The sequence below is a fragment of the Brachyistius frenatus genome, unplaced genomic scaffold, assembly GCF_029030835.1.
Source record: "Brachyistius frenatus isolate BFR_SWC_R1_liver_20210118 unplaced genomic scaffold, ASM2903083v1 Contig_2, whole genome shotgun sequence".
Taxonomy (NCBI): domain Eukaryota; kingdom Metazoa; phylum Chordata; class Actinopteri; family Embiotocidae; genus Brachyistius; species Brachyistius frenatus.
Genome location: NW_027210601.1, coordinates 9915397 through 9987317, shown reverse-complemented (window position 1 = coordinate 9987317; position 71921 = coordinate 9915397). Strand labels below are relative to the sequence as shown.

General features: G+C 41.7%; 3 protein-coding genes across 4 annotated transcripts; 1 reads left to right on the top strand and 2 right to left on the bottom strand.

Moving 5' to 3' along the window:
- Positions 1–1525: 1525 nt before the first annotated feature.
- On the bottom strand, positions 1526–7314 carry trappc3 (trafficking protein particle complex subunit 3). Its single transcript, XM_069698994.1, has 5 exons — positions 7143–7314; positions 6150–6247; positions 4409–4508; positions 2711–2893; positions 1526–2483 (listed from the first exon to the last, which is right to left on the bottom strand). The coding sequence occupies exons 1-5, from the start codon at positions 7182–7184 to the stop codon at positions 2364–2366; spliced, it is 543 nt and encodes a 180-aa protein (XP_069555095.1). The 5' UTR covers positions 7185–7314; the 3' UTR covers positions 1526–2363.
- An 804-nt stretch (positions 7315–8118) lies between these two features.
- smap2 (small ArfGAP2) lies at positions 8119–21802 on the top strand. Its single transcript, XM_069699348.1, has 9 exons — positions 8119–8495; positions 16804–16937; positions 17776–17940; positions 18117–18176; positions 19632–19689; positions 20050–20207; positions 20484–20664; positions 20781–21229; positions 21307–21802. The coding sequence occupies exons 1-9, from the start codon at positions 8390–8392 to the stop codon at positions 21418–21420; spliced, it is 1425 nt and encodes a 474-aa protein (XP_069555449.1). The 5' UTR covers positions 8119–8389; the 3' UTR covers positions 21421–21802.
- Positions 21803–26535: 4733 nt separating this feature from the next.
- rims3 (regulating synaptic membrane exocytosis 3) lies at positions 26536–69274 on the bottom strand. 2 transcript variants are annotated; one of them, XM_069698981.1, is made up of 7 exons: positions 69085–69274; positions 55231–55541; positions 34494–34635; positions 34263–34375; positions 33570–33671; positions 33310–33449; positions 26536–32370 (listed from the first exon to the last, which is right to left on the bottom strand). In XM_069698981.1, the coding sequence occupies exons 2-7, from the start codon at positions 55493–55495 to the stop codon at positions 32158–32160; spliced, it is 975 nt and encodes a 324-aa protein (XP_069555082.1). In that variant the 5' UTR covers positions 55496–55541; positions 69085–69274; the 3' UTR covers positions 26536–32157. The 2 variants fall into 2 exon arrangements, with proteins under 2 accessions (XP_069555082.1, XP_069555074.1); XM_069698973.1 differs by having other exon boundaries at positions 69078–69273.
- Positions 69275–71921: the final 2647 nt, after the last annotated feature.

Genomic DNA, 71921 nt, shown 5'->3' with positions numbered 1-71921 from the left:
TCACTTTGGCTTCCATGTGCAGCACGTGTGAATATGCGTCTGTGCATTTGTCGAGCTAAATTCCTGCGAGCATATGGCAGAGGGATACAGGTTCTCACAAGTACACAAACCCAGCTGTCCGTCCATCCCCCAGGTACACGGCTCCAATCCTGCCAAGTCATTTACATTGAGCTTCTGCACACAAAAAAAATGTCCTGCCCAGCTTTCCATCCAACATCCACATCACAGGCCTACGGGGTGCATAGATATGTGCACGTAATGTGTTGAGAACTTGCCTAATGTCCCGCCGACTTTATTGCACAGCGTCGGCCCTCGCGGTGCTTCCACTTTCCACTCTTAATCCTTTCAAATGAGCGCTATCCCAGACAGGAGTGGGCAGAGGCTTAAGACAGCAAATAATAATAAGAAATCTCACCCTAATACATTTTATAAAGTACAAAGACGGGATGTTGTCATCATTTCTCTAATCTTAAGCCAAATCAGAGCTAGGGTCCACATATTGGCATCAGCCACTGTGCTCGACTATGGTGGATTGTCTTTCCATATTCATAATCTGAAAAAGACCCTTTATTTATGTTTGCTGGCAGTTCCAGCCGAAACTCCCACAAATAAGGGAATGTTTTTCTCCCACAGTGTCCATTTTTGGCCAAAAATGCTAAATGTACCTAACTTAAGCCATAAATTGGGGAGCAATGCTGCTTACAGCTGAGCAACGTAATGTATACAGCAACCTCTGGTGGCTGTTTGGAGAATTTTATCTCAAGCCTACTGAAACTGTAAAACCAGACATGGGCTCATGTAATAGCAGCTATAAAATAGGATGTGTAGAGCCTCAGGGTTTCCAGCGGCTAATAGCTGACAGATTTCTCCAAAAGGAAATCCCTATCTGACAATCTCATCCTCTAAGTGCTTTCAGCAGACTCGTGAGTTTGGTACTGATGTTATTGCTCTGTTACACAATAAAACAGAAAAGACAAAGAATAAGAAAAACATGGCTAATGTTGTCGTGATATCCAGACCAGATTTTTCTCTTCCAGGAATGATTTGTGTGTGTGTTTGTATGTGTGTGTGTGAATGGCTGCCTGTGTTTTCAGTTATTGACGAGGTGTGCAGTGGGCCTAACTGAGCAGTTCTGTTCATTACTTCTCGGTGACATAAAGCCATTCACAGGTGTGACAATCACAAGCAAGCATATACACACACACACAAACACACACACACACACACACACACAAACATACACAGATTACTTCCATGTACCATGAACAAACATAAGAGAGGCATTAGGTCTGTTATTGTTTGCCTGTGTACAACAGCTGCAAAGAAATAACACTGCCACAGGACACTGAGGCAGAAATGACAAGGTGGTATAGAGGACACAGTGTGTGTGTGTGTGTGTGTGTGTGTGTGTGTGTGTGTGTGTGTGTGTGTGTGTGTGTGTGTGTGTGTGTGTGTGTGGTTGAAAGTGTTTCACATACCCTAGCAGGCATGTTATAAAATATAAAGTCTCACAAACACACAAGGAAAGCTTTACATCAAATATTTAATGTTTACGTGACATAGACATTTACATAAATTAACATGCCAGACAATGGGCAGCAATACAGAAAGTGATTTCATTTTTAAAAAAAAAAAAAAAAAGAAAGAAATAAACGACAAATAGTTCAGCGTCAGAATTTTCTGCTTTGTGCCAAAAGAAAAAAGAAGACAGACTATACATGGGGAAATGAAAACTCATCCGTCTGACGACATACAGGACATAAACATGAGCTGAAGAAAAAGTTGTTTTTTTAAACGTGCATTAGTGACAGATAAATGGTCAGAGGAATTATCTTCTTAACCGTGAAAAGTGTCATTTAGGCACACGACCCCCCAAAATTCTTTCCCTTAAACTGGACCACAGATCAGTGCCGAGGAAACCGATAATCTGTTTATATATTCAAGGCAGCAGGGCCATGTTATGATCTTGCATTGTTTTTTTAAAAAGAAAAATGTTACTTTTCTCTCAAATCTGAATATTTTTTTTTATCTTCAAATTTATGTCTACCACTCACCCCAGCAAAGATATAGAAGGTAACAGGAGCTGAAAATGCCCTGAATTATTTTTAAACTGCAGCCGTGATTAATGTCAGACCTTTTTGTTTAAAGAATCATCAGGCTTCTGGTGTTTTATCAACTCACAGACATGTTAAGTTGTAAGGAAACTACACATCCCTTAGGCTGATAAGATCAGTTCGATGGTGGGCATTATGTTTTCATCCTTTCAGTTTGTTAAAGTGTGAGAGTGTTCCTTGTATAAATGAGTCCTCCCTCCACTGGACTAAAGAGACTCTGAGGGAAGCCATCTATTTTTTGTGTTTCCATCACTCGTCTCCTGCTGGAAGGTTTTCTTCGATCCTCTTGATGAACTTCATGCGGATTTCTGTCACATTGTCCCCTCTCAGAGTGTCCTGGATAAATTTCACGTCCACCGCCATCTGGACCTGAATCACATTCAGGATCATTTATATTTCAGTGGACAAAACACGTGGTAGAATTCATCTTTATCTGGTTGTTGCACTTGTGTACAATTCTACTGCAACTCCTGATGTATCTAGATGGTTTGTTAGTATCTCTAACAGTAGTTATTGCAGTGTTTTATTACACAGTTACAAACACAGAATCCTAAGTCTTCCCTTACAACACAGCCATGTAAAAATGTTGAATGTACCATCTCCAGAGCTCCTCTGAGGACCCCACACAGCAGGTTGGAGTAGATGAGCGTGCTGTGGTTGTCTGGCAGCTCCACAAAGTCTACCAGTGGGTTATTCTCCAGCATGAGGGAGAACTCGTCTCCTGCTGGGCTCCAGTTGGTCACACTGGGGGTGATTCCCAGGTACATTTTAAATGCAACCTAACAGCAACCACAATGTGATGAAGGGGCAGAGAGAAAAGAAAAGAGAGCAGAGGTTACTCAAGAGAGAAGACTGATGGTTCATCGTGTATTGAATCAGCTGAAGTGCCCCAACTTTTGAAGACACCAGAATAATGATTTTTCAGCTGTTCAGTTAATCTGTTACTAGTTACACAAAATGAAAGCATTGTTGTACAAACAGGAGTTAAACTCTGTCACTGCATTAACTATTTAATTTGGGCTCATGCAAAAAAACTAAATGATCATCTCTCTCTTTAAGTACACTTTTATCTTGGGCACAAGACCAGCAGGTGGAACCATTTTTTTAATAAAGAACACTGATTTCTAAAACTGAGCCTACCATCACTGTCCAACCCAGTGACTAACTGATGCACCAACAAAATCCAGTAACTATCAGTACTTCCTTTAGTTTCTTCTCAGTTAAAATCTGTACTCTTTGCTGATAGCCTTCACTTGTGAAGCACCAGCAATGCTAACAGTATTTTCTGTACACACCTGCTTTCTGATAAATGCCATCTGTTGCTCCTGTTCTTCTGCAGCTCTTTGTCACAGGAGGGACGGCAGGCTCGCTCAATCGCTGACAAATTTCACTCGCACCAGTCCAACCAATTACAACATTAAGTTGCAATGGGCAGACTTTCACTCGGATGTAAAATGGTTGTGCTCAGTCGTCCAGACTTACATTTGCATAAACGTCTATTAACGGCTCTCAACACAGAATAATAATGAAAATATTGAAGATCCGCAGCTGTAGAAAGTCTGGTTTTGGCCAGATTACAGACTTCGTCCGCATATATCTAACTAAAGAATGGCTGAGGGGATTTTAGAGGTTAGCTCGAGGTCACGCGATATCCTGAGGCAAAGCAATCATTCATTGCACCTTCCAAACCGCTGTCCCATTGTGGTCCTCCATTTACAGACTTGACCCCTCTCTTCATGACCATGAGCCAGTTCCCTGCACTAGTGTGGAGTTACATCTGTGGAACGACTCCCTTAGAAAGAAGCAGTAACACCTTGAAAGCAGCTGGAGTGCTGAATACAGTCTGAGAGCCGCCTCTCTGGTCTGCCTGCATCTTTTTGTCTGCTGTTTAAAAGCTTTAAAAAAAAAAAAAAAAATTTAAAGGAGGACACAGACAGTAAACCAGAGACCTGGTACGACTGAATTTTCATCACCTTCTTGAGAGATGAGACTACGTTTCGTTCCCCAAAAGGTAATTACAACACCAAGCAAAGAGGAATGTGATCTTGGGCTAAAGTTTAGAAAAATGCAGAGTCCTTCAGTCTGTAACTTTAAGCTTTTCTGATCTACTCAGTCACAGTCACCCGTTTTCCACACCCCTCCATACATCCACCTCTCCTTTCCCCCCATCGTTTGTTCAGATGTTTCAACAAGAACGCTCGCTCTAATCTGTTTTTTCTGTCCTCCCTCTTCCTCCCACCATCTTGGGAGAAGTCCACCGTCACGCTCTGATTGGCCTGGAACCTTCCGGTTACCTTAGCGATGACATCGGCTGTTTCTCGGAAATCCTGACACCTGCCGATGCTGGAGCGTGCCAGGAAGTCCTCAATCAGACGCACTCCGATGTTATAACCCCTATGAAAGACAGAAATTACCGACAGGGATTAAGTCATTCTTCCTCTTAAAAGTAGAGAAAAAGCACAAAGAAGTAAAAAGATGCAGAGCACCGTAAAGAGATGAAGGACAGTTCCAAATCCTCCAAGACATTTTTGGGTTCATACACTTGGCAAATAATGATAATTCTGATTAGAGTGTCAACACACACTTTTCTAACTGCACAGTCTGAAGCCAACTGATGCGTCCCAATCCTAACATGGTCTGTCTCTGACCAGTTGGATGGCAGCTGAGTGAGTGGGCAGTGCAGACTCACTGCCTTCTAAGGCCAGGTAAGACGAGCCTCATCCTGACTTAACTTGGAGAGGAGCTTTGGGTTGCTGCACAACCGGAGGAGCAAAGTACATCCAGTCCAAAGTTCTGTCAGCATGACAGGATGTTTTGAATTTTTTTAAGTTATAAATGTTATAATCGTTTTGTCTTCGCCTTATTTTGCCATGACAGAGTTGTATCTAGTTTGGTCTTCCAGAGACTTTTTTCCCCTGTCTTAAAAAAATATATCAGTTTGCTGCCTGAAAAGACCCCATAAATTAGAAATGGGAGAAATAAAATCTTATGGAGATCACATTTCTGCTCCAGTTTGTGTCAGGATATATTAGGAACTGAAAATATAATAATTTCTCAGAGTAATGCGAGTTCAAGGGAGACATCCAAGAAGATAGAAAAAAAAAATCCATTCACTGCCTTGGTTCAACAAGCAAAAGATCAATTTTAACATGTTGGAGAGCAGCAACTTGGTTCATGCACTCATTATCACAGGCAGTCTTGCATGTTTTTACAGATAAACATTGATGTATTGTACGTTCAGTCATGTATCAAGAGTGACTGTCATATTTTATTGAATAAATGAATGTATGATGTTTAGTATGTAATGTAAATGGCTGGATGTTTGTTACATTGTGGCTGTGTGATGATGATGTGCTTTTACAGTCAATACGGAAACAAGTTTCACCAGCTTTGTTGTGTGGTTGTTCAAGTGAATTAATACCTGATTTCAGAGAGGCCTCTCAGAAGATCCAAGTTCACGTGCTTTTGACTAACTTAAGATGTATCCAATTAAACCGGTTGAATGATACCATTTGTTTTATGCGTGTAAGAAAATACCAATACACTTGAGTATTGTGTTGTTATGTTTTGTAATATCGCTGCGATTCTTAAAATCACTGTATCAAGAGTCAACTCAGTTTATATTCAAAAATTGTGGCAGTGTTTCATCTTGTGTTGCGTTTCAAACTCCTGACTGCTTGATGGCAGAGTTGTAAACTATCTTCAGCCATCTGACTCTTCCACTCCAACGTAACAAGGTAAACTGAGACAGCGTGTTTTATGACAGCAGATACCGTATAGCATGGCAGTCTTCCTGATTCTTGGCAGTACACAGTTCTAATTAATTAGCAGCAACTTACGCAATTCATAAAAATGAAGGGCAAATCTGTACAAGCAATGATGGGTGAGTGTTTACTTCTGGATGTATTTCCAGCGTACTCATGTTCTAAACTATGAATTTGTTCCGCATTGTAAAGTGCATCTAAAGGAATTAACATTATTTGCAAACTCCAGCTGGGTGTGAATGTGGTTAATGAAAGCAGATGGAGCACTTACATCTTGTCCAACTGTTTGTTGACCTCTTCATCGTTCTCATAGTCTTTACAGAGCTGGTTGACTAAAGCCCCGTAAGTCAACGTGAACAGCTCAGAGTTCTACAAAAAACAACAACAACAAAAAAAAACGACAGAAATATCAATTACATGATTGACAACATCTGAAGCAGTCAGTGTAGTAATAAACACTAACGGCCAAAAGCAGGTTGAAAACACCCACGTAGATTATTTTTGTCATTTATTTTAAAATGTCAAAAATAATAACAATCAAATCCGTCAGTGTGGAAGAGGCTCGCAAACAGATGCAGGGAGCTACTTCCAGGGAATTTAACGTGTCGTGCTCCGGACAGCTCCTGGTCCTAAAATGAAGTACAACTGCATCATTATACGAGCGGTTTGCAGCAATATTTTGGGTCTCCGCTGCAGCAGTAATGCTGTAATGTTATTTCAGCAGCGCTAATAAAGCAATAGCGGAAACTTAAGTCCAGGACTGACGCCACAGGTGCACCAATGATCTCCACGCAGCATCACGTCTCTGAAAACTGCGCCTCACGATGCAGTCGGCCAATAAGTTCAATTACGTCTTTCTATTTGCCAAAAAAAAAAAAAAAAAATGAACCCATCTTCGCGATAAGTGTTATAACAGCACGCTGTTTGCTGCATTAAGTACCTTAAAAACGACGGAAGGAGAAAACGTGCGCGACTCCCGAGCGGCGCTAACTATTTAGCTCGTCAGCTACAACAACAACAACAAAACAAAACAAAAAATCCACTTCCTGTCGAAAGCGAGAGTTACTCAACAATGAATGAAATACATAATTGAACCGGTCCGAGCGCCTTTCAGAAATCTGGCCACGCGTGTCAAGAGACACGTGACTTGACACGCGTCTTACTTCACAGAAATATAGTCTAATATGTTAAGTTAGCTGTTTGGCCGCGGTTAGCATTTAGCTCGCCGGGTGAGGCTGATGTTAATGCCGCGGGTGTCGCCTACCATCTTCTTGCTGTCTGTCGTCCGGTTGGATTGCCTGGACATTGTGGACAGTGTTACAGGCTTACACAGGTGGCGACTCGATATTAATCCTTTATTTATTTGTTTCTGGCCGAGCAGTTGTTTTCCCGTGATCGTCAACGCAGAGTCGCACACGTCCGTCGACGTCAAAACAAGCGAGGCTCAAACGTGGACTTCCGGTCGCTCTTCACACTAAAATTAATTTTGATGACAATTATTTTTGTGAGTAATGCAGAGCTTAAAGGACAAGCCGTTTTTAAAAAAATAAATTGGAAATATATGTAATTTACTGTTTGTATTACAGCTTTGCACAAACAGCTTTTACGGGAGAAAAACACGTTTCGCATTTTATTTTGAATGCAAGAGCCTCGTGTTTCCTAAGTTGTTTGGGAAATGAACGACGCAGCTCTTCAGTCAGCTGTCTCGCTTTCATCGGCTCCATAAAATGTAGTCGTAACGCCCTCCTGCGTCCCGGAGGGGAACAGAGAACCAGGTACTCAAATGTCGTCTTATAATTGCCCACAGGATGGCAGCATAGGTAATGTGTTTACAGGAAAAGAAGCCGAACTAACTTACATTTCTTTATAATAAAGATGGAAATGTGGATTTAACAAAAAAACAACAACAACAACAACAACAAAAATGCTCTTAACTGTAGCGACCACATACACACAGACAGCTCTATTTTAATAACAACTAGTTACATCGTACGGTGTGTAGTCTGTGTGTGTGTGTGTGTGTGTGTGTGTGTGTGTGTGTGTGTGTGTGTGTGTGTGTGTGTGTGTGTGTGTGTGTGTGTGTGTGTGTGTGTGTGTGTGTGTGTGTGTGTGTGTGTGTGAAAGCGAGTGAGTGACTAACAGAGAGAGAGCGATAGAGAGAGGAGCGGGAGGACTGTACCAGTCAGTGATAGGTTACAGATGTGCTCCAAAGTCGACATCACATTTTGAATCCTAGAAGAAATCACATGGTGTTTTCCTCCGCCTTGCGTCCTGATTGGGGTATTTGCACCTCCAACAACCCGCATGCTGGTTGGCCGACAGGCAATCATCCCATCGTGGTGACACCAACTCGCCGTGCTCCACATCGAGGAGGAGGAGGAGGAGGAGGAGGAAGAGGAACGGAGCGCGTCGCCTCTGCTCGCACTGCTTTCATTTTGTGAAGTTAAAGGGGGACTGTTTGACAATAGCCGGCACGCGCTGTAGGGGCCGTGGAGGAGGTGGACCAGCGCAATGATGTCGGGCAAATCTGTGAAAGACGTTGACAGATACCAGGCTGTCCTCAACTCTTTACTGGCGCTGGAAGAGAACAAATTCTGCGCTGACTGCGAATCGAAAGGTAGGTAGACTGTCAGAGTCATGTTTCCCCCCCCCCCAGTCTCACCCTGGTCACGCCGGCGGGTTTCCAGCGCATGGATCGACCCTCTTGATCCTTTACTACGCTGGAAAATGCGGCATTGCATTCATCACCCCTCGACCAATTGCGTTGTACTATGGTGCAAGACACGGGGCCACATTCTCACAATGCTGGAGCTTGACATGGAGTTACATCATGCCAAGCCACCTCAAGTAATAACATATTCATAATGGTAGCCACTGGATAAAGATTTAATGAGGGGATCTAACAAGGGTTTCGTGAGAACTACATCACGGGATGAAAGTGAGAAAATGTGATCATCAGTAAAAAAAAAAAAAAAAAAATTACTCTAACTATTAGGGCCCCTGCAAGATCTTTTAGTTTCGCAGATGCCTATAATGAAGCCTGGAGGAGTAAGCAGACAGAGAGATGGACAGGGAGACACCTGTGCTGACTTTGAGTCGCCCTGGACAGATTGTTCCTGCTGACTGAGTGCAGACAGGGAGACCTAAAAGGCACGACAGTGATCTTGAATTAAAAGACACATTGTAAGGTTGTTATTCTCAGTGATTACTTGTACAGTTATTTGGTGAGCTGGTTGAAGCTTTTGGTATGTTTTTTTTTTTTCATTGTTTTTGGTATAGTATCCTGTATTTATTGTCTTAAAAGGGTTTATTTTATGTACAATGGACAATAATCACTGGGTGTATGTGTTTTTGTGTGTCTCGTGACCCTCCAGCCAGTTTGTGTGGAGCCTCAAAGAGGCCTTAAACTGTGTCATCAGCTATTTGCTGAAACCGTTTTGCCACACTGGTGGGTAAACATTGCTCTTTTGGTCCCAAATACACTGAGTTGGAGAACAAATCAATAAGCAGAGTCTCCAAAAATGTATCTTCATTTTGTTTTTGGTTGAACTGTCATTAAGTTGATAAAGCTGTCCCATCCTGTGTTTATTAGAGAGGTGTTACATCTCCTTTATGCTTTTTTTTTTATTTTATTTTATTTTTTTTATGAAAGCTGTTTGGGTTTTGGTAGGAAATTTGAAATACTTTTTGGTGCTATGAGACCTATAGATTTATGATACCACTGTGAGTAGTGGTCCAGCTTGTAAACATACACACTGATGTACCTTAGTGTTGAGATTGATGAGATTGGCTTTATGACATCATACCTTATCGGAGAAATGCGGTGCAGCTGCATGCTAGTCACCGTAAATTCTCAAGTGAACGCCCCGCATACGCATAAATCACTGCACTCTGTCAAACGTGGAGGACAATTCTCAATAAACGTCATGAATGATATGAATGAGCACTTTTCATACCTAACAGGAAGCAAGATGCAATAGGTGGTAGACACTGTATAAAGGTGGCAAGTAAACAGCAGCAGTGAAATACTGAGTCTACTACGCCTCAAAATCCTCTTTTAGTCTGTATTTCTTTGCTGGCAAGTAAACCCCAGCTTCATGACAGAAGGAGGAAATCAATAAACTATGTTAGCTGTTGTCTGGATTAATGTTCAAGGCTGTGTCATGACAGGAGGAAACACATGTAATGTTTTATACAAACATGTAGAGCGGTGCTGCAGACAGACAGTGTTTTGACCTCTGTGAGCAAACAGTCTCAGGGCTCCCACTCAGTTTGTGCTTGTTCATTTGAATGAAGGCCGTCGCTCTCCTCGTGTTGTCTCATTTAACATCCTCACTCTCTGTCTGCCTCTAGCCCCTCTGTTCATTTACAACACAGCGTCTACACGTCTACATCACATTCAACTGTCAAATGCAGGTAAAAATATTCTGGGGTGCTGAGTCATCACAAATATTTCATAAGAATTACTAAGTGGCTCAGGTGGCTGCTGAAAAAGACAACAACTGTCAAAGTGGATATGTACAACAGAGAGAATTGTTTTTTCTTTGGACACGCAACGATATAAAATAATAAGTGTTATGTAAATTCACCACACATTTGCTCAGTACACATTTTTATATTTTCTTGCTTCATTTTCCTGTTGAAACACACCAAAAAACAACTTCTCCATTTGAAAAAAAGTTCAACATTAAATCTGGTTTTACACAAACACAGTTCATGCACAGTGACAAAGTTAGTACTTTACTTTGATAAGGATGATGTGTGACTTTAATGTGTTGGTTGGATTAAAACATCACCAGGACACAGCGAATGCTTGGTTTCACAATACAAGTTTTGTTTCTGTTTTTAATAAGATATAAATAGAACTGATGCAGATGTTAGACTTCAGGCAAATACACCTTTGACTGTAGAGAAGTCCTTTAAAAAAAAAAAAAAAAAAGGCTCTAAAGACATCACTCTTCTTAGAATTGTCTGCAGTCCTCAAAAGCACAAAGAGGATAAATAAGAAGACATTGTTTTTGTGTTCGTGACAGAGTTGATCTTTCAGAGACATATATAGAGAGAAAAGGCATTTAAATCAGTTACATAAGTTTGATTGCTGCTCCGCTCAACCCTCTTCAATTTGATACTTGTCCCATCTGACACACTCAAACTAGTGGTCATCAAGCATGTCTGCATGTTGTTGTTTTTTTATTAGCGTGACTGGTTTGGATGGGCAGCAGACTGGTCTAATTAGACTACAGATGAGATTAGAGGTTGAGGGAGAAAATAGCGCGCAAGCACACACATAAAAGGAGGATTCTCCAGCTTTAAGTTGAACTTCATAAAAATGACATTTTCCCTGCCTCATTTATTAGTTTGTTACTACAATCCAAAACATGTCTTTTCTACGTTTATTATTTAACCATGTTTAATGGATCAATGCCGATTCAGAGGGCACATGTCGCTCTCAGTTCCCCCCCCCCCGAATCTTTGCTAATGAATAAACTGACTACAATCTAGGTGGATTCTTGAAGAGAGGTATTTTACCTTTTTGCTGTGTAGCATATTTTCACACACTCCCAACCACAAACACACACACACACACACACACACACACACACACACACACACACACATACACGTGCACATCTCAAGCAAATGTTTCGCCCTCCCCTTCCCGCTGTCAAGTCAGGTTTTCGGCCATATGGCTTGTGAGAAGGTTTGGCCTGATCTTGTTTGCGTTGACATAGATTGCTGCGTGTTTATCACCTTCCTCCCTCGGGGTGATCGAAGTGGAAGTGTTGTGCAGCATGGAGCCAAGAACATGTTTGCACCAGCACGTGAAAACACTAAAACACTGCTATCAGACCATCTCTATCTGGTCTTACTGCGTAGATACTGCAGAAATGAAACTGTATCTCTGTTTGTTTGGTTTTTTTACTGCAGTTTACTTCCTGTGCTTCCCAACTTTCCTGTCGTTTCCTGTGTTTTGTATGTTTGTTTTATCACTTCCTCACAAAGTGACGCATCTACTGTAAATCCTCTATACTGCTGGGAAATAATGAAGAGATGGGGGAGAGAGAGGGTGAGGCAGGTGCATAATATAGTCATCCCTTCCACCTCTGGCTTCAGTCTCAAGGGGCTTTGTGTCTAAGAGAGAGAGAGAGAGAGAGAGAGAGAGAGAGTGTGTGTGTGTGTGTGTGTGTGTGTGTGTGTGTGTGTGTGTGTGTGTGTGTGTGTGTGTGTGTGTGTGTGTGTGTGTGTGTGTGTGTGTGTGTGCATAAAACCACACCTTTATTGTCTCCATTGTACTTGTGTTTATACACACACTGGACCCCAGTTGCCGTGGAGATATCACCTGGTGATGTCATGCCTTCCCTCTCCACCACCATCACCATGAGCTCTGTTACCAAGCTGGCAGGGATTTCCATTGAAACAAGAAGGTGATTGGGTGTAAGTGCTTTAAGCGTGTCAAAAGGGAGCAGTGGGGCCTAGCTGCTGGGAGCCCCAGAGTTGCCTGGCCGGCCTAGTTTGTAATCTAGCCTTGTATAATAGAAAAACACACAAAAAGTGTGATAAGGTCAAACATCGGTCTGCTGTGCCTTTTAACTGGAAATTGCCAGCACAGGAAACAAACAAAGTACCAGGAACAGCCTAAAGACAGCAAGTACTTCCATCTGAAAATGACCACAGAGTTTAAACTACTCGTATTCAGAAAGGTAACCGTTATTTCAGGGTATAGTGTATTGTCACTATTATGTTGTCAATCTTTTTGTTTCAATAGCAGTCGCTCTCAAGTAAAACATAGGGTCTTAGGATGAGTTCATATACGGTACTGTAGAAAATGTTTAATTTATTGTTTTATGTAGGGATGGCTCCATGCAATATAGCAAATGCTCATTACAAGGATGCACTCGAACATTGCAGAGACAATATTTTTCCTAGAGTATTAATAATTACAAAGAACAATAAGATCAAATGAAATATAAAGCAGGACTAAAAATCAGTTTTGAGGAGATTCTAAATTTAAAGTGACGAAGTGTCTTGCTCATCTTTGGATATCATCCTCTTCAACCTCAGTGACTCACCTGCAGCATCACCAGTCGTGACACTTGCATGGTCACACAGATGGTGGGCGAGTATTAGTAAATTATCGATAGGGGTCCATCTGCTTCACTCTGACTGGGACTAGATCACTGAGTGGCTCGAGGGTTGCTGGATTGGTTTAGGTGCTAGGGGGCTAGAGGACGGGACAAGTGTGTGTGTGTGTGTGTGTGTGTGTGTGTGTGTGTGTGTGTGTGTGTGTGTGTGTGTGTGTGTGTGTGTGTGTGTGTGTGTGTGTGTGTGTGTGTGTGTGTGTGTGTGCGGTGGCGGAGGAGGGCGGAGGATCCACTGATGACTGAGGCTCTGTGGGATTAACTGGGTGCACGCAGAGAGCGCTATTTATCCTTGTGGGATATAGGCTAATGAGCCATATGTACCTGCTCATGCAGTGTGTGTGTGTGTGTGTGTTTGTGTGAGAGAGTCAGTGGGCGTAGAGGATGAGGGGGTAAAGAATATAAGTAGCCGGTAACTGTGCTCATCAGTGTTTAAATAATAATAAAAGTGTGTGTTTAAATTGCACAGAAGTTGATCGTAGATCTCCGTTTGTCCTCGCTGATCGTCACACCCCCACCCCGTACATCTCAGCAGGTCATCAAACAGCTAAAGTCAATTTGTAGACTATAAAAAAACAAACCTACTGCTCGTGTTTTTGACTTCCATCCGGCCTCCGTCACCCTTAATGAGCTTCAGCCTGCATGTTTGACAACCAGTTTTTTTTTTTTTAAGCCAGAGTGATTCATCAACTGTTTACGCAAACCCTCTGCTTTAAGGTACTTCGCCCTATAAAAACTAGAACAAGACAGATTTATTATTCAGACTTGGAGAATTTAATTATACCTCAAACTGGTGCTGGCATTTGTTCTTTAATCCAAAAAGTTTATTTTGCCACTCTCACTTAACAGTGAAGAAATGTACACTGCAGTGCCAACCCTGACAGAAACAGATATATAGAGAGTGTTTGTTCAATTTTTTCTTCCTTTTTTTTTTTTTTAGATGTGTCTTCCTCCTACTCTCTTCCTACTATATCTGTCCAAAGTACCTGGAGGTGTGCACTGTTGCTGAACAGACATGCTGTACCGCATGTGTTCTTACTGCGTTGATTGGAACCAAAGAGGCTGCTGCGATGCAGTGTGCATGCGTGATTGTCTGTAAAATCTCCCAACCTTCATCTCTGTCCTCTTTCTACTTCCGTGGTTCACACACACACACACACACACACACACACACACACACACACACACACACACACACACACACACACACACACACACACACACACACACACACACACACACACCGGAGCTCCAGGTCTCCGCACGTTCATAATGCCCTGCCTCAAGCAGAATAGGCCGACACGGGGAACACACACACACACGGTTCAGAGAGACGAATATACACAGCGGTGTATGGAAATAAGACTCTATAGCCATGCCATCAGCTCAGTGAAGCTCCATGGCAGTGATGTGGCGTAAAATGCGAACATTCTCACCGCTACAACGTCATACTGCTGATTTTTAGTCATGTTTACCAGTTTAGCGTGTTAGCGTGCACAAACATTTACTCATTAACACTAAGCTCAAAGTGCAAAGCAGGTTGTTTTGTCATACGTTCTGAATGTTTTAAACAAAAATATTGGAAAAACGGACATTTGACCTGGTGATTAAAGTTAAACAGTCAAAGTTATTACGGTTAATCCTGAGGAGGAATTTTGTGTACAAATTTCTTGGCAATTCATCCAATTGTTGTAGAGACTTTTCAGCTGGTAAGAGTATATTTATCAACCTCATAGTTGCGACAAAGGAAAAAGTCAGGAGTTCAACAAAAAACAAAACAAACAAAAAAGGCTTTATCCTCTGGGCACCATGATCACCTGTTTTTTTTTTGTTTTTTACCCAGGCTTTAGATGCATCAGTCAAAACAGAAGCCCAATAGATAAACATTGCAATGCCTTCAGCCATGTTCCTCGCATGGCTAAAAAAAAAAAAAAAAAAAAAAAGAGGTATAGGCGCAGAAAGAGAGAAAAAAAAAAAAAAAGGCATTAGCAGGCGCAAGTGGGCGAAACGGAGCTGCGTGAGAGAGATATGGACCGACAAGGGAGAAGAGGAGGGAGTCAGCGGTGGTGAATTAGAAAGATAAGAAATGGCGAACAGATCATAGGGGGGAGCTTTCAAATAAGGACGATGGGGGACAAACTAATTCAGGTGTTCAGGGAGTTCCACACAATTGACAGTCCCCCCCCCCCCCCCTCTCTCTCTGTGTGTCAGTGCCAGTGTTTACAGCAGTTAAGCAGGCTTTGCAGAGTAATTCTACTATTATTAGCCAGCAATGACAGCTAATGCTGTAGCTAGACGGTCAGGATGATGGGCGTACTCTGTCTGTCTGGTGACCCTCAGTTTGTGTTTACTGGTTTGCTCTGGGTTTTTTTTTTTTTTTTTTTTTAATGTTGTTGTTGTTGTTGTTTGTTTGTGTCTGTCCCATTTTCCAGTTTAAAAATGGAACCCACAAATTGAGAAAAGCAGACACACCCAGCCCAGTGATCGCCTCTTAAACAATGCGAACACACTTTTGTTTCGCATGCACAGTTCAGGATGCAGCCAAGACAAGAGGCTATTCTTTGACTCTGAGCCCAGACATAGTTTTTCCGCAGCTGCCGCGGAAACCGTGGACGGTTTTGCATGTTTTCTCTTCTGATACTCCCCTTCCCCTTTTCATTTGCACAGAATGGCTTTTTCTTAAAGGCCGCCCCATGACTCCAGCTGAAGAGACAAATCCAAATCAAAAGCTGCTTTTCCACCTAGTGGCGCAGAGGCCACAGTGCATCAACTTGTAGCAAGGCTGCGAGCAGAGACTCACTACAGAGATGAGTGGGGAGGTGGAGACTGAGACAGAGCGATTTGGCGAGCACGAGTGAGCGAGGGTGGGGGAGCATGAAGAGATGGAGGAAAGAGAAGGAGGAGGAGGAGGAGGAGGAGAGAGAGACGGAGAGAGAAGCACAAGTATTCTCTTTGAAGCTGACTGTATTCTCTGAAGAGGACGGTTGCATAATTTGAGCAGAAAAATAGCCTGTCAGTGTTGTTTTTATTTGCCCCCCTGCTCAGAGTTGCCTGCTCAGGCAATGATCTTGACGACTGCAAATAGAAGGGAGATTCACAGACACACACAACACTATGATAGCAAACACAGTATGAAGATTGAACATGGCTACACAAAAGTCTAAAGCAGGAAGATGTACCAAAATGGCCTGCTCAGATAGCATTGCTCCCACACACAGGCTCATGACCAAATGAGTAATCATCCCTGCAGGTATCCAGGCTCTGAGTGTGTGATTGTGTGTGTGTGTGTGTGTGTGTGTGTGTGTGTGTGTGTGTGTGTGTGTGTGTGTGTGTGTGTGTGTGTGTGTGTGTGTGTGTGTGTGTGTGTGTGTGTGAGAGAGAGAGTGTTTGTGTGACTTTGTACTCCCCCTCTCTCCTCTCAGTCTCAGTTATGTAGGCTAACTCTGGATCTTATTATGTGTCAGGACACCGCATGACTTACACAGGATTAGATGTGTTCCCGGCTGAATTCAAACTCATAATTGAGGTTTCAGGCTTGTCTCTCTATAATTGCGCTAAAATTCATCAGAGTTTTTCTCATCATTCTTTAGCCTCCTCACCTAGTCCTCTCTCCCACTCAATTTACCCCTGTGTTATACCTAGAGATTGACTCATCAGCTTCTTTCATTGGCCGCTCTGTGAAGACTCTTACCTCTAAATATCTAACACGTTCTCTCTCCCCCTCCCTCTCCCTCTCTCTCTCTCTCTCCCTCTCTCTCTCTCTCCCTCTCCCTCCCTCTCTCACAGGTCCAAGATGGGCGTCCTGGAATTTAGGCATCTTCATTTGTATCCGCTGTGCTGGGATCCATCGAAACCTGGGGGTCCACATCTCCAAGGTCAAGTCCGTCAACCTGGATCAGTGGACACAGGAGCAGGTCCAGGTGAGAGTACTTAAATTTACAACATCAAACCTAAATCCTTCAAGGTCCAACTCCAAAAAGTGTCACCAAGCAACAGCAGCTAAAGGGAGGTAGTAGTTTGTATTTTTAGTTATTATTGGAATAGTTTGACATGTTAAGAAAAACTCGTGTTTGCCTTCTTCCTGAGAGTTGGATGAGAAAAATCAATACCACACTCATATCTAAGACTGGTATTGATCATCTCATCTGACTCTCAACAAGAAAGTACATAATCATATTTAGCAAAATGCCAAACTATTCCTTTACTAAAAACAATCTTGTAATGGAAAAGTACTTTGAAATTTAAATCAGATTTCTCTCAGATAAAAAAAAAAAAAAATCATAAGTTTACTGCTCACTACAGCCATTTCTTGTGCAAATAGCATATTCATATTACACCAACAGCATCATAACACAACATGTAATGTCAGAGCAGCTGTTAACCAGAGAGGGGAAAAAAAAAACGAATTTGTAGTAATATTGCGAAACACATTTATCAAGTCCTTGTGGGATTTCTGCATAATATTAATACTTGTATGTTCACATAAAGTTGAGGCTCTCCCTCTACTGAGTATTCACTTTCACATTAGTATGCAGCTCGTCTTGTCTGGGTCTGATAGGCAAGAAAGTCAGCATTATGTGCCTCAGTGTGATGACATTTCTGCAGTCAGCACTTTTCATTTCTCTTTTTCTTATCCTTCACAATAAGATTTCAAATTTCCTATTTCCATTACTGGAAATGCAGCAGTGCCTTAGACAATTTTTTTTTCTATTGTCACACTCCCTAACAATGTGACTTGTTTTGTTTCGCTGTCCCCAGTGTGTTCAAGAGATGGGAAATGCCAAGGCCAAACGTCTCTACGAGGCTTTTTTACCCGAGTGCTTCCAGCGCCCCGAGACAGACCAGTCTGCAGAGATCTTCATCAGGGACAAGTATGACAAGAAGAAGTACATAGATAAGGTCATTGACATCCAGATGCTCAGGGTGAGTCCACAAACACGCGCAGATAAAAAAAAAAAAAAAAAGGTTTGCGCTTGTGTCTCAAGCAGGAAACAACACTGGGGGAGACTTTTTTTTGGTCTTGTCTCGACCTTTGAGAGTCGGCATTCACCCTTGGATGTCTACATGTTCAAACAAAACTATCCGTTTCCTCCATACAGAAAGAAAAGAGTTGCGACAACATACCCAAGGAGCCTGTTGTATTTGAGAAAATGAAATTGGTAAGTACATTATTTCTTGTTCATACTGGCTGTATCAGAGCATTAATATAATGGAACTGACTTCAGCTTTTCCTTAAATGCTAAACATAGATAGATAGATTGATAGATACTGAGCTAGAAATGTTTTTGAGTTGTGCATTTACTCAGAGAAAAATTATACCTACAGAACTGGCCTGTTTTAAAGTTGAGAAATCAATCATGTGCTATTAGGCCGGGGTCATTTCAAACGTTTTTTTGTTTTTTTACCATTAAGATGTAATGGCAGGATGTTAAATGGCTGTGTTCAGATTCTTTTATTGGAAAAGAGCCACATATCTTTTTGTGCCATCACTTGTATTTTATGCATATGTACAATTGTACATACATCAGAAGGGTTGGGTGTGTATTTCAACAACCTCATAGCAACAGAGCTGGAAAAACACTTGGGTAGGTGGGCAACAATAAGGCAACATAAAACACAAAACAGCATTTTGATTGAGGAAAGAGTCCTCCGCTGTATGTGTTCACATCATTGTAATGCAATACTTAAGTGAATAATCGTGATTTTATACAATTGCTTTGTTCGTGGACAAATTCCACAAGATGAAACACAAACAAGTCTACATGATATCAATGTGGGATACCCTGTGACATTAATGGCATTATTGGTGGCTCCATTCTTTTCAAATGTCCCAATAAGCCGTGATGGCGAGACCTTGAAATTGAAGCAACTACACCTCGGCATTTCCTGATGTGACTTGTCCAAATGTCTTGTTGATAAAGGCCTATTGTCTATATGTTTGACTTCCAACAGCAGATAGTTTGGGTTTTTGTTTGTCCAGTTTTTGTATTTCTGCCTCGATCCTTAATAAAATGACTGAAGGGAATTTGAATTAATTTGTATTTTTCAAAGGATTAAGAAGTGACTCTGGTTCTGGAAAGACATGTTAAAAATTACATTGACATCCATTTTACCGCAGTGATAGCAACTATAAAAGAGATAGATATCTCAAAACCTGGGGGGGTAAATACACCACCTGCATGAAATATATTTAAAAGTTTACGTGAAGCATCAAACATTCAGCTCAAACAAATCTATTTGATATCTTCCAAAGTTACAATCAGTTTAACATGCCCCTGAATATCATTTCACTGCAGCTCAGGGGACAAACATAAAGGTAGTTTTATCCTAAAACGTCACTTTGGGAGATTGCCATTTGCTTATTGTTTAGATGATACTCTCATGCAGATTAAATGAGTGCAGGAGAGGAAGTGTCAGTCAGTGAGACGAAGGTGACCTGAACTGCTTCTTCAAGTCATGAGTCAGAGGAAAACTGGGAGTAACTTCACTGTTGGGAAGAGTGGAAAAGTCACTTCACCTCCAGGGAATTTGGAGAAAAACAGTTTCTGGACTCACGCTCATTTGTCAGTGCAGACATCTTGCATTACTTGCATTGATTTTCTTTGTTGTGACAGAAAAAAGACATCAGCCCGAAGACAGATTCCCAGTCGGTAACAGACTTGCTTGGACTAGGTATTTTACTCTCACGCACATATACACATGGACAAACATTCATTAACAGTAAAATGCTAAAAACTTTGTGATGCGTTGTTAACAAGTACATCAAGTGGTCTATTGTTTAGCTTAGCTGCAGCGGTATAAAATGGCTTTAGTTTGCATTACAATGTGAGAAATGCTTCATGAGTCCAAAAATTAAACAACAGGGAACTGTTGTCTCAACTTAGAAGTACTTTTGTGCTGCTTGTCTGCATCCTATAAAGGCAAACAAGCATACCAAACATCTATTGAATTTGAGGTTCAATTAGATAAAGCAGATGGGTTGTACCTGAAACAGTCATTATCATAATCATGCTTCCATCTACTCTCTATTAGATGCGCCTGCTCCAAGCCCAGCAGTGTCTAATGGTAGAGGATGTGTTCCAGACAGTAATGAGAGCCCAGTGGTGTCTCATCCAGCTCTGGCACACTCTGCTCTGGATCTCTTCAGCTCCCTCCCAGCCCCCTCCTCCGCTTCCGCTACAAAAACCACGGTACTGGATAACACACTGTACATACTGTTTACTGTCTGCTTTGTAATAAAGGTCGATAAAATCTGCCTCTGTAGCTGTTTTTAATTGCTTGCGTTCTGACAGCCTTTTCTCTTTGCCTTGTGTGTGTGTGTGTGTGTGTGTGTGTGTGTGTGTGTGTGTGTGTGTGTGTGTGTGTGTGTGTGTGTGTGTGTGTGTGTGTGTGTGTGTGTGTGTGTGTGTGTGTGTGTGTGTGTGTGTGTGTGTGTGTGTGTGTCCATGCCGCCTGCCATCCTCCAGCCTGTCTCCAGCTCCATGCTTCAAAGCAGAGTGACTGCCTCAGTGCCTGAGAACCTCAGCTTGTTCTTGGATCCGAAACCCAAAGCAGAGGAGGGCACCGTCAAGAAACTGTCCAAGGATTCTATTCTCTCGCTATATGCCTCCACCCCCTCAGTGCACGCCAGCAGTATGGTGACACACGGTGAGAACAAGACAGATTACCCTCAGATGTTGTTGAAGGATATTTACATGTTGACAGTCTCATCATCATTATCGGTTACCAACTGCCAGAACGGTATCCGTGATTGTTTTCTGCAGGCTTGTACATGAACCAAATGGGATACCCGACGCACCCGTACGGTTCATACCATTCTTTAGCCCAGGCGGGTGGAATGGGAGGCGCCATGATGATCTCACAGATGTCCATGATGGGACAGCAACAGGGCGGCATGACGGGGGTTCAGCAAAACAGCATGATTGGAGTTCAACAGAACTGCATGATGGGACAGCAGAACGGCCTAATGGGTGCTCAGGGCGTTATGACCCAGTCTGGCGGCGCTGTGGCATCACCCTACATGACAGGGATGACCCAGGGCATGATGGGACAGCCACAAAGTGGAATGATGGTACAGCAGCAGAACGGCATCATGAGCCAGCAGCAGAGTGGGATGGTGGGACAGCAGCAGGTTGGAGGTCTGACCACGTTACCCCACCAGCAGGTTTATGGAGTGCAGCAGACCCAGCAGCTACAGTGGAACATTGCCCAGGTGTGTGTTTCTGGTTGTTTTCGGACCATACAAGGACCATGTGCCGCTCCTAACAAAGTGTGTTTTGTGCCTTTCAGATGACCGGCATGAATCTGTACAACAGCAACAGCATGATGGGATACAGCAGTCAACAAATGGGAGGTTCAACAACACCAAGCTCGTCACACATGACAGCACACGTCTGGAAATGAGCTCATGAGTCCAAGAAGTGGTGGGATGCCAACAACCCACAAAAGAGAGGGAAACCAGTCGTAGGAATCTGTGGGTCAGACTCTCCATGAAACATTTCCTGATGCAAGGGAGGAGGAGGAGACAGGTGTGAAGAAGAAGAAGGTTTGAGAAGCCACTACTACCTCCCTTTCTCTCTCCTCTCGGCCCGTGCTTCCTCTTGCCGTCTCATCCATAGCCATGTTCTGCAGATCTCCGTGTTTGCCTTCAGGACATTTTGGTATGATGACCAAGACAACAGGGTTCAGAGGCCACTGCTTAGGACTCCACATCTTTCTTCTTCTTCTTCTTCTTCTTTTTTACCTAGACATTTTTTTTTGTGAGAGTTTGTGTGCACACATCCGCTGCATGTTTACCCTAAATTGAACTGTGTTTCTCAGCTAATGTCTACTCAACAGAAGTAGCTATGTTTTAGCTGCAACCATATTTGTAAAGTAGCAACCACACCTTATTTCAGCCATTTTTTTTTTTTTTAAGCATAAGAGGGGTTAAGAGTTTCATAACCAAAAGACTTTGAGTAGAGTATCTTTTTAAAAGTTTATTTCCCCTCAAGTGAAAGGAGCTGCTGCTACTTTATTTATATAAACATCCAGGAATCAAGCTAAGATAGGCCAGGCTAAGCTATGCTAATATCCGCATCATGCTGCACACAAGCATTAAAGTTGACCTATTTTGCTAATTTCAAGGTTTTTACATTTTTATTCTGGACCTTCACCAGGATACCTTTGCTATGACACAGTTCAAATTCATCAGATAATGGCCCTTTAATCAGGCCCTCTATTTATTCTGTCAGAAACAAGCCATCTCTAAGACCTTTCCTCCCTCGGGGCCCACTGCCCTCTGATTGGCTAACTTCTCCAGCAGATGACCACATAAAACAAAAATCTGAGATGATGTCAGATCGTGCGAACTCCAGAGTAGTTTGAACCCTGAGCTTTTTTCTCAAAAGGAATTACTTTCACATCCTTATTTGAAACTGTGGCTATGTTTGATATGAACATCTGACATTGTAACATGATCTATAGGACAGAAACTACTAAAAGAGCATAATAGGTTCCCTTTAATAGATGTTTCTGGTGCTTCATAAAAAAAATCTGAAAAAAAAATTCCTTAAATACATTATTTAACCTGCCTGTCCCACAATATTTAAATTCAACAAATCCCTTTAAGTGTTTCTAGATCACTGTATCACAGGTTAGAGCAGCAACAGAGCCTACCTGAACAGCCCTTACCTACGATGTCTGCATTTCAATTTACAGAGGGCTTTTTTTTAGAAACCAATCATCTCAATTTTTTTTTTTTTTTTTTTTTTGATTTTATACACTTTATTAATCCCCGAGGGGAAATTTCTTCACTACAGCAGGGGGGCTCTCAGGGGGGAGATGCTGCAGCAGGCTGCCACGACCGCGGCGCCAGGTAACCTGACCTGAAGTGCATGTTTTTGGATGTGTCAAGATGCCTAAACTGGATTTTGGGAGACCAAAGATCAACACAAGCTTTATTTTGGTTGTACAGTATTCCAATACGTTTTCCTGTATAACCACTCAACTCGTGATTAGTAGAAAAAAATTAATTCAGCAGTCCAACAGTATGTTTTGTAATACCCGCTCTTACAATTCACTGTGTTATATCCTCAGCAAAGGTGGGACACTTCATTGTAAAGAAGTCACTTGCATGCAGTGTCATCACGTAAGCGCTCACGCACCTCAAGTTAAGAATCTACCTTGTACTATAGAGGCCTCAAATAATGCTGAATGTCTGTAAATAAGAGAGAAATCGAGAGAGCGGTGGGGGGCGGAGACAAAAGAGAACTTCAGATTACAGACGAGTCATGTTTCAGATGCTTCCACTGAACTGCATGAAAAGAATGTTTATCTCGCTCTGATTGTATGTTCTGTATGTTTATTAAGAATGTGTCTCTCTGAATGTGTCTCTGAATGTGTCTCTCTGAATGTGTCTCTCTGAATGTGTCTCTCTGTACGTGTCGATCAGTCTTTGACCGAGACCAACAACAACAGCAACAACAAAAATCTCAATGAATGTTGTTTATGATTGTACCGGACACCTTTTGGACACACACACACACACACACACACACACACACACACACACACACACACACACACACACACACACACACACACACACACACACACACCTGAGTATTGCTGAGATGTGTTTGTGGTATTTTTTTTTTTTTTTTTTTAATCTTCTTTGTGTGTCTATTGAATGTTCTGTGGTCAGCGGCGTCCCGTCACATATTTTGGTGAAATGTTTCATTCGTCTGAGTTTTGCTGTAACTGTCTTACCGTCTGGTTAGGAGCAAACTGTGACCATGCTGAAGCATTTTCAGGTTATTCGGGAGCGTTTACAATTTGGCCAAAACACATTGTGAAGAGAAACAGGATTGTATGACCACAATCTGTAACCTCTCCATGCTTTAATTAACCTTTCCTCAACTCTCCCACACATACACACCACCTCTCTGTCCTGATTTCTCTTCAAGTCTTTCTGCCCTTTTCTTATTACTGCATGAAGCCATTCGTGTAAATAATCTCAGTCTTTCCATTTTGTAAGCTGCTGCTGCTTTACATGTAAGGAGTAACAATGTAAAAAAAAAAAAAAAAGGTGCCACTAAGCGATAAATAAATGACCATCAGTGGCATAATAAGACTCTGCCAATAACCGAGCAGCACAGCCTACATCTCTGAAAGTCGTCCTCTGTTTCTAACAGGTGTTTCTTTCAAAATTAGCTCATTTGGCGGGAGAGAGCAATATTATCATAAGAGTGTGTCGTCTCTGCGCTGTAACAGCTCGTTTGTCATTTATAACAAGGAGAAGTCTCTAGAAAGCCAGTAAAAACCCATCTTTATGGGCAATAAGACTTCACCTCACCTTTTTCATTTGTGATCAACTTTAAGTTGCTTGTAAGCAGTTCCTTTTTTTTTGTCTGGTATGTTTTCTGTGAAATAAAAGCAAATAAAGAAAGGAATGTATCTTTTTATGTACTTGTCAATCAAGATATTTTGAATATTACTCTTTATCAGAATATCTCTGTATATTGTTTCTTAAAGCGGATTGATGAACATGTTCTGTATATTAGTCTGGCATTTTTTCACATGGTTGGCCCCTTTGGATTTCATGTCTACACAACTTCAATACAATTTAACAATATGTATGATACTTGCCCCGGTGGAAACACAAAATAAATATTGTTTTGATTAAATTCTATATATTAATATATAAATTATTTTAAAAAAAATGTGTGATTCGTGTGCCTTATCTGTTGGGTTCAAAAGAAGGGAGAGGAGGACCCAAAGGCATGACACTGAGGCTGGTAGTCAAAGCAAAAGTGAGCTCTACTTACAAAAAGGCTGGTTCACAAGAAATACAGCAGTCCAACAAAAACAGCTGATGCAGGCTGGAGCAGAATCCAAAAGATAAGCAACATCCAGGAACACTAACAAGTAGATAAAGACCAGAAAACAGGTACTTGTGAACATAATGATCAAGTAACTGTGAAGTGACCAGGCCTTGATTGAAAAACAAGACAAAGGTGGGTACAAAAAACTGGCGGGAAACTAAACCAAACCAAGAAATAAAGCACAATGTGGGCACTAAAGGTGGAGGATTCCAAAATGAAACAGGAAGTGATTGTTTGGCATTATCTCTACCTGTCCTCGACTCTACTATTACACTATGAACTCTACCAGTCTCACATACTGCTTCCTGCTCAAATGATTCTTATGCATGATTTTGTGTATTTTGCTCTTTTTAAGTTCCTTACAAGAAAAATTTGCCATCATATTGATGTTTGTGTATCCCTATGTGGTCAGAAAGGTCACTTGTTTAAGTAAAACTTACTGAGAAGACACACAGACAAATGTTTTAAGTTGGTCAGTATTTACAGGACTTTAACATGAAAGTGGTTTACTAACAAGCCCATCAAACTTAAAAAGTGGTAAGATGTTAATGCTGTAAAACACGTTTCCACTGCACCCTAGTGACCAAACAAGTGTATTACTGCAGTGTCAGTCTGCCTGCACCTGAAGACAATGGGTGTTCGACTTTAACTGCGGCTGACTTCGTCTGACTTGATGGTTGAGTATTAAAAATCTGCCGTCAAGTCGGACACCTTGGGTGCATTTGATATCGAATGATATTAAAACCTCGCAGAAGCCAGGCGGCTGCAGGTGTTCTCCTCCGGCTGCAACGGCGGAGAACCTCCTCTGTGACGACACTACTTTATCCTGATAGGTTTAAAGTTTCACCGATACGCATGACGTGATGTTTGTTTTTATTCTAAGACATTCGGGGGAGTTAGCACCTGTAGTTATTTCTCCTAATGTATTGATCTGCTCCTTCTACAGCTCAGGTTTTACATCTGGACACACACACACTAGTTTTACATCCAGCAAGAAAGCTGTAAAAAAAAAAGAAAAAAAAAAAGAAGGTTGTTTCTATTAAACGTACTTAGATTTAATTTTAATGTGTCCAACACTGATGTAAACTGCGTCTGGTCTGTACATTTTTAGAGAGCAACATATTTGGGTGAATAAACAGTGTCAGCTCATCAGTCTGAAATATTGAGGTTTACACTTATATGCTTAAAATACAAACCACAAAGCAGCTGTGCATATTTTCTGGTCGATTTTCTGGGCCATTTTATCCTGCTTTCTGATTGGTCTATTCTATCCTGCTTTCTGATTGGTCTTTTCTATCCTGCTTTTCCATTGGTCTGTTCTATACTGCTTTCCCACTGGTCTATTCTTTCCTGCTTTCTGATTGGTCTATTCTTTCCTGCTTTCCCATTGGTTTATGGCAAAACTTAAAACCTATCAGGACAGAGTGTCCTCACAGAGGAGGTTCTGCAGCTGGAGAAGAGCAGCTGCAGCGCCTGACTCAGAAAAGTGCAGCTGCCTCACCCGCGAGGTTTTAATATCATGTGACGTCACGAGGTTTTTCAATGCCGGCTAATGTTGGACGAAATTTCTAACCATCATGCAACGTTGTAAGGGCAGCATGCATCACGTTAAGCCGCATAAAGTCAAATGCACCCAATGAAATACACAGAAATATTTGTGATTCAAATAAACTTTATTGACTTTGCGTCCAGATGTCAAAGGGCATGCAAATACAGGCTTCTGAATCCCAAATAATTATTTTTTTTTCCCCCTCAGTTTGGTTCTATTTTCTTACAAAACTACGTGCACCTTAAGTAATCAATTTTGCAGCGTACAAACCACAAAAATACCAGTTTTACATTATCAAATACTGCACATAGAAAACATTTACAAAGCACAGGTATAAAATTACAGCTCCCTTTTTCCTCTTTGCCATAAACCACATCTCTTCATCAGACGGCCTGCTACGCGTTGCCCTTTTTAAAATGTACTCTGTGAACACTCCTCTGTGGAAAGTTTAAGGCCAGTTCAGAAAAGACAACCGCTCATTTACCAACACCAGCGAGCCAATTAAACTGGGCTGAATGATTTGTTCATTTTACTAGATGCTTTGAAACACCACATTTGTGGTATCAGTCAACTACATGTGCTTGGGAATGTATTTGTGGTCCATTAAAAATTATTTAATTACCCAAACGGTTTGCCTCACGTAGAGGCTTTGAGTTAAACCAGTAGTTCACGTTGTATTTTGTGCTGTAAGACGAAGGTTGTCTTGACAGTGGGGAGGGGAGCTACTATAGCCTTAATATAGTCTGACACACAGCGAGAAAGGACAGAATGGCTACTCAGGAAACTTGTGCTGTGATTACCGACATTTATAAATGTGAATGAAGACAACATTCAGCAGCAAACCTCTAATATGCTGCTCAGCTACAGTAGTGATGTCTGTTTTGTCCTCGTCGACAGCTGCTACACTGGAAAACGGACATATTTCAGGTAAAACGAAACTAAAATCTGTTGCTCATGAGGGCTATCATAATATACCAGGTATTCACGATGCATTGCATGCTCTGTCGAGTCTAAATTGCTTCTAGTGCTTGAAACCACATCCCCAACTTTAAAGAATGAGTAGGAGGCCAAGAGTTAAGGCCCCAGCATACAGTAGAGGCTACAGCAATGGTTATTGCCAGAAGAAGTAGTTCAGAAGTATAAGGCTAAGTCCATGCTACTTTAAAATACAGCATTTTTGACAATTATTTTGCACCTCATTGAATTGCCTTTGATATTGTACTGGGTCTAATTTGTTTTTCTCATAATTAGTATCATCATATTCATACCACCATAAAGATTAAATACAAGAAAATTCTCGGAGTAACCATGCGGCAAACACTTTCTAATTCAAAGTACAAATAGAACAATTCCATCAGCTCGATAGAGAAATCGATAAGTTAATCGGTGCAGGGGGAGTAATAGCAATCCTTTTCCGCTCCAAACCCATCGTGGCGGTTTAAATAAATAAGAAATGCATTTCGCCAGACAGAATTCATGCTTGTTTCAAACACAGCTGTTTTTTGTTTTTTAAACACAAATAATAAGACATACAGTATACAATACAGTAAAAGTAGGGGCCACCCAAACAGGTGCAGGCGAGGTCCCTGGAAAGTCTTCAAAGGGACAATATAGCAAACAAGATGACGAAAAAATTGCACTCCATTCTGGTGTAAGGATTTAGAAATACATTCATAAAACTATACATATACACATATATAACTTCAGTACAATATTCCAAGCAAAATACATTTTTCAAAACTTTCAGTTGTGTGCTACAATAGTGAAAGCAATGTCTCCGACACAAAGTAAGGCCATTGTAAATTGAACAAGCCCTCATTTTTGCAAATATCTAAAGGCAGGTTTTGCCCGTAGTGCCTCTCTCACTCTCTCCCCTCCTTCTCTGAATAATAAGTCTGTCCTTACAAAAATAAGATACGTTTTCAACGTTGTACCCAAGAGATACTTCAGGCTGATTAAAGATGTATTATTAACATTTCGCACACAATAAAACTGGGTTAAAAAAAATTGGGGTTTTACAGAGAAGTGAGCAAGTCTATGGGGATTTACATTCAAAGCATCCACAGCTTTTCCATTCAAATCTCAGCTGAGCCACGTCAAGCTCTACATGTTCTGTGCTGTTTCCACATAACTGCTCCAACCAACTCTTTGATGAATCCACACGATTCATGCGTCTAACTTCACATCTATGCAATGCTCAGCTCACATAACTCTGAAGACTCTTGACAACATGCTGTGACTCTTTCCTGCCATAGTGAAACTCTGCCGCTTTTATGAGGCTTCAACCCCCTTTTCCACCTTGTGATAGTTTCTTAAACACAATAAAGTCAGTGGACTTCAAATAAATGTCCAAATAAATACAATGACCCTGTGTGAGACGATGCATGATAATCATGGGACAATAAAGGAATGTTTTTCTAATCCGTGACAAAAGCACTGACAAGAGAAAAAGACGTTTACATTCATATCTAAAAACCCTGATTCTCAGATTCTCCTCGTTGTGGTGCCCAACTTTAAAGGTGGATTTTCAATCAATATCTACATATTCAAATCTTTCTTTCTCACTCACATCCTGCTGCCCTGCCACTCATTACGCATCACACGTTACATTAAATGCACCCCATTAATCGACATACACCCACGCTACACTTTGAAAAAAAAGCTATATTTTTATTTCTCCTTTTGGTTGAAGGAATCAAACGATTTGGACAAATTTGGCAAATGCTCTCTGCCTGCCATAAATTCGCTTCTTGTATCATAACTATACATTTCTTTGCATCATCTCTTTTTCCTGTTATCAATTATTAAAAGCGGTTGATTTTTTTTTGCGGAGAATCAATATATAGCAAAGGGACACATACAGTCTCATAAAAGCTCCAAAACATTTGGAAATTACATATTAACAGTACTTTAAAGAGTTTACTGGGAACTGAACATTCAGCAGGGAAGTAATATATGTCTAAAAAGTTAATTTAGATTTCTTAAAAAACAAAATTGTTTCTCTTTAATTTATTTCTTGTCAACTAGGCTTTTTTGTCTTCATAAATGGCCCACACTAAAGAGAATGTGTGCAAATCCTTATTTTTATATCATGCCAGCTGTGCACGAAAAATAGATACAAATCAATAAGGTACATAAAATTACTTCATATACGTGACCATACAAATACAGATCCAGCAAGGAATAGCTCCAAAACATAAAACAAATTGGAACCCAGACCTTAACTCTAAAAAGGGTTGTGTACATGATGGGAGGGGTCAAAAACGACCATCAACCCCCCTCCCAAACAAATTCAAGAATGCCAGACATCCCTTTATCCAAAGTTCAAAGAGCGTTGAAATGTGAATCATGTTGGTCTGAGGTGCTGAGAAGTCTAAATGTCTCAGATTTTCCCTTTTTGTCAAAAGATGAAGAGAGGAATGAGCTACAGAGCTCTTAGCAGACTACAGAACATATGGTGGTGATAAAACCCAATGTGAGCTCATAAACACATGCGAGCTTTTAATAGGCTATAGCTTCAAACTGTCAACTCTCTTTACGCAGCTAAAATACAACAGTCTTTAGTGTCTTTACCCATAAACAAGATTTGATGTTGGTCTCTACACAGACAGATTCAAAACACTCAAAAAAAAAAAACAATGAAGAAACAGATAAGACCTTAATTTTAAAGAAAGCAGCAAACTCCAGTAGGTCAGTTTGGTGTGCTACTCCTGTACTGTCAGTGAAGACCCAAACATTGCACATTTAACAGCCAACAGGTCTGTCTTACCGTTTTTAGATCAGGAAAAGAAGCATGTGTCCAAATTGACTATTTTTAAGCCTCAAATGTGATTTTAATGTAATATTTTGGACTAAGCCTATACTGTACAAGATTTATAACGATGTACAATTGTACAATTTTTGCTGAACTGACCTGCTTCTGCTGTTCTAGTGAGAGTTTCAATTAAAAATACACTCTCAGTTATATTTCCATGCTGGAATAAAAAAAATTCAGAGACTTGAAGTGCAGCGTGACAACATGAAATAAAAATAAATTAACACGTAGTCAACCACTGCAAGTTCAGAGTTAAAAAATAATACATATTTTACAGTAAAGTGCTGTCCTAAACACAAACTCACTGCTTGACAGTAAATAGAAGAATGCTGAGGGAGATGTTACCGACATATTGCACCTGAAACAAGTAAAACTACCACGTATGGCAGGTTACTGTATATGCTCGCGAAGTAATACTGCTATAATAGTCAGATAACTAAAAGAAAAACTCATCTGGAATCAAATATGTGTTTACACATTTACAACTGGTTTAGTTACAGTCCGTGAGACAGAGAGGTGCGACCAGAGAGAAAGGAAGGAGGGTTAAAGGTTGTAGTTAATACTAGCTGTGTGCGTGTCTGCCTGTGTTTGTGTGTCTGGCTGTGATCCAGCCAGAAGTGGAGAGAGGCGTAGGCATGCTTCCTGCACCTTCATCAAATAGGAAGAGATGATGACATCAAAACGGGGGAAATCGACAGGAAGTTCAAACAAGTCTAGGTGCTGGTAGAGAGAGTGGGACTGTGGCACCCCCTGGATGTGGGACACGAGAACCCCAGACTAGAGCTGGTCACATTTCCCGGAACGCCTTTGTGCTAACCGCCCTGTGCTACGACAGTCTGATGCTCTACAGGTGAAGGCAGGATCCTAAATGTGGTGTTCATTAGCAAATGCGTGGCTGGCTGACTACTTTGTTCTCTTCGTCTGCAGATAGCTATGATAGTCTCCCTGTTGCCGAAGCCCTCTCCTTCTCCCTAACTCAGTGCAGTGCTCGTTTCTCAGGACAAATCGCAAAATAAAGTGGCACTATACTCCTGTTACATCGGCCAAGGCAAGCGAAAAAAAAAAAGAAGATTGAAGCACTTTAAAATGTCTTGCAAGCAAACATGCAGAATGCAGCCGATACATATATAAACACAAATAAGTATTTATCTATCTATTCAGATATATATATATATCTATGTATAAACTCTGCCCTGTGAAAATGATAGAATAGCAGTGTTGCTACCTCACATAATAGCCATTATGTGAATACCCAGGTGTGTTTCATGTGTTCGGCCTACCGTTCTCAGCTCGTGTCTGTGTGTGTAAAGTGTATCTTCTTTTTTTGCATTACATCTAAGTCATTGACTCTGCTACATATCCATACTTTATATTGTATACTAGATCACCTACGACTTATAGTAATAATAACAACAATAACAATTGCTTTGGTTTTAAAAAATAAAGTGTTTTTTTCTTAGTTTGGCATAGAGAGTTTAGAAACGGACGTTGGGATGACCCTGCGATGAGTCGTGCCACGGAAATCTGGTAACTTGGAATGCAGAACATGGCACCCGATGAATCCTGGTTTGTTGGGTATGAAATGTTGAAATGGGTGGGTGAGAAAATGCTACATGTTCAGGTTAATTACTTTGAGTTGCTGACGGTTTTGTCAACTAACACTGATCAGTGGGTGACAATATGAGCGTTCAGTAGTGTCCAGTAAAGGTTGTGGCAGCGTGTTTGTGTGTTAATGTGGGTACCTGTATGTCTTCCTGCACAGATGGGAGTATATATGTATGTATGTATGTATGTGTGTGTGTGTATGCCTATCTGTCTTGCGCTTCAAATACAGTCGCTGTGTATTTACAGTACGTGTGTCTGTGTCTGCATGACTCTGCCTGCGCTCGTGCATGTGGGTGTCTCCTGGGTGTCTAGGTGCATGAGGGGCTGGTGGCGCTCTCCAGGGAGGACTGTGAGAGGCGTCTGGTGAGGGGTCCGATGCTGGGGTCTGCCAGAGAGGAGGTAGGGAACAGCTTGTACCAGCCGCTGACTGTGGCAGACAGGTCCAAGTCCTCCAGAAGGATCTGGGCCATTCCCATGAAGCACTTGTGGTCCATACGCCCGTAATCCCCCCACACTATTACCTGGAGGAGAGATGACAGTAAATCCCATCAGCTTTGTTTGAATAAAGGGGGACCTACATGATTCTTTGCCAAAGTTTAAACAGTTTTGGTCATTTCGCATGAGAGATTTTTGTAATTTATTTTTTATTTTGTATCTATGCTCACTGGTGTAAAGTGGTTGGACCATTTCTAAAAAAGATGATGCACCAATAAGAATTTGAATCAGACTATGCTGACAGTTGATGGGTTGTTTGGTTAATGTAGAAGCAGGATGGGGGTTTCTGACACAAATGAATCTACTACCAAGGTGCCTGGAGAAGGAATAAGACTGCAGAGGTCAAAACTCCAGCAACACTTGTAGTACGAAGAAGAACTTTAATGTTAGACTGATGTAGGTAAGCTTGTGGCCCTATCCTGCGAGTCTGAGACACATTCACAACACAAGAACACCACCACCCTAACAGAGCTCTGATGACGGCCACAAACTGATACGTGTTGGTCTAACATTAAAGTTTCTATATATTTCACAAGTGTTGCTGGAGTTTTGACCTCTGTTGCTTGGTTAATGTCAAATCAAATCTTTATATTTGTAGGTTTAGGCTTAAAGCTGTCCTTTCTATAAAGCTTACAATTAGTGCTGGCTCAGGTGACCTTGAATCATTCCCTAGTTATTCTGTTAAAGACCTCGGTTGCTACTTTTTTTTTTTTCTAACATTGATGTTTGTTTATTATTATTTTTTGCTTGTTGCACTTTCTGTATTTTCCAATAGTAAAGCATTTTCAGATCATGTTACATGGTGATTTTACACTTTAAAATGAGTAAAACTGAAACATTTTAACTCCCAATTATAACTGAAACGACAGAAGGTGGACATTTATGAACGTTATGTTTGTTTATCAGGTGTGGGAATGGTCAGCAGGAAATCAAAAGAAGTGGGAAAAGAGGAAAGCAAAAACAACCTGTAGGACTTTTCCCTGAGGACTCTCATCAAACAACAGTGCCTGCTGGTAGGTGGGGTCCAGATTCTTCTTCACTACTTTGGTTTTCTTCTTGGCCAAGCACATGCCGTTCTCCAGGACATACACCTTTACATAGGTTGCTGAAACACACACAAACACAAACACACACACAGACACACAAGAATAAAAAACGTTCAACCTCCTGTACGTGCTGCAAAGTCAACAGACAATCAGTTTTGATAATCAGGTGAAGTCAGTACCTGGTATGTTCTTGGAGCCCGGTTTGGGGATCAACCCTCTGGCCTGGTTGACCTCCACCTCCAGCTGCCCTCCTCTGTCTACCATGCCTACATGGACATCCCCTGTAGGGAGAAAAAAACACCACTTCTAACAGTCCTATAATGATCACAATAATCTAAATAAAAGTGAAGTTTCAAATGGAGCTGCTCAGTCCACCATCTGCTGAGAGCTTGAATTGAAGATGCAACTGTCGATGTCTGCCAGCAGAGGGCCACACAGAGCTGCAAGACCGTCTTCACCACCAGGTATGGTGAAGCCCAGTGCTCTGTTTTGCTGTTTTTTTTCACATCCAGTGACCTTTGCATGAAAGATTTATACCTCATGCAAGAATAATTTCATCCATGCTGAGCGAACACACTAGTATTGTGTAGTATTTTTAGATTCTGCTGTGCATCTAAGAGGTTGTAAGTTAGTAAAAAGCTAAAGACGAGAATGTGACTGCCTGACATCCTCCAGAGAGGATTTAGATTATCTTGTTTTGCGGCTTTAATTACCTGACTGTAGTGATATGTGTGATATGCTGTGTTTTACAGATGTTTGACAAATATATCTTTCTCCTATATTTGTGCAATCAAATATGACCAAACATAACAGATGAATCCTCTTAAACTGAAAGTACTAGAGGAGAATGAGAAGTGATGCTGGTGGCATACCCATGGGGGGTGTAGCTAGTGTTTGCCGGCCTACGATCTGAGCGGGGCCTAGTCCATCCAGAAAGTCACTGAACTGGCTCTCAGGCCCGAGGCGTGTGGTGGGGAAGACAAACCTGAGAGACAAGAAACAGAACAATGATGGATAAATGGGTACTGTATATGGATGGATGGATGGATGGATGGATGGATGGATGGATGGATGGATGGATTAAGTCTTGGTTGGACACGTACGTTCCATCAGAGCTATTTGAGTTGGTGCTGCCATCGGTTGAGTCCTTGCTGCCCTGCCGTGTCACTCGGTTCCTCATCTCCACGGCGATGCCGGTCTCCGTGCTCCGTCGGATGGTGCTGCGAAGCTTCTTCGTTCCACCGTCTGAAAGACACACGTGTCACATCTCCTTCGTTAAGTGCCCTTATTTCATCAGGGTAATCCACTGAGCATAATAATCAGAGGAAGTCACAGAGCTGTCTGATAAGGAAATCAGGTATTACACAGGGCCTGCTGGATATGCCATTCATGTGGACCTGCTGCCCGTGCACTTTACAAACGTGATATGAAATGATGTGACCTTTTAGGAGTTTTTACATGCTCTGTAGATGTTAAAATAATAAATAATAGTTTCCTTAGGCAAGTTCTCTGTTGTATAAATGCTTTGCTGTTTTATAAAAAAAAATACCTGAAACTGACTGAGGATGGATGTTTCTCTCAAATGTATTTGTCTGTGAGATGGGCTTTACAGGTGCTATCCAAGATGTTTGCCTTTTCAAATCTACCTGCTCGAAATGAGGAAGAATTTAAGTTTGCCTTGAGAACACCTATCTCTCCACTATTTATTTTGAAGCAAGTTCACTCAGGCGAGAAAGCAATCTCACCTAATATCCACTGGGATGTCCCTGCACTGTTGAAAAGTCTCCACTTCGCAGGTATTACTACAGTCCATTTTAAATGTGCAGAGCCCCCTTTGCAACGGCTGCCGCGAGTATAGGGGGCAATAACGTTTTAGGGGGACTCCTGGGCCTCAACCTGGGAGGCAGAAACACATACACAAATTGGCAGCACGAGGAGTGTTGTGGGTGGCAGGGTAGAAAGAGAGTCAAGAGGATTGAGCGCAGAAGATGAGGGTGGGGGAGGCGTATTTAGGCTTTACAGCTCTGCTGACACTAGGAGAATAAGAGCAAGCCGGAGAGCTGCTAACCCCTGAAGAAGCTTTCAGGACATCATACCCTCTAATGACAGACTGTATCTCTGACTGACTTGACAGGCTGAAAAAGTAGTCAGGCACAATTGCAGAGATTTGGAATTCAGGATGTGACATGTGAGGTTGTGCACTCGTGCAGTTTTAGCAGACAACCTGAACTCTTCAATCACTGCCGCATTTTTCTTTCTTGCAACATTACCCACAGTTCTTCGGGTCCAAAGAGCCACCATGGCAATGCAGGCTAAGACCTCACTGGAGCACCTCCGGCCACTTTACATACATATACACACTGAATCTGAAACCAGCTTAAGTCAATTTATCGATGAGTAGGAGAGATCAAATTAATTAGCAACTGTTTTGATAAGAGAAATCATGTCAGTACGTTTTTTTTAAGCAAAAGAGTTAAATATTCGCTGATAGCCGATTTTAAAATGTTGCTCTTCTTTGTCACATTTTACAGCAGCCTAGGTATCTATGTTTTGTATGGTGAAAACACAAAGACGTTAACCTTGGTCTCCTTGACACATTGGGGTTTATTGTAGCCATTTCAAACTATTATATGACATTTAATAGGCAAATATCAGAGGAGATTAACTGATAATGAAATGATGTTAACTGTAGCCCTAGTACTTTATATTGATGCATTGATCACATTTGAGTAATCAATTGTGTTTACGTACACCCGTTTTACAAAGTACCAAAGGAGAATGTGCTCAATTTCACACCAACATCCCAATCTAAAGAGACACAGATTCACACAAAATGGTCATGCTCACACTCGGCAGCCATCATGTCCTCACACAGTCTGCATGTGAGCAGTCTGGGCTGTAGTACATGCTGACCTTTTAGTCACAAAGGAGGATGAGGAAGCAGCTCTGAGCCATCATGTCAGCGAAGCTTGCTTATAAAGACCTCGACAAAGTCTCTGACTAATTTCTGGGACACCCATTTTGACAGGAGCCTTCTGGACACGCATATGTTCTTAAATCCTGCAGTGGGGATTAAAAGTTTTCCTCCTTCACTGAATTTGTTAATTCTGAGGTAAATCACTGGTTATCAAAGCAACAACAAGACCAGTGACCGTTTTAACTTCTTCAGTTTTTGCGTTGCGTCTGGGCGGCTCATTATGCCTGCAGCTGCAGTTGCTGTAGAAACTCAAACACCTCAGATAGTTCAGTGGTGCAGGGAAGTCACCAGAGGAGACTTTTAACAAGCGGTGGCTCATTGTTGTCACTTAAGCGCACACCCAGGTACAGCCGTCCCACTTCATTAGCCTGAGCAAGTCCAATCTCATTAAGCATCCTCACATGCCCGTCTCATTTCCATGACAACCACGCATAGTTGCATCATCCCCATCACTATGGGCATAAACAAATAGCAAACAAAGCCACTGTATGAGACTTTGGCAGGTTTGAAGAGATAAAAACAGAAGAGGACAGAGGGCTTTGAAAGAGGGATGAAGAGTGACACGAAGGAGAGAGGGCAAGTGTTGAGGAGCGATGGGTGAAGAAGATGAGAATGAAAGGGTCCCATGGGTGCTGGAGACGAGGAGAGGGGTGCTGCCTTCTGCTGCCTTCTATTTATAATCTTGCAGTGAAGAATATTTCCAACAGACAGTGTGTGTGTGTGTGTGTGTGTGTGTGTGTGTGTGTGCGTGCGTGCGTGCGTGCGTGCGTGCGTGCGTGTCAGAAGGGGAGTCTTTGTGTGTGTGTGTGTGTGTGTGTGTGTGTGTGTGTGTGTGCGTGCGTGCGTGCGTGCGTGCGTGCGTGCGTGTGTGTTTGTAGCATGACACCCAGACAAACTCCATGCACTCCTGCTGCCATGACAACCACCACCCTCGGATCTGGACCCAGACAATGCCACCTGAGACAACTGGCGCCATGGCGACAGGCTCATCCCCCACCCCCCATTACCTTTTTTGAAATGAATTTATCGAGGTAACACCTGACTGGAACTCCTGCACTTTAGACTTCAACCTGGACCAACGCCCTCACAGCAACGCCAACCTGAACTCTGCCCTTATTCATAATTGAGCCACACAGGCCTGTTGAAGAGTATTGTGTGAAACATAATTAGGCTGCGAGTGTTTTTGAAGTATCAAACGTGTCTATTGTGGTAATGACTCTATCGAAACAAATCCTTGTGAGTGAGTTCATACGCACAAGTGGGACATTGTATAGTATAAAACTATCAAAAGCTTTTCATATAACTATCCACACTTGTTACTCATTTGTCTGCAGGCCCCTCCCCTCTCATCAACCCCCCACCCCTCTACCCCTCTACATGAAGCAGTGATCTCTTCCTTCCTATTTAATCCCCTCCTCCTCGTCTGCGCTTTCCCTCCATTCGTTTCCATGGCAATGCCTTCTGCATTGCACCAAGAGCCCCGGCCGGCATGTTCGCTCATAAGCCTTTCCCCTCACTCTGTCTTTCTCTGCTCATATTGTCCTCTCCACAAGTCTCCCCTCCTTAATCAGCCACCGCTATATTTTTCTCTCTCTCTCCATCTTTGAATCACATCTCCTAAAACTCCTCTTTCTTTTATTGCTTGCTCTTTATCTCCAGCTCTTTGTTTGCTTGCTATCTTTTTTCTTATCCTCGCTCCATTGTTTCTTTACCCTCCTTACACACCAATTCCTTTTTCTTCTGCTAGCTTTGTCCGTCTTTCTGAATCATTCCCTCTCACTTCTATTTCCCCCCACTTTTCTTTTCTCACAGTCTTCCAGTTCTTTGGCTTCCGTCCATCTTTAACACACAACTCCTATCTTATTTCCCACTCTATCCCATAAATTATTTAGTGTATTTCCTCCTGTCCTGCTGGTGAACTAACTTTGGTATACAGTTCTAACATAAAATACACACACACCCTGGAAGAGGTAATTAGAGGTTATCTAACATATATGCCACCTGAGCAGCTAAAATAACAACATTACATAAGCTTTTCTGCTTTATTGTGGTATAGGAGAGGGTTTCTTGGTCTTTGTGTGCTCCAAGGCTGTTAAAGTGTCTCCTGTTGGCTTCACTATGATGAGTAATACATCGTTCCTGGAAACACGCACATGAATCTCACAGAAATGTGCAGCCTGGGGAGCAATCACACACTCAAAACTTTCTTTTGCTGAGTAAAAAAAAACGAACAAACGACAATTTCTTGGAGCTACTTATGCAAGTCACATGTTTGATAACCATGGCAAGGCAAGATCATGTCATAGGGAGGAATATGTGGATGGGAGATAGATAGAAGTGGTGTGGCCGAAGAGATTGAAGAGCTTCAGTGGTGAGAATTAATAGCAGAGAGGGAAATAAAGTAAGGTGGGATTACTGAAAACGCTAACAATGCAGAAAAGAGCCACACACAGCGACTGCACGCACACTCACATATGAAATATAATTTGTGTGTGCGTGTGCGTGCGTGCGTGCGTGCGTGCGTGCGTGCGTGTGTGTGTGTGTGCGTGTGCGTGCGTGTATGTGCGTGTATGTGTGCACAGCAGATCATTAAAGCTGCTCTGACATTTGGAGAGAACACTGATGAAGTCTTTCTCATTATATGCTGTAATATAGAATGCTGTTTTTAGACTCCCTGGCTGCGCCGACATGCCTATTGGATGCACCAGTGACGCCAACGACCCACCATGCATAGCAACAGTAACCAAGCATGGGTGTTGGAGATGAAAGATCTGTTGTGGTATCTCTACTGCCGGACCCCTGCTAAATTAGGACAAAAAAAAAAAAAAAAAGGAAAGATTCAAGGTAGAAGCTTAAGTAACACAAGAGACGAAACAGAATCTGTGATTCATACATTACACAGCTGACACAGACTTTTAACTCAAAACAGATTTATAGCACTTGTTATGTCAGGTATTGTGAATCTCTTTCAACGTGGATCATGTCAGCAAACACGTGTGGGTAGACTCTATTAAGCAAATTCAAAACTTATGTAGATGTGTTTAATGGTTTTACTCTCCAGGACATGCATGTTTAACACATTTATATAATCCAGGAAACACATTCAGCATGTTTCAGATATCATCATGCACAATAAGCAGCCTGCTTTGCTACAGAGCACATCAACTGCCCGGGGAAACTGAAAACCTGGAAACCTTCGTAATCAGCTTAATAATACCACTGTTTTGGTTGTTTCATATCAGGACATTTATTTTTTTCCTGAGCTCTTATTTGATTTGGGTGGAGCTCTACTTGCAAAAAATGATGTCAAATTTTTAAGTGCTCCAATCAGAACGTAGCAACATCTGAATCAGAGTCTGATGACAACTGATCAACTGGCTAGTTGGTGATTATCGAATCTGACCAACAAAAAAACCCTTGAGTATTTTTTTAGTGGTAAAGGAATAATTCAGTATTTGGGTGGAAGTGCTAAATTTGTTTTCTTGCCAAGAGGTAGGTGAGATGAATACAGCTCTCTTGTCTGTGCAGTCATTATGTAGCTGGAGCCAGCATACAGTTAGTTTAGCTTAGAAAGACTGGGAAGCAGGGAGACAGCTACCTTGGCTCTCTCCAAAGGTAAAAAAAAAAACAACAACAACAAAAAAAAACTGGCTACCAATATTGCTGAAGCTCACTAATTAACACATTATAGTTTGTTTAATCTCTACAAAAACTACAAAAGTGTACTTAATGCTTGAGAATTTCTTGGCCAGACAAAGAGACTTCTTGGAGTTCTGGCACCGGTCATTTACTGCACACACAAAAAAACAAACAAACAAAAAAAAATCTATAAATGTAGGCTCAGCTGTGAGAATTCAGCATTGTTTGTGACTCTCTGATTTTACTGATTCCCATTCACCTGCCTCGGAAGGCTGGGGGAATCTGCCTATAACGAAACCAGAAAGTTCATAGGTCCTGTTCACACCTGGCATTAAAGCATCTTGGGTTATCCAATCTCTGAGTACAGGTATCAATGCAGTGTTTACAGGAATGTGTCCTGGGGCACATTGAGGGACCGCCTACGCAACTGAAGTCCTCTGATTAAGAGGATGTATACAGACTTATTTGCACTCACTCGGTATCATATTAAAGCGCAAACAACAATAAGAGGCCCGACCAGTACATTGCTTCCTCCCGCCGGATAAAACAAATGAAAATGATGTACATGGCCATATGACACTGGCACCTTGATCATTATTAGTTGCTTTAATGATCTCAGAATATATAAACAGAAGGAAATGTGTTCAATTTGAACAGCACACTGTGAATTTTTGTCTTGCAAAGACAAAAAAAAAAAAGCATAAATAGTCCTGGTGTGACCTGTGTTTTATACGTCCAGTGCTGAATGATACATTTCATCGAATAAAAGCATATCTGTAATATTTCTAAATGCTTCTTAAAAAAAAAAATTGTTTTTATGTGGATTGAAAGATTTATTGGATTTTTTTAGTTTTTCTGAACAAATATTTTGTAACCAGGGCTGGGCGATATGTACAGTCCAATATACCTCGATATCAATACTGCGACAACATTGTATGGATGATTATTAGCACTTTCACAAAATATTTAGCCTACACAATAACATTTGATAATTATCAGCAATGTGGATATAACTAATAAGTTAGCATATGCAAATAATACAACAGCTCAAACAGTCTGGTAAACTCAGAAAATTGCATCAATTTCCTGTAATGCAGCTTTTAAAACCAGGAAAAGACATGCTATCCAAAATCGAATACGATACCTACTGCTACATCACAATACAGTGAACCCTCGTTTATCGCGGGGGTTACGTTCCAAATAGAAACCGTGATAGGTGAAATCCGTGAAGTAGTAACCTTTTTTTTTTTACAATTATTATACAATGAAATACTCCATAATACATTGAAACCAAAGAACAAAACCTTTTTACAGGCCCAAGCATTTGTTTAACAAATAAAAGTACTGTATAAATGTTGTTTTTTTACAAATAACTACTGTACTGTAAAATAATAATTTTAATCATCAATACGAACTGAAGGCTTCAAATTGCTGAGATCGGCACCGCCCCACTGCGACCCGAGTCACTGGATTAGAACGGGAGGAAATGAAAAATGATTATGAAAACAAATACAAAGTACAGTCGGACAAATAGTGACTCGTGTATTTCACTGCTCTTCTGACTGAGCCGCTGCATCCTGACTCCGCTCTGCAGCGGTTCTTTCTTCTAAAGCCGGCGGTGCAGGTGTGGTTTTTCAAGAGAAGAACATAGTTATCGGTAGTTGTTGTCGCTCTTTTTTCTTCTGGGCAAAAAGATTCTTATAAACCGACATGCCACCATCGATTATTTTTAATTTGGCAAGCTGTTTTACGTACGTGTACATATTAAACCGCAACGTTATTGACAAACAGGTAGAGAAGAAGCGGAGAGACTGTTTAGCCAATCAGAATGCAGAACACAATGCACGATGCAAATCCGTGAAGCAGCGAGACCGTGAAAGGTGAACCGCGTTATAGCGAGGGTTCACTGTATTGATTTATATTGTCCAGCCCTCATGTAACATGTTAAATTGTAAGCTTTAGAGGTGCTGGTATGTCGATGTTCCCATCTGATAGAGCCCCGCTGGCAGTTTCTCCCGTTTTCACTCTTTGTGCTAAGCTAAGCTAACCACCTACTGGTTCCAGCTACGTATTTACCATATACGTATGAGAGTGGTATTAATCTTTATCGTAATCTCCTTACTATTACAACGTAATGCCAACAGTTCAGTTCAGTACACAGTAGTAATCAGGTTTATGAACTGTTTTATGTCTGACTGCTATGTGTGTGTGTGTTTCTTTCCTGGTTACTTTCTGTATGTGTGTGTGTGTGTGTGTGTGCGTGTGCGTGTGCGTGCGTGTGTGTTCTTCCTAAAAATCCTTTTCTCTATGACTCAGCCATTTGAGACACAGCCAGTGTCCCACTTTTCTAAGTCAGTTATTTAACTCTAACAGAGCATGCAGAAACAAATAAACATGGCGGAGAGTTAAGTGTGACCAGGGAGTGGTCCAATGTGAAGCGATTAGCTCTTCTCAGCACCGTGCTGCATAGGAAATGATTTCTTAAAATCTGAACCTTTGATGTGTGCCAGGATGTCTGTCTGAGTTAATGTGCCACACGGGCTCTCATCTAAGGGCAATTAATTACAATAAGCAAAAGAGTAATCTAATTCAGATGTAATTTCCTCTTGATTACTCAACTCTGGGGCTGATGACCATATGATGCAAGATGGCTGTACGATTTATTGGGAAGATGCAGATGAGAAGAAACAGATAACTTCAGATGGCTGGAAATTAACCAAGCATGCTCACAAAACCTTCAGCTGCATGTTAAGCAGCTCACATAAATTTCCACCAACAGACCCGCAGAGACAAAGAAAGAACAGAACAATAAACTCTCTTATCATAAATGAAGTGTAAAACTCAGCTAGTGAAATGAGATATTTCCATTTCCATCCATTATCTATACCCGCTTTCTCCTGAACAGGGTCACGGGGGGGGGGGCTGGAGTCTATCCCAGCTCACTTTGGGCGAAGGCAGGTGTGACATGCATCGTGGCCGTCACCGGGGTTCTGTCAGCATGAACGGACCACACTCAGGGTTCACCCTGGACAGGTCACCGGTCCATCACACGGCCAACACATGGAGACAGACAGAAACAAAGACCAGTCACGCTGTCATTCACACCTAAGGACAATTTGTAGAATCACCAATTAACCTGAGATGCATGTTTTTGGATGGTGGGAGGAAGCCGGAGTACCCGGAAAAATCCCACGCAGGCACAGGGAGGACATGCAAACTCCGCACAGAAAGGCCCAGGCCCGGATTCAAACCTCGAACGTTTTCACTGTGAGGCGACAATTCTAGCCAATGCACCACGTTGCTGCCTATTTCCATTTCCTTCTGATCTAATGAAACAATTTTTTTAGGTTACAGTATCATTACATCCTCAACAAAAACAAACTTACATTTAAGTTGAGAAAATTCCCCTAAAAAATGTATGACAAGGGAAGTTCTCTATCTCACAGATATCTTGTACTCAGGCTTCAGAGAAGATACCATTTAAGTCTAAAAACTAAGCCAACCCCCCCTGTTCAGCGTTTCCTGCAGTGCAGCAGCAGCCTCCCTGTGCCATGAAACAGATTTAGAAATCAATCTGACTGTATGTTCGCACTGGCTGGGAAGGAACTACAAGTGTGTGTGTGTGTGTGTTGCTCCTATGCACCAAAAGCTACTCTCCCCGTCCACCTTTTCTTTCACAGCAACATACGACAGGCGGCAGCACGCTTCTGTACGCTCTATGTAAGTGTGTGTTTACAGCACTCTATAGGCATGGTAATGACACCCTGATTATGGGTATTTTACACACGGATGTCCACACACAAACAACATGGTGACTCACCTCCCACACTTGTGAGCTCAGTGACACAGACTCCCCATTAAAGCCATGCTGGGGTGCCACAAAGGACTTTCGCTTGATTTCAAACCAGGTCGCCAAATCTGAGAGCTCTTACTGTGTCAGTGTGGGTTGCCAGATCAGACAGCAATATATGAGAAATAGCACCTTAGCTGGCTCTGTTTTGTGAATGCTCTGATATGCTGTTTAATACACTGTAATTCCACAATTTTCATAGAGATTAGCAAGGGTGATAGTTTGATAAAAATGTTTATCCGCTTCATAGATTAAGTTGAGAAGATCAATACTGCTCTCTAGCTCTTTAGGGGTGCAAAGGTGCAAGTCAGTTTTGGGACTGCAGCTCAGTATATTTTCCCCTGAGCATAAAATAACTACATTAAAATAACTTTAATTATGTCCTTCGTGTGTTTTATTGGCCATCATTCTTAACCTGGCTCTGCATCTTATTGCTTACAGATTCAGTTTTCCAAACTGTGATTATAGTCTGGAAACCTGTTTGCATTAACATTCGCTTTGATGTCAGCCACTTTCTTTTTCTTAAAGGTAGTTGCAGTGGCAGTTGAGTTTCTGCCCGTATAGTGGTCAATACCGATTGGTTAAAGGCTGCGCCAATAATTTCGCCCTAAGTTCTACGCCCAGTAGGATGCAACAGGTGGAAACGATTCTCTATGGAGAATGGGTAGTTCCATATATCCACACAGTGAATTTGGGTCTGGTAATATTTGGCTGCGTAATTCTTACTGAAGCACTCAAATACTGTCAATGAAAAAATTAACAAAACAAAAATAAATTACACTAAAAAAACATCTCTGTGAGTAGATAGGATGCTGTAGCCAGTAGGCTCAGTTTATCTTAGCTTAGCATTATTGCAGGACACAGAAGGAAACGGCTAGGTTGCCTCACTCTTTTAAAAGGTAAACCAAACTGGGTCAAAACCTCATATATAGCTGGTGGTTTTACAGGAAGTTGTGTGTGGAACCAGATGCAGTAAAGGCCTGGTCACAAAAGAAGGACTCAGGTTGGTAAGTCAGCTGCTGCGTCTGAAATTACTATTTTCTATATAGGCCACTAGTTTTAATGTCAACCTGCGGGTGACAGACAGACAGAGAACTTAAAAACCTCACAGCAGAAGTGTCCATGGCATGTACTGTAATGTACTTCCTGCGTACAATCCTCAACTCAACAACCCAGTAATGATGCAAAATGACGATACAGGTAAGAAATTGAAATTGCAACTTAACTATTACTCAGTAAACTCCTGAGTGTCTACTATATTAGAGTACTGAAAGAGTGAACAAAGGGATGATTGCAGCCATTGCCAGAGACAAGTGCTCACTGTCACTAGCAAGGAACTACTGCAACAAGTGAGCCAACATTCAACACTGGTATTGATTCTTCATTGACATTGATCTTTCTCTCATCTGATTCTCAGTGAGAAAATGAATAAGTATATTTGAAAAATGAAAGCTGTCCCTTTGATTACCAAGGTTGCATTAGATTGCAGGTACAGTGTTTTAAATCTAGTATCTGGCTTAGTTGCAGTGTTTTAGATGCAGTTCTACACACACACAAACATAACAGCAGACATACAGTCACAAAGAAAGACACAGTTGGTCCACAATCCGTCTGGCTAAGAATAGAGCACGGACAAGTTGGTGGGCGAGATTGAGAAAACGTGATACACGCTGCGAGTGAAAGTGAGAGCAGAAGAGATGGAGATGAAGGGGAGGGGAGATAAAGGAGAGGGAAAATGAATATGTTAGTGAGCTGGAAGGAAACACAAAGAGGGCAGCGAGGGAGTACAGTAAGTGGAGAGATGAGAGACACAAAGAGGAGAGAAAGTGATCATCGGTCAGCTTTAACTGGTGTTCGGTAGCCTCCAGAAGCACCGGTGGGGAAGAGAAAGCTTTTAGAGACATGAGTAAGGTTTCAGTTTGTATGTGTCAGGAGAGCCGATGACTCAATACGCTTCAAAAGTAAAAGGGAGGTGGTGGAGCAGGAGGTGGGGTGAACCTCCAACAAAGCAGCGGTCTTAACTGAAATAGCAGTTAAACAGACACTGGGAGACTTTTTCGATTAGTCATAGTGAATATGAACAGCAACCAAGTGGAGTTACCCACTGAAGTTGCTATTATTATGAGAGGGCAGTTCAAGTGCTTCCACAGTTCAGATGCTGCGGAGATTCAACAACTTTCATTGTTACTATTCCAACGATTCATCGCTTTTTATCCACCATTGTTCATTTTGTTCAGCCTTTTCGGAGTTGCCCTGACATGTAAGAATTTCACTTTGGAGGTGAGTTTTCCCCTTGAAGGATCTAAACACTGTAAGCTCTCCAAAATTTGTCTGCCAAAATTCCTGAAGTGTAGCTGTGACTCAGAAACAGAGCTGGAAGTAGGGCATGAGTGAGTCACTCTCAAAATACCCTGAGTACTAAAATGTCCGGTTTGCTCTGTAGTCCACTGCAATACAGCGCAGAGGACTATTTTATCTTGTGGACCATCTGCAGCCTCTCATTGTGTTATAGCAGGGTTTCTTTCTCTTTTTAAAACACCCTCGATGACTTTCACGCACCTAAATATATGGGAAAAAAAACAAACAGTCGATCATGAAGAATGGGGTCGTTAAAGAATAGTGATGTCATTAAGTTTATAAAACATGATACAAAACATCTTCAGTAATAAAGTAAAGGCTGACAGAAATATGATTACTATAGGAAAAAGAAGACTTTCCACCCATCCTATCTCCCCTCTGCATCACATCAGCCTGTCCAGCAGAGCTGTCTCGATGTGGGGGAGCAATTTATTATCAAAATAACACCAAAGTCGAGTTTTAGTTAAACACTGTGCTGTCAACAGTCAGAGACAGACAGCACAGCAACACTTGTTCCTATAACTAGTGACAAGAAAACTATAGGGTAACATAGGTAAAGGAAAAAAAACAGAGACCATTGCCCTGCCTGTTATTATTAAGGATAAATCATATTCTGGAACAACAAGTTCTCCAACTCATGCGACCATATATTTTTTCCCTATACCTCAAATACAACCCACAGGAGTGTTTCTTAAATTAAAAACCAAACTACAAAAATTTAAAAAAAAACCACTTGTTTAGGGAATTATTACTTGTGCATAAAAGTTACTGCAGCCTTAAAGTAACACCATTTTCATTGTCATGGCAACAGTACATTTTTAAAAAGCTGTCCCTAAACATGGTAGAAAGGAGAGGCGAGTCCATTGTTGTATCAAACCATCGAAGCAACCTGCCTCCTCCTAACAAGGAAAAATGTCTTCTGAACTGCGTCACATCGTCGAGACAGCAGTGACATTCTTAATACGTTCTTTAAAACATAAATATGGGTCGTAATGAGCTGCTTGCTCAACAGACCTGTGGGGTCATTTTTTTTCGAGGTGGACAGTCTAAGGACAGAATAACATCAAATAAATATCTGAATGTGCACTCATCCACAGACTAAGCTGAAATTGTGGGGGGAATTTGTTGTGGTTGTTACGTTCATGAGAGTAACAACCACAACACCGTTTGGACTGACGGTTTTTCATCCACAATAATTGTGTGGGAATTTATCCTAAATTTGCCATTGACTTTTTATGTTCTTGTCGTGAATATGACAGATTTCTGTCACCTCTGTCCTAACTGGCCAACTAAGGCTAGTCACACATCAATGTTCATTTTGTTGGCACAAGTTTCTGCAGGTGTTTTGAGTCCATTTCTGTAGCTGTAACAGTTGCACAGCTGGAGTAAACTTATTCTACAAAGAGAAACAAATACCTTTAGTGTTTACTCATTTATGCATTTGGCAAAACAAATCAACAAAATTTATTGCACAGTAGTTTGTGACACTGTTTTTAGCCAGGCAATTGAAACAGAAACACCCGTGTCATTTTCCTGAAAGACAAAATAAAACTGAGCGACAAGTACTTTACATTACTGGCAATGGTGTGAGCCCCTTCACATATCTGCACTCCCAACCTGGAGGTTTAGTTCCAGTCAGCCAACTCCAAAATATTTGTCTGACAAAAGCACATCCACAAATGTGGTTGCTATTGGTCCTGGAACAAAGTTGGAATCAGTTTAATAAGCAAGCTAACAAGTATTCTCTTCCTGCGTCAGATATTTTTTCCTCCTCCTGTCTCTGTTTCTTTTCTGCGTCTCTGGTGTTCTTCCAGCAGTAGCTACAGTTCGGCAGAAATAAACAGACAGAAGGACATTGTGAATGAAGAATATTTAAAGGAATTGAAAGTGAGGTTGAGAAAAGGATGGGCGTTGAGTGGGTTTGAAAAAAAAAAAACATACGCATGCACAAACACAAAGACATATATAAGCTAGGGGGTAAGGGGTGTGTGTGTGTGTGTGGTAGGTGTTAAACCTTTCACTGGGACCGTCACCAAAAACACACACAAACACACATATCTATGCCTGGTTTCCTTTAATCCAGCTCTCCTGGTGCACTGCATCTCATCAGTGGCACTTTTTTTCTCGCGTCCCTCCGTGTAGACTGAGCGTGTACTGTGAGCCGCTCGGCTGGCTCAGCTCTCACAGTCATGGATAAACCTGCTCAGGAGATAAGACCTTGTTCAGCGGAAGAGTGACTCACCCATTAAACCTGGGAAACCGCTTGCTTGCCTGTCTCTCTGTGTGTGTGTGTGTGTGTGTGTGTGTGTGTGTGTGTGTGTGTGTGTGTGTGTGTGTGTGTGTGTGTGTGTGTGTGTGTGTGTGTGTGTGTGTGTGTGTGTGTGTGTGTGTGTGTGTGTGTGTGTCTGCGCTTTCTCTTCACCGATACTAATAATAGCAGGTAATAAATAGAACACAGACAGAACCAAAATGCCATCCTCAACACTTGCCTGTTACAAAACCCAGAATAATGAGACAATGGTGCAGTGGGAGCCGGAGCTATGAATGGAAGACCATGAGGAAAACTGAAATGGCAGAAGAATAGCCTGTACCAGAGATATATAAGGAAGCCCAACTTATACAACAAGACCACCCACAGACTGTGTTGTGCTTTGACACAGCACAAAGGAACTTACATAACCTTATTCTCTACACAACTTGTATTTTATCAGTACTATGTTTATATTGCTACTCTTTGATGCTGCAATCAATCTAACTTCGACACCTTTATTCACATAGTTATCTTTAGTAGATAAGTGCTGAGACGAATCAGCTGAATGTGAAACTATGCATTTTGAGCAATGAAACAGATGATTATAATTGAATAAATTCAATGAGTTTATGACTCCCGAAAGTTTTTGTGTGGAAACACCAGAGGGCACAATTAAATTTCATCTATTAACACCAGGGTCTCAGCTGTTGTCTGGAAAGGTCAATGTCATACTTTAGACACATAAAATCAGTTTGTATGTGTAAAGAGGTTTAACTGTGAGCTTGTGGCTGAATGATAGTCGCAGAATATTGTTTGAATCAGAAAAGACAGGTTCTCTATTCTATTTTCATTCTTCACTAAAACCAGTTTGGTACAAAGATAGTTTGTTTTCACTCTCCTAATACTGTCATCTTGTTATTGTGGAGATTCTTGTGTGTCACAAAGACCTTGAGCTCAATGTCGCAAGAAAGTTTAGCTCCCAGCATGTTTCACCCAACTATAATTGTCTCAGGTGATGGGACTGACAAAAGACACCAAACCTAGGTTAAGGTTGGCCGCCTGCTATATCGTGCGTCGGATTGGAGCGTGGTTGTGCACGTCCTCAGAAATTAACATGTTCATCAGATACAATACACACATGAATGTGTCGGGAATGTGACAGAGTCAGTAGGCACAAATGCAGCATCAACAAAGTTTTGGAGACAAGTTAACAGATACACATCTGTACAAGGTGACAAATATGGTTGTCAGAACAGCTGCCGTGGCCATTGTCAGCATGTGCTTGATTTAGGGGCCTACAATGGCGTCACTGTCACTTTTTCTGTTGTGATCTTAGAATTAACCAAATAGCATTATCATGTCTATTGTTTACATCCAGCAAACCTGGAAGTTGTATCCTTAGATTCCTGGTGTGCCCTCTGGTGGAATCCTTTGGGAACACACAAAGTTTATATGCAAGCATGTGAACAACTTTGTTCACAACACAGCTGGTTGTCTATGCAAGGTTGAAGAGTAAGTATATCTCCAGATCATGGGTGTGTGTACGGCACTAACAACGCCGCCCCAAAATTATGTGTCTAATTCCACAATTACAAAGAGCTGCCAACACCCGAGTCTCAAATGATTGCATGACCTGTGGTGAAAGCCTGCTGGAAGCCAAAAGATGTGAACGGTGAATGTGAATGTGATGGTTCTTGGGAACCAAAACCATGAAAACGACCACATATGTGCTGTAGTCACTCCAGTTACAGAAAGAGTAAAGATCATAGCTTGAATGGGAAACAATAGGTGAAAGAATGAGCAGAGGCAACTGTGATGGCTGGGAGCACAACACATCCAAAAGGTTCCGCTGACACGGACTACATCATGCAAAAGAACACCCCGAGGGCTAAAATGGCCTTGTGTAGAATCATGACGGATGAGTTTGCCAAGATTATCCCAACGTGGGCCAACATGACGTTACCAAGGACAGGGAACAATGGAGGGAGATTTATGTCTGGCAGGGGGAAAAGGAGGGTTACATGGGTTCTTTACAGATATTCTTTCGTACTCCTGATGATGACCACTGCAAAAGGTCAGATCGCTGGACAGTAATCAAGCCTAAGTTGCCAAAAATGCAAAGTTGACTAAGAACCTCTGATGAGGAATGTCTTCATATCCACGAAGTCACAACAGCAGCTTTTTAAACAGAAACAGTAAACCTTTCTTACAAAGAGTTTTAACACCTCTATTTTTCAGGAGAGGGAACACTGTCCTTCTTTACATTTTAGAGTTGATTGTAGAAATTGAGTTATTTTGAAAATAACGTGCAATTCTTGGACACCTCCGCAAAAACACTACTTGCTTGTTTAAGACCTTACCTTGAGATATTCTGCTGAGAGTTGTAAATTGACTGCATCCAATTCACAAAATGGAGCGCGGCCAGAACATACCCTGCAGAAACTCTGACACAATAACAACACCATAACCACATTACCTTCTAATCGCGCTTTAATGGTGAGTCGCTGAGATATTCCCTCACCGTCTCCGATCACTTTATCAGTTGCCTCAGTGCTAAGTCAACTTCACTATTATTTTCCTTCTGTTTATTCCTTACCTGTAAATTGTATCATTTAGAAAAGAAAAACCCTCCAATAGAAACTGATTTGTAGTTACGAGATAAAGGCTGCTTATGATCTAATCTAGCAAGACATAAAAAGAGTAAAATACATCCAAAACAGTGAGTGTCTTGTGTTGAATAGATTTTGTGGAATGCTTTAGGTCTGTGTTTCTCCCTCAAGGTTCACTTACACCGCATAATGCAACAGCAAGTCAGTCAGAAATATCAGGTATCAATCAATAAATGAAGATATGGTCAGTTTGTCGCTTGTTGTGGAACATTATTTCCATTTCTTTTTCCTGTTCCTGCCTCCAAAGTCCCAATTTCCTTCATGTCCACTTCCATCTTCTCTCTGAACCACATCAACCTGTGGCTTCTTTGTTATCATCTGGTCAACCGAGCAGAGGAGAGGACCGGCAGCCTGACCGGCGCACCCAGTCGGCCAAGCAATGCATGTGTCACTGGGAACATGGAGCACCGACAGCTGACCAGACAAGGTCATCAATGACTGCCAGGAAGGAAGAGAAGGAACCCTAATCGAACCCGACCAAGCGGGAAGGAATGTTTACCTGCCGCTCTGTTTGTCTCTCAGTCTCTTATTCTGTGTGGGTCATGTATATCTTTATGTGTCCATTATATGCACCTAATTTTGCCATCCAGCTTGTGTAAATTACAAGGTAGGAACAGATCGGGGTAACCCATTGTTGCCTCACTGGGTCATTGAGTAAACAACCTTGTTTTTCTCCATCGACGGGTTTCCAGTCTCAATCGAGTAACGTTGTAAGAAATAAGCTGCTTCCTAGCAGTAGTGCGATGACATAACATCTTTGAATTAATTTTACGTAAATGACCAGGACAGTGATTCAATTTACAATTAAATCGATTGGAACGTTGACTGTCTGAGTGTACCTCTGGATATTTAGCGCACAGATGGACTGATCAGACTGTTTACGATACTCAGGGTTTCTGCCAATAATGAGCCGCAATCCAACATAAGTGCTCCCTTTTTTTTCCAAATTTAAAATCTATACAGCACGGATGCTGCTTTCAATGACCACTGTGTCCACAAATGATGTCCCTCTGCATGCTTCTGTCAGCAAATGTAACCAATTTACCCACTAAGTGTGACCCACCTGCCTTGACAAACTGTATTACACAAGATTGTTTTTCAGTTCAGCTGCTAAAGGTTTGTTGTTAAGAAGATGTAACGCATCAGCCACTCTGCTTTATCGAATTGGGTCAATCAGCTGATTACAGATTATTTTATTTCTATCTCGTACTGAAGTTGGACTCATCAGAGGTAAACTGTGGAAATTCATCTAAGAACCTGTTGCCAGCACTGGGAGAAGACTCCTTTGAACACGGTGAGATGTGCTTCGGATGGAAGAAGAGGGAGCCGTGCATGATACTGTCATTTTGTTCCCGGCGCGACGTGTTCTTCTGGCAGCTGAGAACATCTAAATTTAGACACACCCCTCGTCTCCCCTTCCTCTTCTCCACATCCTCAGCCCCTCCTATCCTTCTCATCTACACTTTCCCCTTCGTTGTGCTCTCCTCATCACCACAAACACAGAGACACGAAAGCCCCTGTGGTGAAAATATCGACAGCTCTCCCTGCGTCAGACAAGTGTCAGCTGTGCCTGAGTGCAGCAAACTCTTTGTGTGTGTGTGTGTGTGTGTGTGTGTGTGTGTGTGTGTGTGTGTGTGTGTGTGTGTGTGTGTGTGTGTGTGTGTGTGTGTGTGTGTGTGTGTGTGTGTGTGCGTGCATGTGTGTCTGTATTGAGTACAGGCACAACAGCCATCTGAAGCTGATAGCTTCCAAAAACAGGTAATGATACAGGATAATAACACATTTATTTAGGCGAATGCATGTATGAATAATTGTGTGTTCCTCTATATGCAACACGTCTGCTTTTACAATGACTGTTTCAGAGATGGTACCACAACATGTATGAAGTAAACTGTCACTGCAGACATTTAAGAGACAAAAGCGAACCTGCCTGGTCATTGCAGAAGTGTACCAAAGGGATTGAAATGATGTATGTATATTTAATTGAAAGGAGGAAAGAGCTACCTTTGCTGACTAAGTATGAAATCCCGCCATATAGTTTCTAAACATTGAACAAAATGTGTTTCTTAAAATAAAAATAAGGTAAAATTATAGTTTATGGGAAATTCAGTGTATCCTATTTAGAATGATGATACTACCTTCATGTTTGACTTTGTGATTTTATTGATGATGCAATATATTCATATTCATTATGTTATCTCCTTATGCTAATTTGTTTTGTAATATGATAGGGATTCATCATCTAGATTTGATTTTATTGCTGTTTTTACTCATCTGAAGGAGGTAAGTCTTGGACTGCAACTAACAATTAGTTTCATTTTGATGAAGCTTGCTTAACAATAATTTTCTCAATTCATTTGATTAATAATTTTTTTTAAAGTGGTTCTCAACTGGTCTAGCCTCAGGACCCACATTTTTCCTTAGTCATGAATTTGGAATCCACATTTTTGAGCCATTAAAATGATTTCACTGAAAGCAGTATTTGATTTTCAAACAATTAAGAAATACTGTATGTAATTAAAAGTCTTATCTAATCCTAACTCTGTTTACAAATGCTCAAATGAGAGCCCACTTGGTCATTACTGAAGAAATTCATTAGATGACTTTTTTTCCCTCAACTTTTTATTTCTTTTTCATGTGTACATCTGCGACCGACTTTTTGGTTGCCATCCACCTGTTGAGAACCACTGGTTTAAAAATTTCTATCCATCAAAAGTTCCCTGAGGCCATGATGAAATCTTCAAATTGCCTGTTTTGTCTGACTAACTGTCCAAAAGTTCACACTAAAAAAAAAATATGAAAACAGCAAATATTCCAAATTGAGAAGCGACAAGTACTTTTAACATTTTTGCTTAAAAAATACTTTCAGAAAAAAATTACTACTAATTCAAGCAGTGGTACAGAAAGATATGGTATAGGAATTAAAAATGTTTAATTGATACCCAGCTTGCTACACAATGCAGAATCCAATCGTGAATTACGACTAAACAGTGCATTAGATGCACACACTGTACCAGCAGAAAGTGAGCAGGCAAGCAGGAGGACACATGCAGACATGGACACGCACTATTCTGTAACGGTACCAGTTCAATGTACTGGAAGGAGAAACAGAATGTGCTAAGAGGATCTGAGGAGACGAACAACGTGTTTTCTATTGACAGACACGACAGTGAAGAAAATATCTAACTGCATTGGAATGAGTCGCATCGCCTGCCTCTCCTCGTCCTGCCGCTCAGCCTTTACCAAGTCTCAGTGCGTGACATGTTTTTCCTGTCTTCCACCAGGAATGAGTGGGTTTGTGTTCGCTACCGAGGCACAAACTGAGAAACACTTTTGTTGCAGCTGCACAGGCTCTGTAATTAGACGCCACGGGAGACATATTACAACATAGAGCCACTATCACAGCTATACAGCCACCATGCAAGCTTGCTGCTACTGCTGCGCACTCACTTCAGAGTTCTACGCACAATGATGCTCGCAACAGTGCTTGAGCCTTTTAAAAAGGACTCATTACAATGATAATACAACAAAAGATGAAACCACTTAGAGCTTGTTGAATAAGATATTAAAGGTATGTCAATTAAGGCAGTGCACCACCAAATACCGTTTGGAGTGGATTATACTTATGTTATTGTGCAGACACTAAAATAACCATTGTTCCGTTACACCGGTATCATTTTAACAACTGCAGGACGGTACTGAATATTACAGTATGTAATGTTAACGTCAAGCTGGGAGGGTGATGGTTTATATATTTCTTACTTATTAAAAATTCTGTCTATATTTGGGACTGAAGACGGCTTGCAGTTTGAAATCCAAACCCAAATTTAAACATACACTGGTAACTTCAAACTTTATACTGATTAAATAAACCAAAAATGAGAGAGACCAAGGGCAGAACGACTGAAGAGAAAAATAATGGAAGGACAAGGAGGGTGAGAAGAAGGGAAGTAAGGGCAAAAGTAAAAAAGAGAGTTGCACAGGGAGCATAAAGTTGCATTTACCACAATGAAATGGCAAAAAAGGATAGACAGAAGAGAGAAACTTATTCTGAGGCGCTTGCATTCAGTAGAAGTAGTTCAGACTGCAAACTGACCCTGATGGTTGAGCTGCTGTGTGCTCTTGCTCCACTGCGACAACCCCACAATGGCCACCATCTTGGCACCCAAACTGGAGCGCCGCTTCTTGTTTCCAGCCAACGACGAAGAGTCCGGGCCGCCGCTGCCGGGACTTTTCTCCAGGCTGTACATGGCCCCCGAGATGCTGGAGGAGCGCACCACGTTCCGGGCCGCCGCGCTCAGCCCGCTAAGGACACTCATGCCGCCCGGGCTGGGCACCTCCACGGAGCTGCTGAGCATCATGGTCCCGCTGGACTGGAGGGCCAATGGGCGGAAAGTTGGAGCAGGGCTTGGGAAAGAAAGACGGGAGAGGACGAGAGAAAGCAAATAAGGTCAAGGCGGAAATACAGACAGCAGGTTGAAGGTGGGGCAGAACAGGTCAAATAAAAGAACATCTTGATGTGCTGTGTGTCAGATAGAATACAGTGAAATAGCTTGTCTTACAGCTGCAGCAGCTCCCCGGGGCTGAAGGACGCCTAGTTTAAATTTCGACGACAGTTTGGTTTTCAATCAAATCCTACACTTATTGCAGAGGCAGCAGAAATGACTTCCGAAAGTATAAAAGACAAGTGAAAAAGTAAAAAGTGTTTTTTTGTTGTTTTGGGTTTTTTTTTTTAATAGTTTTGTAATCTGAGAAAATAAAGAACACAAAGGTCAGCAGGCGAGGACAGTGCAGATGGCAGCAGACTGTTCAAGTGAGGTAAGATATACCTGCGTCCCCACACACACACACGCACGCACGCACCCACGCACAAACACACACACACACGCACACACACACATACACACACACACACACACACGCACACACACACAAATGTCAGGGCTGTCCTGCTGTTGAGGGGTGACCCTGTCTGCTGGTATTTGTCTTGTGTGTTTTTTATAATCTTAGTTTTTGTCTGACCTTAAAACGGTGACAGATGATAAACTCTGCAGCTTCAGTCATCATTGGCTGGCTGAATCCTGGTAGAGGACCAGTGTGTGTGTGTGTGTGTGTGTGTGTGTGTGTGTGTGTGTGTGTGTGTGTGTGTGTGTGTACACACGCTCGCCAAATATCCAGACTAACTAATGGCCACAGCAGCTATGTGTTTGCAGAAATACACAATATATATTTCATTGTTTTAAGCGGTGTGAGCAAAAAGTGGTCTCTGTTGTCAATTTCCAGAGTCAAGTCCACGGTGAAAACGCAAATGTGCATGTACCAGTGGTCCCAAAAATGTGTATAACACAGGCGTTCAATGTTGACCATGCGATGTAACTCCGAATACTTGCTCAAAAAAGTTATTGCTCCCCCCGCTCCATGTGCATCACTGTGTTGCACTCTGTTCACACCAAGCGGCAACCAACAGTGCCGTCACCCATATTTTGAGGCTAAACTGACAGCCTCAGGGTATATCAAATACGCAGATGCAAAGTGGCCTCTACACTCCTCTTTAATATTTCTTTTTATTCCCTGCTCCTCTCCCATATACTGTAACTTTTTAATATTTGCACCAACTGTTATATATATTTTTATTTTTTTTTGTCACCTACTATTTTCTTTTTCCACAGAAAGCGGTGTTTGCTGCTGTCTCGCAGCCAATTTAATAAGGGCCTTGCAAAATGTAGATGATGTTACATTTACAGCCTGGGTGGTTCATATGCTCTAATAGACTAACGCAAGATCATGTCACTAGATCTTTGAGCAACATTGTCAGCATGCTAACAAGCTGATATGTTAATATTTACCATGTATAATGTTTAGCGTGTTGGCCACCTCAAATTAGCATGCCATCATTTGCTAATTATTCTTAGCATGAGTACAAGTGACACTAACGAGAATGCCCCTAGTTTTTCAAGCATTTGGACATAAACAAAATGTTTGGACAGATTCAAATTTGGACTTAATGATGGTGTCATAAGAAAAGTTACAAGATAGGAACCCTTACAGAAAAAACACATTTCCCAAGTTTACCTCATGAGACACATAACCCTAACCCTAACTCGCATGAGTTTTTCCACGTGTGAAATTCATGTGTTTTTTTTCTGTTAGGGAAAGTTATGAAAATCCATCCCGTTGGGATGATGACCGTGATCATTCGATTCCATGCCAATTCGTCCAGTAATTGTTGAGACTTTTCACCTACAACCACAAATGTAAACCTCAGTGTGGTGCTCGAGAAAAATGTAGTGGATCGTCATCATCGCAAGAATTCATCATCTGAGGACCACAATTGTCAGTACGAAATTTGTCAGTAGTCCATCCAACAGCTGTTACCAAACAACCGACTTAAATTTCCATGGAGTTGTCTCACTTGCGTGGCTATAAGATATCAATTTTACATACTCAGCCGTGATCGCGGGGAACGGTGCACGAATGCTTTATGCTACTCCAACATCTCTGGAAATCATAAATAATACATATGCAGCACAACCAATTTGCCCTTAAACCTCTTTGGTACAGAAGACTCAAATGAAAATGCACTGTGCTTCAGATGTCCCCGCAAATCATCATCACAACTCGCCTCTGTCGCACCACCACAAACATGATGCTTACAGCCCAGAGAACTTTGCTGACCGGCATTTATCAATACCTGAGTGGCACAAGTGGGAGCTATTAAAAAACAATGAAAAGATGTAGCGAAGGTCAGATTGTGGCATTTTGCAATAAAACTCATGATACCAAGTCGAGAAGGAGGAAAGCTGCATGCTTTGTACTGTAAAAAGCTGTGGCAGTGACATTTGTTACGACTGGAAAGGGTACCGAGAGGAAAGAGCGAGGGAGGGAGGGGAAGTAGAGGCAAGAAAGCAGAAATCAAGGTGAGCATATACTGTACGACCTGATTTTCCTCTCTTCTGTTTCCCTCTCCTCCCCACTCTCCCTCTTTTCTATTCCAACCCATGCACACGCCTCCCTGGCGGACGGGGGGAGGGGGCGAGCTGTGGCCTCATCTTTGAGCAAATTACAGAGTGAAAGCAGGAGGAGGAGGAGAGAGAGGAAGATATGACACTGATACCGACAATAACCGAGACATGCATCCATTCCTCCTTTTCTCCTAACGGAGAAGTGATTGCGTGCGAATTTTAGTACGACTGTTAATCAGGTGCGCAAATCTGGAGAGACGGCTGCTCTTACTGTGGTGAGACGCAAGAGAAACCAAAGAATATGTCGAGAGCAAGGTTTTCCAAGCGTTTAAACATTTCTGAGATGTTTGTGGTAAAGAAATGACATATCGTTTGTCCAGCGATGACATTTCTGAGTTATTCAATGAACTTAATGATGATTTACACAACAACAAGGAGGGGACGCGGAATACCAGCAATTAAAAAAAACTCCTTACGACTCAGCATTTTCCTGCCTCTGGGTCATTCCAGCGTATCGCTGTGTTATTCAGGTGTGCTGTCCCGGGGTCCTGAATGTGTCCAGCAGACTTCGCAGGTACAAAAGGTCCCCGAGCACTCGCGAGGCCCTGAATGAAAAGTCACCTGCTCATCACAGAAAGAGCTGCACCTTTTGATCGGTGTTTGATAGAAGCATGTCACCGTCCCTCCGGTTTTATTTATTGCCAGCGTTTTATTATTATGCTGTTTTTTTTTCTTTTTTTCTTTTTCCCACAGTATTGACTTCCTTGCTGATAATCTCCTACATAGCGTTTTGTTCTTGTTATTTTTATATTTCTTAATTTCAATGGGATCAGATTTCCTTTTCTTTTTGCGGTCGCTCTGTTTTCCATTGCTGGGATCACTTTAACACACTGAAACCCTCATTTCAATACAGCGATTTGCACCTGATATCAGTGACGCAAATACTCTTAATAAATCACTCGCAAAACGGGTGCGAAATAAATGTGCAAACCTTTGGAAAATACACGCAATTGAATACCCTTTATTTGAGATCTTAGTGAATCAGGCCCATAGTGTCCTGTATATGTACGTTTTGCCCGGGGGACATCTGCACTGACAATTGACAATGGTAACGATGTTGGTTTCATATCCACAGAGAAAAGGCTTCACTGTTTCTGTGTGCGAGAGTGATCCAGTGAAGGAACAGGACTTAGCTTAGCTTAGCACTGCCCAAACACTGGGAGCTGCAGAGACACTGAACCCGTCTCGGTCCACAGGCAACAAAACCCGACCAGCGGGACTTCTGGTTGTGTCCAGTGGTTGCCCAGCAACCAAGCCAACTCCTACCCCCGCAGTTCTTTTCAAATCGCATACTTTCGTTTCATACCACACGTCCCTCTCTCTCTCTCTCTCTCTCTCTCTCTCTCTTTTGATTTCCTGTCCGTCTAAATAATGTCCTCTGTTCAATAAAATGAAAATGTGAAAAGAAGAAAACAAATTTGTTTTTTTGGTGCTGCCAGACAGATGTCGGTGAACAGTTTTCAGTCTAGGGTAGCTAAACATCTGGCTCCAGCTTCATAAATACTTTACAGATATCAGAGTACTATCGATCGTCTCATCTCACTCTTGGTAAGAGAACGCTTTTTCCAAAATATACTCCCTGTCCTCACCAGATGTGCGACAGCATTGGTTGTTTAATCAAAAGTTGCATGCTTCTTTGGGAAAGTCATGATTTGCATTTGGATAAATACAGAATGTCTGACTTTTTCTTCATCGGCTTCAGTTTTAGTCTGAAAAACCTGTTCGCATTAACGTAGCACAGCCACTCGGAGGGGCGGACCAATTAGTGACCACTGTCAGTAGTTAAGTGCGATGACATTGCAATGAAGTGTTTGGTTGTTTTTTTTATAGTTGCAGCTGTAGAGTTTTGCCACATGTGTTGGTCAATGCCAATTGGTTAAAGGCTGTGCCAATAGTTTCAAAATAAACCTGAGGTCTAAGCCCATTAGGATGCAGCGACCGGGGGGGAAAATACTTATGGGGTGTGGCCAGTGAATTTGGGTCTGGTAAAACCAGGCTAAGAGTTTCTAACCTTCCTGTTTTCTGAAAAGGGGAGTGTAGCGGATTTAGTGCCATCAAGCAGTCAGGTCAGACCAACCGAGTACCCCTCCACATCTCAACATGAAAGAGAATCCACAGCGGCTGCAAAACTCGTGAAAGGACCTCTTTCGAACCAATGTTCGGTTTGTCCGTTCTGGACAACAATGAAATCCTGGAGGTGCAACATGGATAATTATAACTATCACAGCCCATTTCAGGACCATTTGGCCTGTTGTGCTGCAGTTTCACCAAATCACCAAACCCACTCTGCGTTCTCCGAGTCTTTTAACCTTTAATATCTACAGTGTCACCGCTGAACACGGCACCATGCACCTGTCCCCATACAGTGTTTTGCAGGACCTACAGGCAGACCTGCAGCCCATCCATCTTCATCTCTGTGCCAGACAGCTCCCTCCCCATATGTCTCTGTGCTCTCTAACTTCTCATCACAGAGCTCATTTATTTCTCCTACCATCAGCAAACCGCTCCCTCCACCCGTTCTGGTGGCTCTCAGCTCCTCCTCCACACCTCGACGCAGCCCGTCTCAACCCCACACGACCCCTCCCGCGTAAGACTATGGCTTCTTAAATTGGATGAGTGTTTGTGTTTGAAAGCGAGCAGGATCCAGATTTGGGACGTGGAAAGAAATTGAAAGAAAAAGATACTTGGGTTCAATATGATAAAACAAAAGATGGAGTTGCCTCCACATGCTAGCCTCTACAAACACACGGAAAAAGACACACATTTGCAACTCGGTTTGGTTGTTATTTAACAAGTACTAAGCCTTAAAGGTAGGTATTGGTGGATTATTTTTAACTTCGTCCAGAGCCACTCTAGCTGCCCCCGCCCCCCCGTTTCCACTCTCTGTTCTAAGATATCTGGCAGCTAATTGTAGCTTTATATTTTCAACAAACAGATAAAGACAGTGGTATTGATCCTCTCATTAAACTTTCAAAAGGAGAGGAAGAAGTACAGCTCTAAAATGTTGAAGCATTTGTTTAACAATTCACAACTTTTTGGTAGATTTTATTATTTCACACATTAAATTGGAAAAAAAAAACTGAATGCAACCATAAATTCTCCCTAAATGACACAAACCTTGAATGTTTGGAGTCACCGCCGGTTTAAAATTACACCAACTTTCAGACAACAGTGTACAAGACCAACTAACATCGGGCTCAACCAAACTGTCTGCAGTCTGAGAAATTCAGCTCGGAACCACTGAAAACCTGATCTCTCTTTTCAGTTTCACTCATAAACACAAGCGCCACAACCTTGTAATTAGATATGGCTGAGCGATCCATTAATGGTCTCTTTGAGGTTGCTCTCTAGCATGCAGACCACACTGCCACTGCTGGCCAGTTAATTAACCTACAATTTAGCAGCCCAGTAGATGATAAGGATTTACTGTAGGTCTGAGTGGTTTATCAGAAAACAATCTGAAGCCAAGGTGACTTGCATACATCGAATTAGAGGTAAACATTGTATGGTGTTTTGACTCGTTGTCATTCATCAATTTAATGTATTATTTTGTTTATTCCTATTACATCTGCCATATTTCTTTTACTATTGTAAGTCTTTCTGATTGTTTTTTGTTTTGTTTTGTTTTTTTATGTTTTTTGTATTAGCTGTCGGATCACTTTGTAGTGATGCATCTTTGCCAAGTGCTTTTGGCTGCGGCAAGCTGAATTTCCCTCATGGGACAGTAGAGAGTAAACAGAGCTGAATCACAACAAAATTAACCGTGGAGGGGAGGGGTGGCGATCTATCAATCAGGAATGCTCGCCTGGTCATTTGATTTCAGTCAAATGTCAATAGACCTTTAAACTCCAAAGAATAAGTCAGCATTTCTTCCACCACTGCAGTTTGAATGTAAGGTTTCAGCCTTGAGGAGCTTGTGTGTCTCTTTTAATTTGATAAAGACTGTCCTGGATGACAGATTTTACTTTATTAAGGAGATGTGCTTACTTCATTTCTCCCAGGTACAATAATTGGTGTTAAAATTTCAACTGTAGGACACAGCACTTGTAATTTAATGTAAAGGTTTGAAAAGATTAAACTGGTCAGGGTATCTTTACTGTATCAACAGCATTTATATAACAACATCTCCTGATCACAGATTTGTTTTTTACATTTTATGTCCGAGACATGTTTTTGCGTCTTGCATTGTGTGCAAGAGTGAATGAATAGCGACAGATAAAAAAGAAATGCACAATGAACATTCACAGCGGCAGTGCACAAGGGCAGGCAGGAGCTGTGATGCATTTCCCGTTGAAGCTACCATGGAGACTTCCCAGGTTATGATACTGCATGTGTCGCCGGGCGCCTGCTGCCGTTGTGCTTGGCCTGGTGCTGCCTGCGTGTGTGCGTGCCTGCGTGCGTGCGTGTGTGTGTGTGTGTGTGTGCGTGTGTGTGTGTGTGTGTGTGTGTTGGGGGGCGGGGGGGTTACTGTATCTCTCAGATCATAAAGGGTCTTTTAAGGCGAGAAAACAGAAGGCTGGTTTTACAGCTCTACACAGAGAAGAGTAAGAGTGCCAGGCTGTGGGAGGACTGGGCGCCAAATGGATCACACACAAAATCACACACAGAGGAGCCCAGCGTCGTGCAAACACACATATGCTGTACTGGATGTACGTGCCAGAGTGTGGCAGAAGACGGAGCCAAAATATTGAATGACAGAGGGTGCTGACACTGATATCTTGGCTGTTGGACTTGAATTAACATCCAAATCTCCTGTAAAACACTCAGCTCAGAGACAGATTTGATTTCTTCAGTCTCACTTACTGCGTCAGAAACTAACTGACCACATACATTCACGGCACCATCAAATATTCACAAATTTCCCATTTCACACTTTGCAGAGCAATATTATGCCTGGTGCACACAGACACAAATCTGAATCAAACGCCAACAGCCGTGAAATGAACAGAAAAAAGGAGTTCATAAGAAGCTTTCACTTTGCCTCTCCCATTGGCTCAATCAAAGTTTTATCCAATAAAATCTCTAATGAGGCAAGTCATCGAGTCACTCCCTCTACATCACCTTGTGACAGCAGACATAAATTAAATCCGTCACACCATGTTTACACAAACTGCCCTGAATCGTGTCAAATGTGCCGTGGCAGGGAAGCAAAGATTTACATTTTCTCCATCAGAGCTACAGTTGCAAGTCAAATTAGCAGGTCTGACGTTCTCTAAACTGTAATTAAAATGGACACGTCTGTTATGTCAACAAACGGATAACACTGTCTTATCATAATAAGGCAGATATTACTTTATGGCAAAAACATTTGTCTTAATAATAAAACTTTATAAATGATTCCACATCTGACACAGCAACTCTTCACCTGCTGCTGGTTGTGTTTACCAGCATGCACAGCGCTTAGATTGAGGAGCACAAAAAACAGTCATGGCTAATGTGGCATATTTAAGAAAACAAATATTTTGCTTTCTCTGTGGCTAAAAAAAAAAAACCTCCCAAAGCCTCTGTATATAATTGACTCAAATCTCAATGAAAATTATTCAAATATTTTGATACAGCTTTAATAGGTAATATTTTAGCATGCCACCTTTGTTAATCAAACTGTTATAACATGCTCATATACTTTTTTAAATGAAAGTGCACTTTACTCTACTCTACTATACCATATTATTTAAGAACATAATATCTTAATCATATAATTTATAATCATAAAATCAAATATTTTGCAATGCTAATATTTTTTACCAAGTGTTTTACAAAACAGTTTGCAGATTAAATGTAAACTTTTGAACTCTTATTTAAAAATATAAGTCATGGACAGATTCTATTCAGTTATACTAATATCCATATTTGTGTGCTCGCTATAAATAGAACCAAAATTTGCTTGCCATAATTTACATAAATACAAACTTTAAGTTGCAAATGTTTGTTCTGACAGTATACTCTATTAATAAAGTAAGATTAAATTAAATACTCCATTACAAGTAAAAGTTCTGCATTCAAAATGTCTAAGTAAATGGACTGTATTATTGATAAATCATTATATTTGGAAGGTGTTTTTTCTTTCTGTCTTACTGCAAAATGCACTAAGTCACTGACAACCATCAAATTCCGACTCTGAAATCCTTCAAATGTTTTTATTCCCAGTTTCTCCCATTTTCCAGACTAATCCTGTCGCGCTGGCAATATTATGTTTTCATCGCAGCAATGAATCAAACACCTCGACCCAGATTTCAGCCAGCAGCCTTCTGGAGAAGTGAGACCTTTCTCATATCATCACTTATCACCCCACAGAAGTCTCACCAGCTCACAGGGTTTCTCTCTGCACAGCACCATAGGACTCGGGTGTGAAAATGAGACACACCAGTGTATATCACAATGTTATCGTCTTTATGTCCCTGCAGTGGCACAGACTAAACACACTCCCTTTAACCGTTATATTTATTGTAAAAGCTGTTTGCTTACAGAGTGTTTATTTCCTTACTCTTTCCCTCGCTGCACTACAAATGTTGACCCTAAATCTCTTCTCGCCTTCATCTCTCGCCGCAACCTGCAATCTGTGCAGCACTGAGCCATTCTCTTTGCGCCCTCTTCTCCTTTTCATCAGCATCAAAAGAAGGATGGCAAAGTTACTCTGTCAGCAGCAAGGGGATGGAGAGCCAGCGGAAAATAGAAAAATAAAAAGTCACAGTGGCTGGGCTGGAAGGAAAGTGGGTTAAGAGGGGTGTGATGGATGAGACTAGGAGCTTTCCTGACTCATGGCCCGCTTTTTCTGGTGACTAATGTGGTCAGTGACATCTCTCTCGCTACCCCTCAGCCACCACCACCACCACCACCACCCCCCCCACCCCCTCCATCCCTCCATCCCACCTGGAATACTGGTGGCAGGCACCGGGGCGGAGTAGCGCACGAGATCTCACCCCACTTACCATGTCAAATCACCGAGCTTAGGCTGCACGGGCCGTGTGGTGCGGCGGGTGGGAGCTGCAATCGGTCTGTAGAGACACGGCCAGGGTCAGTCTGAGCACACCTCTCTGTCTTACTTACTGCTAAACCTCTCAAAGGGATGTGTGCACTGGAACGTAGTCAAATCCAGCGGGAGGACAAGATAAGAGTCATATATTTATCTCTCTCCTCGCTTATGTTTTTAAGACTTCTATCATAGGGTTTTAGGCTATTTGTATTCATACTCCCTTTTATACCTGACCTCTTTCTAGGGTTGTTTTTCTTTGTCTTGAGCTTTTTTTTTTCTTTTTTTTTGGAGGAGGGGCGGAGGGGGGCATTTTGGTACTGTGACAGTAGAGATAGACAGGAAATGAAAACCAGTAAAAGTATGTCTGCACGCAAATCAAACCGGGGACTCGATTGGGACATTTGCACCTATGTGGTAAGCACCCTTATCACCCAGCTGACGCGTCGCCCTGCGTCATCTGCTTGTTGTGCTGATGTGTCTGAGTACAAATGAATGTTAGTTAGTCAGTATTACGGTACTTTAAGGCATTAATTATTATCTAAAATTGAAATCGTACTCTGCAGGGTCAGTATTTTAAATCATAATTTGCAATTATACTTTCTAAATTCACTTTACAAATAAATTATGATGCCAAATTTCTCTCAGAAGATTTGTTGCACATGAAACTTTGCAGCAGGTTCAATTCTTCTAATCCTGCAGTTCACATTGAGAAACATTTAACGGACCTGCATCAAGAAGAGAGTGATATGGACCAAAGCTGACTTGACAAAACGTTTGACCAAATACCTCAATATAGATATTGAAACAAGATTGTAGGAATGACTATTAGTCATAAAATATTTACACAATGGGATTTCTAATAAATAATCATTAGTAATGTGGTCATAATGACTGAGTGGGTAAAGGCAAATAATAGAACAGCTTGAAAATGTTATCACTTTCCTGTGATGCAGCCTTAAAAACCATGAAAAGACAAATCCCATCATAATATTGTCCAACATATTAGACGATTTCTTGTCCCATATCATAATATCAATATAATATTGATCTGTATTGCCCAAACCTAGAAATACCTCAGAATAGTTCGAGAAAGAAAGTGAACGGTCTTCAAACTGTTGGCTTATTATTGTAAATATATAGCACAAATCAATGGATTACAATAATACTTACTCAAAACACTATTTTGGTATTTTTAGAAATGGCGTTTTGCAGGAAGTGCAGCAGACCTTTAACTCTTTTAAAGGTTGTAAATTAGGAAGCAAGTATGAGCATGCTGATAATGGAGGTCACCTTTGTCGACCAAGCTGCAATCTCAAACATATCAGGTGTTGAGTGAAATAGTTTTTTTTTTAGGAACTGTTGTTGCATCTCCTGGAAAAAAGTACATTGACATTCAACTGGACCATCTCCTGACATTGTGCACTGAACATGACAGAAATATAGGTCAAGCACAGCATGCGCACATCCGTATCGGTCAACATCCTCTCGATGAGGTTTTGTGTGAGTGTGCAAAATAATCCTATACAAAACAAAAGTGTCTCATTAGCAAGTCTGGTTTGAAGTGGGAAGCGAGGCGCAACACCGTGCAGCCATCCATTGTCAGCCAATCACAGCCACCCTCTTTGATGATACATACAAGTTGGCTCGTGAACTGCACCTTACAGATGGTTGTCCACGAGAGCATGCAGCGACATACGGTGCAACAATACATGTGAAAATGCACCGAGCCTGTTCATTACGGTTGTAAGTGTCTGCTCGGACCCGTGGTTGTTTTCATTTGATTTTCATTTCAAAGAGCACCGGGACCAGCTGCAGATTTTAAGCGTGGTGAGATGTGTCTACGTGATAAAAGTGCATTTATGAGCGTGTGTGTGTGTGTGTGTGTGTGTGTGTGTGTGTGTGTGTGTGTGTGTGTGTGTGTGTGTGTGTGTGTGTGTGTGTGTGTGTGTGTGTGTGTGTGTGTGTGTGTGTGTGTGTGTGTGTGTGTGTGTGTGTGTGTGTGTGTGTGTGTGTGTGTGTGTGTGTGTGTGTGTGTGTGTGTGTGTGTGTGTGTGTGTGTGTGTGTGTGTGTGTGTGTGTGTGTGTGTGTGTGTATATATATATATATATATATATATATATGTGTGTGTGTGTGTGTGTGTGTGTGTGTGTGTGTGTGTGTGTGTGTGTGTGTGTGTCTACAGCACTGGACTTTGCCTTTGCCCTTTCCAGCTATCAATTTTGAGAATTGTGTGTCTGCGTGCGTGTGCGTGTGTGTGCGTGTATGTGTCTGTGTGTGTGTCAGCAGAAGCTCTTTGATGGAAGATGATACAGTGCAAAACAGTCGGGCTGGCCTTTGGAGTAACCAGCTTATCTGATACTATGTGACGCATCTCTCTCCACCACTCAGAATCAAGCGCACACACACACACACACACACACACACACACACACACACACACACACACACACACACACACACACACATATATATTTCATCCGAGAAAATATTTCACAAAAGCACGCTTTGAATTGGTACCTAACTTATGTGCCACAAATCTCGAAGCCGCTTAGATCGCCACACCCAACCGAACGTGGAGCAAAGCTGTGATGAAAGTGGATGAATACTTCATAAACAGACATGTGGCAGCTGTGTGAGGATGAAAAATAGGATAATAGGATATTTTTTTCATCTTTCTTTTTTTACTGGTTTAGAATACAGAATTTGTGGAAAATGTCATTTCAATGTTTGAGTTAAGTCCAAATGGGGCTATAGGGGCACGCTTTTTCCACAGCACCAGCTTGAGTTTCTTTTCAGCTTTTGCTGTCTCAATTCTGTCTCAGTAGATTATTCAAAGGATCAAGTCTGAGTCAGGCAAGGATTTCAAGAGTTAAGCACATGGATAATTATTCTCTTTCTCCTTAAAACGGGCCAAGAAAGGCCCACTCCTTTAGTGCGAGTTAATGCACTTACGCTGTGCTTCACACTCGGAGCCTAACACTGACAATTACACATCAGACATATCAAACAGCTTTCAGACCTTTATATTTTCATTGCAGGACTGAAAAGACAATCACATGGGGCTGAGGAGCCGTGTCATGTGTTTCCATCCACAGGTGGGGAGCACAGTCTGAGCTGAGATCAGGACGTTGTTTGTGTTTGCGTCTGTGTATGTGTACATACATGTGTGTGCGTGTGGCCATCTGACACAATCTCACACCTCAGCATGCACTTGGCCTGACTGGAGCGCTAGCAGAGCACAAGCACCTTAAAATATGCTTATTCTCCCTCCCTCATTCACCACCACCCCCCCCCGCCCCCTCCCCCCATCCCAACTGTGACATGCACCTAAACAAACAATAATCAAAAAGGGGGCAGTGGTGCATAGCTGCTTTCGAGCCCATGCAACCCTCCCCAGGTCACAAACAGATGTGAACAGTTGACCTCTGACATGCCAGAACTTTAACTTTAGATGATATTCAAATGTCCAAACAATACAACGTAAGGTGGAAAAATAAAAGCAGAAAATAGGCAGAAAGTGACATCAACGGGTATTTAGGTCACATCACATTCTCTATACTACAGCTTTAATGTGCATTATCTTCTCCATACCATCTCATGTGACTATGTCAATCCCTTTAAACAGTTAATGATCTTAAATGAAGCAAGAGGGGGCATGAACCTGTAAACTGGAAGTACATCCTGGCATTGCTAGCCTGTCAGATGAGAATGTAAACGAGCGAACCAAGTCTTCCCAGTTGCTAATCTAACCTGGTGGCAATTTATTCCAAAATATTCAAACATTAAAAAACAAATTCAAGTAACTGCAGCCAGTCTGAGCAATGCTCCTGCAAAGCTGTTAATTGCATTATTCCGACTGTCAGTCCATTGACGCTATCATTGCCCTGTGCAGAAACTGAGCCCTGCAAATTAAAAAAAAAAAAAAAAAAAGAAATCAGTGCACTCACCACTTACAGCAAGGAGCGGCGAAGGCAAGGTGCGGGCTCGGAAGTTGTCAAATAAATGTTTGCTCCTGTCGTTTCTGTAAGAATGTCATCGTTTGGGTTGTGTTTTTGCTGTGCTGGCGTGCGGACAGGCGGCTTGTTGGACGGTTTCTCCGCTCAGTGCTGCTGCTGCTGGTCACACGGCATCCAAGGCGCGGTGAGAGACGCGCTGCTGTGGTGAGAGGAGAGGAGAGGAGAGGAGAGGAGAGGGATTACAAGGAGGCTTGGCTGCTTTGAGCGGACTGCACAGCGACTACATGTGGCCATGTTAGGAAAGCGTGTTTGTAATCCAGCCTTGCAGAGGTTGGAGAATACTTTGCAGACAAAAACCTAAAGTTAAACTCACAATAATGGTGTTCAAGTCAGTTTTCAACAGTAAAAATCTCGTATACTGGATCATTTCACAGGAGGGTGAAAATAAAAAAAATATATATATATATATTATCCATCCAAACCACTATGAATTGAATTTTAAGTCCCAATTTGTGACATTACTCTGTTCAAACCCAGACAGTTGAGAGCAATCATGGTCTGGGTGATGCAGTATTTAGATTCAGAGCTTCATGGGAAAGATGTGCTTCATAAGACTCAACAAGTGCACTTGAAACTTGCTTCAGGTAGGTCATCATCACAATGTTACAGTCAAAGGGACATTATTTTTACTCAGTCTGCACAACATCAGCACATCAAAGTGATGCAACTCGGAAAAATAATATAAGCAGACTTTTCACTGAAAAGTATCTTTAATTTATTTTAAATACACTAAAACATGCAAAACACAGTCTTTTGGTGGCGTGCTGCAGAGATGGTTGTCCTTCTGGAAGGTTCTCCTCTCTTCACAGAGCAACGCTGGACCTTTGTCAGAGTGACCATCGGGTTCTTGGTCACCTCCCTGACTAAGGCCCTTCTCCCCCGATCGCTCAGTTTGGCCCGGGCGGCCAACTCTAGGAAGAGTCCTGGTGGTTCCAAACTTCTTCTATTTACGGATGATGGAGGCCACTGTGCTCATTGGGACCTTCAATGCTGCAGACATTGTTCTGTACCCTTCCCCAGATCTGTGCCTCGATACAATCCTGTCTCGGAGGTCTACAGACAATTCTTTGGACTTCATGGCTTGGTTTGTGCTCTGACATGCACTGTCAACAGTGGGACCTTTATATATAGATGGTGTGTGTCTTTCCAAATCATGTCCAATCAACTGAATTTACCACAGGTGGACTCCAATCAAGTTGTAGAAACATCTCAAGGATGATCAGTGGAAACAGGATGCACCTGAGCACAATTTTGAGTGTAATGGCAAAGGCTGTGAATACTTATGTACATGTGATTTTTTTTTTTTTTTTTTTTTTTTCGTTTTTGATTTTTAATAGATTTGCAAAACTTTCAAAAAAATGTATTTCACATTGTCATTATGGGGTATTGTGTGTAGAATGTTGAGGGGAAAAAATGAATTTAATCCATTTTGGAATAAGGCTGTAATATAACAAAATGTGGAAAAAGTGAAGGGCTGTGAATACTTTCTGGATGCACTGTATATTCTCTTCACTGAAGTGTGTTCTCTTCACTGAGGTGTTTTCTTACTGTTAGTACGTTAGGAGGACACACCGATCCTAATATGAACCCATAAGGACCTGCGGCAGCAAAGCCCCCGGTCCAGACCTGGAGCCAGGTAAATATGTTAGGTGAAATATGTGCCACTCAGTCATCCATGCAGTTAGCCTCTCAAACAGGCATAAATCAGAGGCCTTGAATCAATGCCCTGTTTCCCATAGGCAAACTGCTGTGGCACAACACAATCAATTCTACCCCAGGATTCATTGTTCCAATTACTAAGCCTTATTCTCTGTTGCAACAGTAAGGAGGGTCGACTAGAATCAGACCCCATCGAGCAGTTATACCAGCTCGGAATCCGAATCACTTCATTTGCATTCTGCAGAGAGGCGATTCAATTGGTGGTGGGAGCATCTGTTGCTGTCATCAGCTGACGCAGTGACCACGATGGATGTGTAATAGCAATGAGAACAATGTGCACATGTGATAAGAAAAAAAAACACTGACAGCGAGGGAGGATGGGTCTTTCATAGCTGCAGGCAGAAGTCATAATTCAAAGGACTGACCCATTCAGAACACCAACATGCAAACACGACTAAAGCGTACAGTCTGAATGGGGCATTAACAAGACAGACAGCTCATTCTCCCTCCCCCTATGGTAAAGTGTGTTAAATACATTAGAGGCCCATATATAGTGTACGTCTGGTCCGTGTTGCTGGAGTCAGGTCACAGTCAATTGAATTATAGTACACACTGTGCGGTCGGGTTGCTATGATTTCCCGGGAGGGCGGGGCAGGTTAGGAATTAAAGGAAGAGGAGGAGTGCAGGACATGACAGGTGGATTCAGGAGTCCTCTCTCAAAATGCAGTTCCACTACCGATATTAAACAATCACAACATGTCCGACGAGGGAAATGTTATCGTTCCTTTAATATGATATATTTATGAAAGCATACAAAGGTATTTAATGTACTCCAAAGTGCGTAAATATTCCCCAAAAAAATAAATCCTGCCTCCACTCATGCATAAATTACATAAACACAAGCAGACTGACAATCGGATGCTGCAGCAGTCAGTGATTACATCTGCTTATTTGCTGTAAGGGGGAAACAAGCCCATATTTTCCCAGTTAAATGTGTTTGGATGGCAATTTTAAACAAGTTTCAGTGCAATGTGAAAAAGGCACTTGCACGCTGCCTTTTCATGAGATCTTCTCTTCTTCAATCGTTCATTAATCTGTTGAATTATTTATGTATTA

What these genes read in the sequence shown, in the direction of transcription:
- trappc3 (XM_069698994.1), bottom strand. Translation starts at nt 7,184, where the DNA reads ATGTCCAGGCAATCCAACCGGACGACAGACAGCAAGAAGATG. An exon ending in AACAAACAGTTGGACAAGAT is followed by an intron (nt 4,509 to 6,149) that starts GTAAGTGCTCCA and finishes TGTCTTTCATAG; the next exon opens with GGGTTATAACATCGGAGTGC. An exon ending in CAGCCGATGTCATCGCTAAG is followed by an intron (nt 2,894 to 4,408) that starts GTAACCGGAAGG and finishes GGTTGCTGTTAG; the next exon opens with GTTGCATTTAAAATGTACCT.
- smap2 (XM_069699348.1), top strand. Translation starts at nt 8,390, where the DNA reads ATGATGTCGGGCAAATCTGTGAAAGACGTTGACAGATACCAGGCTGTC. An exon ending in AACAGACTTGCTTGGACTAG is followed by an intron (nt 19,690 to 20,049) that starts GTATTTTACTCT and finishes ACTCTCTATTAG; the next exon opens with ATGCGCCTGCTCCAAGCCCA. An exon ending in TACAGTGGAACATTGCCCAG is followed by an intron (nt 21,230 to 21,306) that starts GTGTGTGTTTCT and finishes TGTGCCTTTCAG; the next exon opens with ATGACCGGCATGAATCTGTA.
- rims3 (XM_069698981.1), bottom strand. Translation starts at nt 55,495, where the DNA reads ATGATGCTCAGCAGCTCCGTGGAGGTGCCCAGCCCGGGCGGCATGAGT. An exon ending in TCAAATAGCTCTGATGGAAC is followed by an intron (nt 34,376 to 34,493) that starts GTACGTGTCCAA and finishes CTTGTCTCTCAG; the next exon opens with GTTTGTCTTCCCCACCACAC. An exon ending in GGGCTCCAAGAACATACCAG is followed by an intron (nt 33,450 to 33,569) that starts GTACTGACTTCA and finishes TGTGTGTTTCAG; the next exon opens with CAACCTATGTAAAGGTGTAT.